Consider the following 72,089-nt stretch of genomic DNA (forward strand, 5'->3'; position numbering starts at 1 on the left):
GGTGAAGCATCTTTGCATATGTGATTAGGCTTGCCATGGTTCTCTGAATGACAACAGAATGCAGCTTTTAGAAGGAATATGTCACTAATACTAGGTCCCACTAGATACTATAGTTTGAGTTTTGGTTGTTCTACCACTCTCCTTTCTATCCTTCACCCCTGCCATGTCCTTAGTCCCTATGAAGGGGACCACATGTTGGGGAATGGAGCTAACAGCAACATGAACACCCCTTCTTACAAGCAGATGATTCCATCCCAGGCAAGTCTTTCTATGATTATAGTCCTAATTAACATCTTTACTGAAAACCCAGTGGAACTGCTCCTGAATTGCTGACTCACAGACACCATAAGAAAATAAATATTTTAAGTCACTGAAGTTTGGAGTTAATAAATATTCAGCAATAGAAAAGAAGCACAATAAGAAAAGACTAAGAAACCATGAGAAATAAATTTAATGTGGGATTTTAGGAAAGAGCCAGACTAGGTAAAAACTATTTGAGTCCCATGTGATTTCTTCATAAGTATTTTAATGAGCATTTTGATAACCAAGATGAACTAAATATGTCCGTTATAAACCATATTACTTCTCTAAGTTTCAGATATTTTACAATAAACTATCTGCAACATGTAGCCTACTCATATAAATCTTATGTCACTCTGTCACACAGAAACTATCATGTGCAAGAATGTTTCTAGTGTATATCTAATAACAAATGTTTTCTATTAAATACATCTGTTAAGTTACCAAAAATCAATGAATTCATTAAATTGTATTCACCAAGTTCAAATGTGCACCAAGGTCCCTTTCCCATCCATAAACGTGTTTATATTCACAAACAGAGACAAGCCAAAATTTCCAAAACTGTGTTATTTAATAAGATCAAATGCTTAAAATAATCTAATACAAACATTCTGATTCAATAAAATATATGTACATTTATTTTGTATAATTGTTTACAATAAAAATCCTGAAAGAAATTTATATCTATATATTCCTCCAATGTACATGGTAAAGTCAAATATATTCAGTTTTTCTATATATATAACAGTTTTACATTTGCATTTTCTACAGTTAAGACAAAAATGTCTTAAAAGTTTTAAGATATATATCCAATTATGTACAAAAATCCCATATATCAACGTATAAGTTCAACCTTACTTTAAAATCATTACAAATTGTAAGAAACACATATTATGAAAAAATTTGTCCTAGAAGTAGCATATAATCTAGGTGGATACAAAAGTAAAAACCCATATAACCTAGGCAGATACAAAAGTAAAAACGATGATTATAAATTATAGTAGTGTCTGTATCACCTATTGTCAAATAAGGTATTCTTTCTAAATATGTATATCATAAATAATGAATCCTTTTAAAGGCTAAAATTATTGGTTTATTCTATTTTCATTAAAATGTTTGTTAAAAATGCTATCATCTGTTCAGGTCCTTGGCCCATTTGTTAATTGGGTTATTTGTTATCTTATTGTTTAATTTTTTGAGTTCTTTGTACATTCTGGATATTAGGGCTCTATCGGAGGTGTGGGGGGTAAAAATTTGTTCCCAGGATGTAGGCTCTCTATTTACCTCTTTTATTGTTTCTCTTGCTGAGAAAAAACTTTTTAGTTTAAGTAAGTCCCATTTGTTTATTCTTGTTGTTAACTCTTGGGCTATGGGTGTCCTATTAAGGAATTTGGAGCCCGACCCCACAATATGTAAATCGTATCCAACTTTTTCTTCTATCAGACACAGTGTCTCTGATTTGATATCTAGCTCCCTGATCCATTTTGAGTTAATTTTTGTGGATGGCGAGAGAAAGGGATTCAATTTCATTTTGTTGCATATGGATTTCCAATTTTCCCAGCACCATTTGTTGAAGATGCTATCCTTCCTCCATTGCATGCTTTTAGCCCCTTTATCAAATATAAGATAGTTGTAACTTTGTGGATTAGTCTCTGTGTCTTCTATTCTGTACCATTGGTCCACCTGCCTGTTTTGGTACCAGTACCATGCACTTCTCAGAGGAGGACATACAATCAATCAACAAGTACATGAAAAAATGCTCACCATCTCTAGCAATCAGAGAAATGCAAATCAAAACCACCCTAAGATACCATCTCACTCCAGTAAGATTGGCAGCCATTATGAAGTCAAACAACAATAAGTGTTGGCGGGGATGTGGGGAAAAGGGCCCACTTGTACACTGCTGGTGGGGCTGCAAAATGGTGAGGCCAATTTGGAAAGCAGTATGGAGATTCCTGGGAAAGCTGGGAATGGATCCACCATTTGACCCAGCTATCGCCCTTCTCAGACTATTCCCTGAGGACCTTAAAAGAGCGCTCTATAGGGATACGGCTGCATCAATGATTATAGCGGCACAATTCACAATAGCTAGACTGTGGAACCAACCTAGATGCCCCTCAATAGATGAATGGATAAAAAAAATGTGGCATCTATACACAATGGAGTATTATGCAGCACTAAGAAATGACAAAATCATAGAATTTGCAGGGAAATGGATGGCATTAGAACAGATTATGCTAAGTGAAGCTAGCCAAGCCCTAAAAAACAAATGCCAAATGTCTGCTTTGATATAATGAGAACAACTAAGAACAGAACAGGAAGGAAGAGCATGAGGAAAAGACTACAGTAAACAAAGATGAATGGGGGGAGAGAAACGGGGAGAGAAGGGAAAGCACGTGGAAATGGTAGGAGACCTTCAATGATACATAAAATTATAAGAGGTTATGAGGGGCAAGGGGGAAGGAAAAAGAGGGAGAGAATTGAACAACAGCAGGGGAGGTAGAGAGGGAAGATGGGAGGGGAGGGGAGGGGGGATAGTAGGGGATAGGAAAGGTAGCAGAATACAACAGTCACTAATATGGCATTATGTAAAAATGTGAATATGTAACAGATGTGATTCTGCAATCTGTATTTGGGGTGAAAATGGAAGTTCAAAACACAATTTGAGTCAAATGTATGAAAGATGATATATCATGAACTATGTAATGCTTTAAATAATCAATAAAAAACAATGCTATCATCTTACAAAACAGAGTATACTGAATACAATGTAGCCCTTGAGTACAAATGCCAATTATTTGATGACTTGTTCAAACTGTTTCTATGCATGGGATGATTTTTTTTTGTTCTTCTCCCTAAATTAAGTGGTCCTAGACTCACATGTTTGTATAATTACTTTCTCTAGTTTACTTTCTTATTCTCATTTCACATTTCTATCAGTAAGTGTCTCAGATTTACCATTAGTTTACTCGCTGTGAAATTTTCCCTTGCAGTTCTTTGTGTCCACACTGGCACTCATCAGCCTAAATTCTACTTTAGCCTTGGTCCCAACAGGTAGCAGCATCTGAATGTGTCTGGCTGGGTGAGAGGAAGAGTCTCACATGAGGTAATGACATATTTGTTCCCCTGACTCTCTCACATTTGATTGCTGAAATTTCCCACTTCCCAAATACCTGAATTTTTGGCTTTCCAGGTTTAATTTTTGGTGCTTAAATGTTCCAGTTTAAGCAGCTCTATCTATCCCTCTGCTTCCTGACCTTCTGCTTCTCCCATCTAATAGCCAAGTGTGCTTGCTTCCTAACACCTCCATCCTTCTCCTTGAATTTCAGCTTATGAATGCTCCTAGGATCCTGAATACTCATCTATCACAGATTTCCACCAACCAATCTCTTAAATTCTGCAAATGTCTAGTCCTTCTGACCCTAACTTCCCACTAGGTCTTTACTCTCTCTGTGATAACCTCATCACAGTCTACTAAAACCCTGCTTGGGAAAAAAAAAAAAAAAAACCTAGGGGAAGGCTCTGATGGGGAAAATCTGATAACACTTTTCTAGTCAGTAAAATTTTTAACAATAGTAGAAGTTGCTTTGGTTGATTTGAACTAGTTCTTCTATATACTGAGTAAATTTGACATAAATCTGACCTACATAAATGAAGTTTATTTATAATTTTATCAGGTTTATGGAATACTTCACCTTTATACTAAATGCAGCAAAGAACAGGGTTTAATGTTTTAATCAAATAACAATAATAGATGCCTTCTATGTGCAAAGCAATATTGTAGGTAGTCTAAGTAATGTGCTAGGTTATCAGGTTTAAAATTAAGAAAAATTATTCTGTATACAAGTAATATCACATTAAGGAATCTTTTTATGTCTAATTGGCACTTTTCATTGTGGAAGCTGGTTCTTTCTTCTGAAATATATAATTGAATAATACTATCACAGAACAAAAAAAAATAAGTATTAAAAATCAGCAACATAAAAAATCAGCTACTGGAAATCTTATGTTGAAATGAACTTGTATATTTGATGTTGAAATTTTTCATATACTGGGACACAAAGAATGTAACTAACCTACCTATATTCTAAATAGTTCAATAACTTAACTTTAGTAAAATAAAAATCAGATTAATATATGTAATTTAAAAACAAATTACATTGTAAAGCTGCCTTTAAATTCACAGACTTTCACAATTCCAAGAAACAATAACATAACAGTGATTAGTTTAAATTTTTACATTACAAGTTTTCCAAATACGTTTAGATTATTAGAGACAAAAATGCAACAAGTTGTAAACAAAATAAAAACTTTTCATCATGGTGTTTTTTAAATATGGATTTTAAACTAATTTTTAGCTATTTTTCTTGTTATTGGTTGGAGATTTCATACCTAGACAGTGAAAAATAAGTGAGCCTGTGTGTGTTTTGAGGCTTTGGTTGGCTTTGAAGGCACAGGTCTGTTTCTTGTATGAAAATCAAGAGTCCATACATATACAACAAACACATGTGATTATAAACCATCAGTGTTTAAAATACCATTGACTATACTCGGTAGATAATGCTGCTGTGGCACTGTGTGTTCTTAGAAATGGAGGTCAATTTTCCAACTGTCAAATAATCTTTTCCTCTTCACCCTTCATTTCCTGCTTTGTTGAGATCCCTTTCTACTGTAACCGTTGTCACAACTGCATTCTGATTTTGAAATGACACATCTGTGTTCAGTGGTGGTGGTTTATACAAAAAGATTGCAAATCCATTGAAGAAAATGGTGATAACTTTACAAGTAACAGCTAAATAGAAAAATAAAAATTAATTATGTATTTGGCCCTTCAGTTAAATATACAGTAATTATTGTATCCATGGTCATGATCGCATATTCTTGTCAAGTAAGTGTTGTGTGGGATTAAGTAAATCCACATTCTATTTATAAATTTAACACACTATCATATCTTAAGAAATTCATAAGTAACCAAGTGACTGTGATAAAATAAAATAGCCTATATCATCCTTAAACTTGAATAAGTTGCAGGTGTTTCGTGTTCAAATGAAAAAAAAAAAAAAAAAAACCTTTGGAGTTCTTAGGAGAACTCTTCTACATAAATATATCACATTTACTACTTAACCAAATTTACCCTGCTGTATTACCTAAAAATATGAAACATTAAGATTTACTTCACAAACTTTGATCTGTTTTCAAAGAACTCTGGTTTTGAAATCAATGAGGCAAAGAAAAACTAGCTCTAACCACAATACTAAGCATTTAATAAGTGCCAGTAGAATAAATTAAATGTGATCTTGCCATGTAGTTTTTCTAGAAGCTGATTGCTTTTTACTAATCATTACTATTTTATTTAAAAATGTATATTTGAAAATCAGGAATGCTCATTGATACAACCATTACTATATTTGTGGAAAGAGGAGCTACATAGATATACAAAAATATTAAACACTTCTCTATTTTTAAATATTCTAATTACTTGAGTTATTTTTGAAATTTAAATTTTAAATTTATCATACTACTACACATTACATGTGCTACTCTACTTCCTTAATCTTAACTTTCATTTGCTATTTAATCAAAATATCACAGACCATAAAAGGTAAATAGGGTTAAGCATCAAGACTAACCTTATAAACTATAATATCATGAGCTTTGTAATGTTTTGAACAACCAATAAAAAAATATATAAAAAAATAATAAAATGCTATAAACAGTAAAAAAAAAAACTATAAAAAATTTCTTACAACATGTCTCAGAACCAAAGGACACTTCCCTACAGCAGGTCTATGTTTTCCAAAGCCTGAACACCTAGATGACCATCATTCTCAGAATTTATCTTTAGCTTTTGGGTAAACTCCCATAAAAAAGTGTGAAAAAAAATTTTAAAAGAAAATTATACGATGTGTGAAATAATGAAAGTTAAAATTATACTTTCTAGTTAAGACTGAGCCTTGAAGACTGTCTTCAAAGATTCTCATTACATGGTGTAGCAAATGATTTCTGCTCAGGACTCCAGGACTGTCCATCAGTTTACACTGAACTTTCCATAACTCCTATGACTTACGGAACCAAAAATGAGATTTTTTTACTTCACATTTACTCTAAAGTTTTCAAGAAGTCACTTACCTATACCTACTAGCATATGAGCCATCTTTATGTTATCATAAATCCAGCAAGCACCTTTAATTCCACATTGATTAATATCCCAGAGAATACATGTGCTGTCGATCGTGACACCAAATATAATTGGTCCAGGTATTGTGCCTAGAAGAATTATAGGCAAAATACAAAAGGGTAAAGGTTACAGTTTGCAATCACAAGTTTTTAATATATATAGCTATACGTATATTTATATACATAAAAATGGGCACAAGACTGTCAATGAGAAAGTTAATCATTTCATGTACAAGGCAAAAAGACAGATAAAATACTTTTAAATAAATATATTTAATTATATATTTTTAATCAGTTCAAAAATACTAACAGAAATCTTAAGCATATATTATATTAAAATTTAACTTAGTAAAGAGTTTAATTCATTGTTTTTATAACTTAATGAATATGCCTTTGAAATTAGCTATTATAGATTTTAAAAATCAAAATGCTTACTCATAATATAAAAGTAAGTCTGTTGAACTATATAATATATATAATACATGTGTTGTGTATACAAGTTAATATGAATTTGTATGAGTACACACATGTATGTAACATGTTAATAAACATGAGTATTTCTTACACACACACACATGCACATGCACACACACACATTATTGGAGCTAACCAACAATAGGTTGAAAATATTTTTTAAAAAATTCATCTATACTGAACACGTGCAGACTGTTTTTCTTTGTCACTATTCCTTAAACAATATAGTATAACAGTTGTATTGATACATAGCACTTACATTGTTTATGTATTATAAGGAATTTAGAGATGATTGACCTATATGTATTTGTATATTTTTATGTGGTGCTAAGCATCTAAGCCAGTGCCTCACACATGCTAGGCAACTGCTTTGCCACTGAGCTCTAGCCCCATCCCAGATTGACCTATATGGAAAAACAGGATATGCCTAAATTATATACAAATACTAAGCCATTTTACATTAGGGACTTGAGCATCCAGTGATTTTGGTACCTGCAGGGGTTTGGAACAAATCCTCCAGTGACACTCAAAGATGACTATAGTCAAGACACTTCCAATTGTTACAAGTCAAATGTCAGATTTCCAGTAGTACTTCTTAGAAAAAAACAGGCTATATCTGGTCTGTGGTTTCATAACATGTAGCATGATAGAGTCAAAAATACACTTGATTGGGGCTGGGGTTGTAACTCAGTGGTAGAGTGCATCCCTAGTATGTGTGAAGCACTGGGTTCAATTCTCAGCACCACATATAAAAAAAATAAAAAATAAAAAAAGTCTATCAACAACTGAAATTTTATATATATATATATATGTGCAATTGACTGAAAAGGATCATTTTCCTGGTCTCATTTCCATTATTAATTGTGTAACTATGAACAAAACCCTGAATTCTTTAGAAACTTAATTTACTCATGAGAAAAATAAGAAATTTGTTTTAGGTAATCTCTAATGTTCTTTTTTATTTTTATTTTAATAAATTATCACAATATTATGTTTATTATATTTCTTTTTTATTCTTTCTACATCTGCAAATTCCCATATCTAAAAACTTAGAAAATTCTCTAGAATATATTATTTCTCCCATTGGTTCTTAGTTTGTAAAAATGTTTACACCACTGTTGCTACTGACATATTTTAACTCATTATTTTTTACTGTTAATGCATCATAACAGTGTCACAAATAAAGATAAAAGCAGGGATAAATTAAATTGTGTATTAAAGATTTTATTTTATATTCTAAGTAAATTTGATACACCTTATAAAGTTATATTTGCAACATGATTGGAAACAACCGTAACAAATTGGGTAAGTGAAAAGTTGTCATGTTATCATGTGGTATATAATTAATGTTACATCCTGAGTATTGGAAAATAGCTTTCTTAAATGACAATTATATAGTTTTCCTCTTTATTTTAATTATTTTCTTGGCATATACCATATAGAAATATATTCATAAAATCAATGAACCAAAATAGCCAACAATTACCAATGAAATGACATACCTAATAATCGAAGTAGCATGAACTGTATTCCTAATGCTAGAGATCGTTGATTTTGATTAACACACCTGGAAATATTAAATGCAAGTGAGACCAAAAAAGGTTATATAGAATAATCACTCTTTGAACAAGTTCATATCTATATCAGTTTAGCATTTTGATAAAAAAGTAAATGTGCATATAAATAAACAGGTTATTTAAAAGATCTTATAGTTTAATCATTCTGGGATTATAAAAGAAGAAAAGTTTTATCATAATTAAATAACACCAAAAAACATCACCAGACCCTATGAATTTTAACAAAGGTAAAGGAGAAGAGTCATGTTTAAATGTTCCCTCTACACCTAATCTCTCAAATATTAGGTATAGAGGGAACAGTTTCATATATGAAAAACCTATAGCTAGCATCATAATTAATGGTGAGAAACTGGAAGCCTTTCCTTTGAGATAGGAATATAATACCACAATTTCTGTTTATCACAGTATTTGAATTCCTGACCAAAGTTCTTAGGTAAGAAAAAGAAATAAAAGGCATAAAAAATGGGAATAAAAAATTAAAACTGTCTTTTTACAGATGATTTATATTAATTATTTATATGTGTGTGAATATATATATATATATATATATATATATATATATGTATATGTATATATTCTTAAAGACTCCACCAAAAATATTAGAATTAACAAATGAATTTAGTAAAATTCTGGGACTGATACAATAAACTATTCAAAAACTAAACTAGGTAAATCTAAGTAATCAATCCCATTTACAATTGCATAAAAATATGTAGGAATAATAGTAATCAAAGGAGTATAGTTTGTGCACTAAAAATATTTAAAAAATAATGAAAGAAACTCAGGAAGACAAAAATAAATGGAAAGGCATCCTATGCTCATGGATTAGAAAAATTAATATTGTTAAAATATATCTACTACTCAAAGTATTCTACAGTTTCAATATAATTCCTATCAAAATGCCAATAGCATCTTTCACAAAAACAGAAAACATAATTCTAATATTCATATAGAAAGATTCAGAATAGTTAAATCAATCTTGAACAAAAAGAACAAAGCTTAAGGCATCATATCAACCAATTTCAAAGTATAGTACAAAGATATACAAATGAAAAAATATGATTCTGGCATACAAGATACACACACACACACACACACACACACACACACCACCCACCAATAGAACAGAATAGGAAGCCACAAAGTAAATCTATATAATTGACCTTTGACAGAGGTATCAAGAACATACTATGGGTAATTAAGATTTTCTTCAATAAATTGCATTGTGAAAACTAAATATTCCCATGAAAAAAGAATGAAATTGGATCCTTAACTTGTACTATAAGTAAAATCAATTCAAAATGGATTAAAGACTTACCCACAAGACTTGAATATTTAAAACTTAAGCAAAAAAGTAGCATATAACAGTACAGTTACTTAGTATTAGTCTAGTCAGTTATAGTATTAGTCTAGTCAGTGATTTTTTAAATGTATAAAACCAAAAGCATAGGCACAAAAGCAAAAATAGATAAATGAGATTACATCAAACTAAAATGTTTCTACACTGCAAAGGACACAATCATCAAAGTGAAAAGATAACCTATAGAATTGAATAAAATATCTGCAAACCATACATTACATGAGGGGTTAGCATCCAAAGGAAATCAGATACTAAAACAACAAAATAGCTAGAAAAAGAATCCAATTCAAAAAATAACCAAAATATAGTTTTGCAAGGAATATATGCTAATGGTCAACAAGAGTCGAACAACAGCAGGGGAGATAGAGAGGGAAGATGGGAGGGGAGGGGAGGGGAGGGGGGATAGTAGGGGTTAGGAAAGGTAGCAGAATACAACAGACACTAATATGGCATTATGTAAAAATGTGAATATGTAACAGATGTGATTCTGCAATCTATATTTGGGGTGAAAATGGGAGTTCAAAACACAATTTGAGTCTATTGTATGAAAGATGATATATCATGAGCTATGTAATGCTTTAAATAATCAATAAAAAATTTAAAAAAAAAAAAGAATATGAAAAAAAAGTCTCAACATAAGAAATCATCAGGGAAATGTACATCAAAATCAGAATTAAATAAACTCACACCTATTGGTGTAAATATTACAAAAAATATATAATGGATACGAATGTTGGCGAGGATTTAGAGAAAAGGGAAACATAGCATACTATTAGAAAGAATGAACACTGGTATGGTCATTATGAAAGGTAGTATACAGGGGTCCTCAAAAATTAAAATTAGCATGTGATTCAGCAATCTCACATCTGATTGCATATGAAAGGGAATGAAATAAGTATGTCCAAGAGTGTTCATTGCAGTATTCCCAATAGCTAAGATATGGATTCAACCTAAGTAAATGGATAAATAAAATGTGACAGATGATTCTATTCAGCCTTATAAAGCGAAGGAAATCTTGCTATTTGTTACAATATGAAGAAACTTGAAGATATGCTAATGGAAATAAATAAGATAAAGACAAAATACTACATGATATCATTCATATGTGGATATTTTAAAAAAACAACAAATTCACTTAAGTATAGGGAACAATTAATGATTGGCAGAAATTGAGGGTGAGGAAATGGGGTGATGTTAGTCAAAGGGTAAAATGTTTCAATTACTCAGGGCAAGTTCTGGAGATGGGATGCACAGCATGGGGACTGCACTTAATAATACTGTGTTGTATGCTTGAAATATGTTAAGAGTAGATGGCAGGGCTGAGATTGTAGCTCAGTGGTAGAGCACTTGCCTCAGTGAGGCAAGCGTGAGCCACTAGGTTTGATCCTCCGCAGCACATAAAAATAAATAAATAGATAGATAGATATTGTGTCCATCTACAGCAAAAAAAAATTCAAAAAAGTAGATGGCAAACGTTCTCACCACACACACAAATGATAATTATGTAAGATGATATATATATATATATATATATGTGTGTGTGTGTGTGTGTGTGTGTGTGTTTGATTGTGATAATCATTTCAGTGTATATATATATATATTTTAAAATATTGTATTACACACCTTAAATATATTCAAATTTCATTTGCCAATTAAATCAAGTAAATCTGGAATTTTAAAAAAATAAACTAAAATTTATACAAAAAAATGCTGAGTTTTTACTATCATTTTTAAGTTGCAAGCACGTAATTCTTATTCTTTTTCTAACTTTGATACAGAAATCATGCCTATGGAATAGGGTATATATCTGAGACAGATTCAGGTATGAATCCGAAGCTCCATTTGAATCAACAATAATTCTTCAAGTCATAAGTGTTAAACATTAAAGAGACACAATGTTGATCACAAAAAGAAAATCATATGAAAGATAAAGACAACCACCAGACTTTTAAAACAAGTAGTTGAAAGTAATTTCTATAATTTTTCAAAAAAAAATTAAAAGCATTTTCCTCTTCTCTAAATACTTCCAGTTTTCATGTTGTGTAGTATTAACTACTTAATGTTTTCAGAATAGAATCCAGAAACATTTTTTCATCAAAAAATACATGAGGGAGCTGGAGTTGTGGCTCAGTGGTAGAGCGCCTGCCTGACATGTGTGAGGCCCTGATTTTGACCCTCAGCACTGCATATAAATAAATAAAAGATCCACTGACAACTAAAAAAATATTTTTAAAAATACATGAAAAGGTAGCAAGTGACTATTTTGAAACAAAATGTTGAAACGAGAAAATCTACAGCTTGCTAGGAAAAATACAGAAAGGCTGGTGAGTCCAAGGTAGGGCAGGTAGGAAAGAGTTTTGTAAAGCTCAATATGGAAAAAAAAGGAACAATTGAAAGCATAAAAAACAAACAGCCAGGTGACAGCCAGCTCCTTATTGAAGCCCTGTCTCCAGGAAGATTTACTTTCAGAGCACCTCATGTTTAAGGCAGAATGCATGTCATTTCTAATTCTGGCTTACAAGGAGTGCTCTTCATTTCCATGATGCCCAAATTGAATTGAATGTATCTTCAGCTCACACAAAAAGAAGCTTTATAAAAACAGGCAGAGAAAAACCAAGTACATCCCAGGTAGTCAAAGTTAAGATGCTTTCGCACAATCTGATTTAAACTCCATAAATCTGGGGATCTGTGAGGTTACTTTTCCAATGCCACAGAATTAATGAGTTTGCAAGGGCCGAAGTTGCCACGGAGTCTATTTTTCTTTTAACTCAACATGTTGCCTCAGAAAATGCAGATTCACAACTGATACATACCTTAATATGGACACAGTTATTGGAGTACCAGCCATAAAGGTAAAAATAATTGCAACAAAGAAAATGCCAAGAAATATGGGCAAGTTCGCACAGTGAGTTTCACATTTTCCTGCTTTAGCTTCAAAACCAAAATTATCTGCCATAGGTGTTATTTCTGCTTTCCTTTCAATACAGGAACAGTTGTAATATACCTGAAAAAGTTATATATAAAACACTGTATTTATTCTGAAATAGATTGTTATCATTGTAAATAAGCTGATCTCTTTAGACTTGGCAAAACTTTGCATACTGTCTTAATCCATATACAATAAATAATGATGAGAAAGAGTAATTAACCCTAAACAATTAAGTAGAAATAAAACATACATTTGCAGTAGAATCATCTGTAGTTTGACTTGTGTCATTACTTCAATTTGTAAATTACTGTTGTCTCATGACTTACAAAACAAATTGATAGCAGTTATGTGATCTCACACACGTTAGGTTTTCATTAGACCATAACTGTTTAAATGACTTTATTCTTTTCCACTACAGAAAGCGAAGACTATAGTAACAATCTTATTATCTGCAATAGTTTAACAGCAAACACTAGAATTGTGACAAGTGCCATACTAATATTAATTAACACATCCTAAGGATTTGGAAAAAACAACTTGCTTCTTTTAACTATAACCTTCTAACTGGAATTTTTTGAACTTATTGGAATTACTTTAGTGCAAATAAACTATCCTTCCTAACACAGTAGGTTGATGACAACAAAACAATAGACATGACAATATCATCATCCTACAGACTATTTTACATATACACTTAGTATGTATATAAATATATTTATGCATATAATGATAATATGAAATATTAAAAGCTAGCATGATCAAAAAAATCACATGGTTTTCCTTTGTAGAAAAAATAATTCAGATAAGTAAAAAGTTGGTTAGGCTATGCGTGATGGTGCTCAGGACCATCTGTAGAAGGATCACAAGTCTGAGGCCAGCCTCAACAATTAACCAAGACGCTGTCTCATAATAAAAAGGGCTGGGGATATAGCTCAGAGGTAAAGCATCACCAGCTATAATCTCCAGGACCACAAAAGGCAACTTAAGAAACAGATAAACAAATAAAATAAAAAATAAAAAGTTGGTTAGCCACAATTTTTTCTTAAAAGCATTTTAAATCTGAACTGCATTCCTACTATAAATCTTTTAACACATTTTAAATCACAGCCACCATCAAAACAAAGTCAGGAAAGTCAAAGAAAGTTGATGTTTTATTGTTCCAATAACCAGAGACCTTTCTTCAGTGCTAAGAAAGCAGTTTTAAGACCACTGGCATGGATACAGGAAACCAAATATGAAGATGAGACCTCCAAAACTAATACATACTAAGCAATTAGATGTATCAAATAATAAAGTAATTCATTTAAAATTGTAAGAGGGTAAACTGAAAACGGGATTTTGTATTATGATAAAAACTTCACAGCTCTCTTACATAAAATACACATTTGCCCATGAAGTCTGTTTTTGTAGTTGTTTTGTATACCTATAAAATATAAGATGAATATTGTTGAGAAAATGTGCATATGTATTTATTACTTTTTTATGCATTTTGCATATTTTTTTATTTTTATTTTGTCTTTTTTGCATTTTGCCTATTTAAGCTATTCCATAAGAACAAATGTCTTGTGAATCAATGGCTAGTGATGTGGACTTGCTGAACATAAAAATCCAAGACAAAGACAATATTTGGAAGTCAAAATAACTTGCTCTTACTATACAATATCCAGAAGGCAATTTTCTGTGTAAGGAGGTAATCATCTTATTACTTGGTCAAAAATACAAATGCAAATTAACCATATCAAAATCATCAACAGTACTCCTAGTATGCTCTGGGTGTTAGATTTTTCATCAGCATTTCCTTAAGCAGGATGGTATTTTTGTCTGTACATTTTTAGTTATGCATTTAAAATCTTTCTAATAATTTAACTCTTTAATATTTATATGTAAGAAAATGCTACCTACTTATCCACCTCTCAAAGGAATAGCTACCTGCCAAGTAGTTCTGATTCTAAGGTATCCACCAAGGTCACCTATGGAATTTGATTCTTTTTAACTGATACAAACACCTGGTTTTCTTAAGGTGTTTTGAAACTAAAGCAGTTCCAGATATCTACTTGATTTGAAGGAAAATAAACCTCTGGGGATTAAATTCTTTAAACTTCTTCTGAAGTCTTTTAAATTTTCTATAGCTACTTCTTACAAATGAACATATAGTGTACATGATTCACACACATGCACTCACACATGTTGGTTTGGGAAGAAATTGGAAGTCTTTCTAACAACATAAGTGATGTTACAAAAATATATGTGAATAATTGCCAAATTGATATTTCAACAAGAACCACTTGAGTCATAAAGGAAGAAGGGTGTTTATCATCAGCAGGTTTGGGTTTTTTTAATGGAGGAGGGACAGGAAGATAAAGCAACTCCACTATAAGATCAAAAGAACTATCATAAATGCATACATTGCCTCATTAAAGATAAAGTAGCAGACACACTTACCTTTGTTTTCTTATCTAAAACAGAATTTGAACAACCTGCAAAGCATGGAGAAAAATACTGGACTCCATCTACTCCACAGAGTGGATAATAATAGGATCGTGAACAGCTACAATTGCTATTACAAGGGGCTGTCAATTTTCCCAGTTCTCCTGTTCTGTAAATAAGAAAAGACAAAAGATCAAATTCTCTATGTCATAACTTTTTAAAATTTGTTTCATTTTAGTTACACATGACAGTACAATGATCTTGACATATCATACATTTGAATCATATGGGGTATAATTTCTCATTTTTCTGAGTATGTCATAACTTTTTTGTGATACTAAGGTTTGAACTCAGGGCACTCTATCACTGAGGTACATTCTCAGCACCACCCCCCTTTATTATTTTTTTTTGAGACACAGTTTCCCTAAGTTGCCCAGGTTGGTCTTGGCCTCTAAGGTCACTGGGATTTCAGTTGTGCACTACCACACTCAGCTCTAGGTCTTAACTTTTAAAGACAAGTTCAGAGCATTGTCATATCTTCACATTCAGTCATTTATTCATTCACTGAGCACAGGATTACTGACCATATAACACAAAATTTCCACTTTTGCACATATGCTTACTTTCTTGTGAAGCAGAAGCAGTAAAAATAATAGTTTTATAATGCCTGCCAGTGAAGAAGAAGAACAAGAACAAGAAGAAGAAGAAGAAGAAGAAGAAGAAGAAGAGGAGGAGGAGGAGGAGGAGGAGGAGGAGGAGGAGGAGGAGGAGTAGTAGTAGTAGGAGGAGGAGGAGGAAGCAGCAAATCAGAATAAGCAAAGAAAGCAGATTTTGGTTCTGGTGATAGACAATGATTGTGTAGACTGGTTCTGTGAATTGTGGGATGTTAAACTCCAACTACCAGATGTCTGTCAATAGTGTTTTCCTTAGTTTTGAAAGCCAAAAAGTCTCCAGACATTTGCCAAATGTCCCCAGGTATTATGTTCCCAGAATTTTTATCCAAATACGATGAATAAAATCATGTCATTCAATATATTCAATTTACCAATCGGAAAACTGAGGCCTTTAAAGATTAGGTTACTCTTCTGTATTTGCCAAATATACTTTCCCTGATGCCTAGGTCTAGGGTCACTTTAAAAAGGCTTACAAAAAGCAATATCTTTCATGATATAATGAGTTACTTTAATCAAAGATGCTTCCCCAATGCATCATTCATTCATTCAACCATACACATTGAACAAGTGTTAGGACCTATGCTAGGTAATGGTAATACAAAGCAGTATAAGATAGGCCCTGCCCTTAGAGACTTCAGGGTCTAGGAATACAGTAAAACATAAGACAATTGCATAGTAACATGTTGAGTATGGTTAGATATTTGCAATGTGCATTCTAGAAGAACCAGAGATAGTCACCTAACACTAGCCAGAGTTTGGAGGAGAGATACTGGAGGAGCTACTGCCTGAGATGAGTCTTAAAGGATGAGTAAGATATAGCTGGGCAATGAGGTGGTGGTGTTGGGGGGGTGGTGTTCAGAAAAAGCTGGCACAAAGGCATAGTAGTGAGAAACAGCAACCTGTGGATGTGGAGAAATATAAATGGTGTCTGAAGTCAAGAGTGAGAGGAAATGTACTTGGAGAGGAATTAGGGACCAGATTAATTAGGCTCTTCATGGGCTTTGTTACAAATAATACACTTTAACCTACTGGCAAAAGATAATAAGTATTTTTGGGAGGTGGGGGTACTGGGGATTGAACTCAGGGGCACCCAACCACTGAGCCATATCTCCAGCCCTATTTTGTATTTTCTTTAGAGACAGGGTCTCACTAAGTTGCTTAGCACCTCGTTTTTGCTAAGGCTGTCTTTGAACTCACAATCTTCCTGCCTCATCCTCCCAAACTGCTGGGATTACAGGCATGTGCCACCACACCGGCTAATAATAAGTATGTTTATAACAAAAATGACATTGCAGAAGTTCATTTTCAAAAAGTAATCCTAGAGGTTGTGCAGAGTATGGACTTGAAGAAAGGAGATCAACTAGAAGACCCTAGACAACAGGTGATGACTATACAAAGTAGAACTGTTATTTTAAGATAAAAAACATGATTACATATAACTATTATTTTGACTGTCTTCCCCCCAGAAAGAGATAATCCTATGTGCAAAGACAGATATTTCATTTTTTCATTCAGTGGTCATATGTTGAATGAAAAAATAAATGAATGGCAAGATATGGAAATGCTCTGATTTGTTCATTAAAAGTTTATAACTTTTAAATCAACCAAAAAATATTGAAAAAAATCACAACTTTTAATGAACATAGATAATTTGATCTTTTGTCTTATTTACAGTACAGGAAAACTGGGAAACAGCCCCTGGGAATGCCAATTATAACTGTGATTCTATTGTATTTTAAATACAAGAAAATGTGCAGGAAATAGGTTGGAGAAAAATTTTAGTTGTGCAGCCAGTAAGATCTGATGATTTGTTAACTGATTGAAGATTGAAGGATGGAAAAGTCAAAGGCGACTCCCAGTGGTGCAATAGAAAAGGAGAATCAATTCTGAAAAATAGGTAACAAGTATGGTTGTATATGTACAGAGATTAAGAGTATCAAATTTGGTAAAGAACATAGCTGGAAGCTAGAAATCTTAAAATCTATTTGCATACAGATGTAGCTAAAACCAGGAGCCTTGATAAAACCAGCCAAGTAGAGCCTTGTGAGAAGAGCTTAAGGTATAGGGGGCCCACCTGCTAATGACTGTGCAGTGAGCTCCAACTTTGTACTAAACTACCAAAGTGGTAGCAATACATCTAAAAGTGTTTCTAAAATGCACTTGCCAGATATCTAACCAAAAAACCAGGGCCAGAGGTGAAAGGGAGAAAAACAGAAAGGGAGAATGATGAATCCGCGCCACCTTGAAGCTAAGCTAACTCTTTCACACTGGAAATCAAACAGTAAATGAATTAGCATATCCAAGTACTAGCTGATAATATTGCTAAGCTGAAAAATGGCATTTTGGTAAGTAGAGAATGAGAGGTTCATGAAGGAGATAGATTAAGGAGAAAGGTAGAAAACACACCATAAACAAGTGCATGGGAAGTGTGAAGGAAAGTGTTGTCAAAAGAGTAGATTATTATAAGTTATCTGTCACTCTGCCTGGAGTCTCTCCTTAGTCTAACCTATTCTACATGCTGTTGCCAGGTTTATGATTTTATTGACAAACACAAACATTACCACCTCAACTCACAAAAAATTTCCAGCACAAATATTGAGAGAGGACTACAGAGAAACTAACCCTTCACCTTCAGGAATAGCCTTAATACAATAATTTTCAAATTTAAATTTTCTAATATATAATTCTCATGTTATTTAGAAATAATTACTGAGAATACACAAAGTATAAGATAGAATAATAAAAACTACAATGCATAGAATGTACATTTTATTATGAAGAGTAGGTCACTTTAGCCTCCCTATTTTATAAATATTTATTTTGTAAGGCAAGGGAGAAACTATTAGTAGAAAAATAGTAAGAGTTTGCCAAGTATATGGTTTATATGCACGTACCATTAGAATTACTTTTAAATATTTTACTTTAAATATTTTAATGTTTTAAAAATAGTCATGTTTATCACAAGTAGTAGAATTTAAACACTAAGTTTTTATTTAAATTCAAACTATCACTCTAAAATTATGCCTCTACAATAGGCAAGTAATTCCCTGAAACTATAGCAATAATAGTTATGCTTCTTTCAAGAGCTATTTCATAAGCAAAGAAAATATAGCTATGGATATATTCAGAAAAAAATATTGTATGTACTTACTATGGAATATCATATTTTATAAGGTTTTAAATACAAAATGAAACACAAATCATCATCACCAGCACTAATTACCAAATTAAGACACAAGGATTTTATCAAATGTCAAGGCAATATAAAAATGTTAGAAAATTATATGTGGCAGAGTAAAGATTCTCTGCACCTCTATACTAGAAACTGCATCCTCACAACCTTTCCCTTCCTCCCTGAGGTGGTACTTCTTGAGCTTATTGATTTGCTCTTTCCTTTTTCTTATACTCATGTTTCTTGGATGAGGCTATTTTGACTAAATGGTCATGACATAAACATTTTAATGTGCAGGTATAAAAGCTAAAATTAAGAATTGGGGGGCACAGGGAAAAATAATCAGACATTGTCACACCTACTTTGTGACATCAAGCCCTATCTCTATTTATAGCTCTCTATACACACATACATAAACATGGGTGAATGTGGGTTTGTGTATGACACTAACTTTCAGGGTTTTTTGCACCACCAAGAGATGTGCATATATATTAATCACTATCTTTATGTTCCAGATTTTGACATACCTTGATAATCAGTCCCTATATCCTCCTTAAACTCAAATAACACATCTTGACTTTTTTACTGATTATGCTAAGGAAAGCTCACCTGGTAGTAACGCTTGTGCAGAACAGAAAAATATCAAGTGAATTCATATCTATCTTGTTACTTGGAATAATAAACTATTTAAAATTTTGTTTTTCTAAAAAGAATATGGAAAAAAAGGTGCTTTGTTGTGATAAGTTTGTGTAAAATTTATAAGGATGAAAGTCAGGTCTACACAACTTACTTCTACCTACTTTTCAACATTCCTAGATATTTTTCTAATATTTCTAGACATATAACATAAGAAGCCCCATTCAAACTGATCCTTGAATCTAGCCTTCACTTTTTACAGCATTTACACCTCTATCTTCCCCTCTTCTCTAACCTATCAATCTCAAAATTCTTGTATCTCTACCTGATTTAAACTCAGTTTTTTATATGGCCATGAACTCATTCTGAATCTAATCAAATCAAATAGAAAGCTCTGCTTTTGATTTACATAGCACTTTGTACATCCTCAATGACTTAAGTCATTGTTCATTCACTATTGTGCTTTCAAACCTCTCCTTTAGAATAAGGATATTGCAGAGCAAGCATTCAACAAGTGTTGTATACATGTTATGGAGCTTAACCAAACACTACTTTAGTACACTGGGCATCACACTGATGTGAAGGAATGATAGACATGTGAATAACAACTACAAATCATGATTATTGGTATTGACAAACTTTCCAAACAAATTACAATTCATTTTACCATCTGAAATGCTGAATAACACAGAATTATGGTGTCCTGGACCTGGAGTACCACCTCCCTCAACAGCCTCATGCACATCTAATGAAATAATTAAAGCACTACTGTGAACTACAAAATGCACTGCTGTGAAATGCCTCCTGCCTGATCACCCTCTCGTGTCTTAGGATTTCAAAGCAAGATAAATAATGCAAAGAAAGAAAGGCAAATAGTCAAACTGGTTAGAGGTAGAAACACATTTATAGCACAGATTAGCAAATTGCATATTTCTCTACAATACACATAGATTTCTAAGTAGACACAACAATGGTATACCTGGGACTAGCCTCATTTTAATCTTTTATTTTATTTTCAACCCAACTATTAAGAAAATTTAATAATATGGAATAATCTTCCCTGAGGATCTTAAAAGAGCGTACTATAGGGATACTACCACATCAATGATCATAGGGGCACAATTCACAATAGCTAGACTGTGGAACCAACCTAGATGCCCTTCAATAGATGAATGGATAAAAAAAAAATGTGGCATCTATACACAATGGAGTATTACGCAGCACTAAAAAATGACAAAATCATAGAATTTGCAGGGAAATGGATGGCATTAGAACAGATTATGCTAAGCGAAGCTAGCCAGTCCTTAAAAAACAAATGCCAAATGTCTTCTTTGATATAAAGAGAGCAACTAAGAACAGGGAGGAAGAGCATGAGGAAAAGATTAACATTAAACAAAGATGAGTGGGGGGAGAGAAAAGGAGAGAGAAGGGAAAGCATATGGAAATGGTAGGAGACCCTCAATGTTACACAAAATTACATATAAGAGGTTGTGAGGGGAAAGGGGGGGGAACAAGGGAGAGAATTGAACAACAGCAGATGAGGTAGAGAGGGAAGATGGGAGGGGAGGGGTTGGGGGATAGTAGGGGATAGGAAAGGTAGCAGAATACAACAGTCACTAATATGCCATTATGTAAAAACGTGAGTGTGTAACCGATGTGATTCTGCAATTTGTATTTGGGGTAAAAATGGGAGTTCATAACCCAATTGAGTCAAATGTATGAAAGATGATATATCATGAGCTTGGTAATGTTTTGAACAACCAATAATAATTAAAAAAAATATGGAATAATCTTAATTAAAAAAATTAACGGGAAAATAAAATGTGAAATTCTACCCACATTGTTATCTTAGTTTGTTTTCTTGTTGCTATGACAAAATACCTTAGTCTGGGTAATTTACAAAGAATATAAATTTATTTGGCTCATAGTTCTGGAGGCCAAGAAGTCCAAGGACACAGTGCCAGTATCTGCTCAGTATTTGGTAAGGGCCTTCTTGCTATATCAGAGCATGGTAGAGGATATCATAAAGCAAGGCAGAGAAAGAAAGCCGGCTTGAGGTCTCTCTTCCTCTTCTTATAAAGCCATTAACATCATCAGGGAGGTTGTACTCTAGATACTTCCTCTTATTCTAAGTATCTTCTAAAGACCTTACCTCCAAATACTATTGACTGGCCTGGGGATATAGCTCAGTTGGTAAAGTGCTTGCTTTGTGTGCACAAGGCCCTCGATCTCCAGCACCACAAAAAAAAAAAAAAATACTATTGCCCTATAAAGATGGAAATTATTTCAACACATATACATTTGGGGAACACATTCACATGGTGGATCTCTTAATCAAATATTGTGTTGTATTAGTCTTTGTAACCCTGAGGCAGGTATAGTGCCCACCCAGTATATGGTATTTCCTTCTTAAAAGCTCTTTGAACAAACACAATTTTTTTTAAAGAAGATATCAATTATTCAGACTAAAAGTAAAACAAAACAAAATATTCCACATGCTCTTTCATAGAAATAAAAAGCCTTCTAAGTAAAAAAAAGTCAATTAATCATAATTTAAGAATGCATATACTTGTAAATGCATACATAGTTTGCTACTTTGATAGTAATATAAAAAAGCATTGAAATATATTTACCCATTATATGATTCAGACACACCAGCAAATGGCTCATTTTCACATTTGGCATAAATAAATATAAGACTCAGCACAAGTGCAACTCCAGATGTGAACAATGCAAATGTCATTGTATTTTTAAATGTCATTTTGAACTTTGAAACAAGAACACCTCCTAAAAATCTGACCAAGAGCAGCTCCAGGAATCAAAACAGCTCCTAAGGAGAAAAAAGGCAAGAGAGAAAACACAGGAATACTGAGTAAATCAAACTGACAACTGGGAAAAAGTAAAAAGCAAGCTACAATATGGTTTAACATACAGAAGTTTTCAGCCAACATAAAAATACTGCATAAATGAAAGTAGTTTTATTAAGTAAGGGTTTAGTACAATTAACTGTTGAACATGAAGATATTGTCTTTAGCCTGATAGAATTGTCTATCTCAGGTTCATACAATGAATTGTCATAAAATCAGAAACTTTTATCCAAACAAGTATAAAGTGTAGAGGCTGGGGTTGTGGTAGAGCGCTTGTCTCACACGTGTGAGGCACTGGGTTTGATCCTCAGCACCACATAAAAATAAATAAACAAAATAAAAGTATTGTGTTCATTTACAACTAAAAAACAGAAAAAGAAATTGAAAATTTTTAAGTATAAAGTGTACATTTCAAGGTGTAAGATATTCAAAATTATATATTATCCTACTGAAAATGTGCTGCTGTGGTAAAGTAAAATTATTAGATTAAGTTAGAACAAAGAAAAAGTTTTACCTCCAAGGGTAGCTGCAAAGCTGGATGACAGTCCAAATTGATTTTCTATAAATTTAGGTAAAAATGTTGCAAATCCAGTAGTAACTAAGGCTTCTGAAGAAGTTGATAAAACTAAACACATAAAGACAGTATTCCTCATCAAATTCTAAAGAAAAAAAATACAGTTGACCAAATGAATAACTAAGATTATACTGCAAAGTGCAGCATTAAAATGGTAGCATTGTGAAATATCAAAACTTTCAATAAACACAATATTAGCCTGTAAAATTACAGCATTCTCTCCAGTATCAAAATATAACTAAGGATAATTAATAGATTTACATATGTATTAATGAGAAAATGGGTAGGTGAAGCATCTAGAGAATTATAGAGACTTCATCAGTGCCATGATCATGCCTTTATTACACTCAACAGGCTAGAGACAGAAGGTAGAAGCTCACTTGGAAAGGTTTCCTTACCCACACTTATTATTATAGATGCATGTACTATAAATCCACTTATTTGATTTTTAATTGTGTTTTGAATTCTTATGTCCACTAAACAAAAACCTTGAGGCTATGAGCACAGATGAGATTGGTCTCTAAGGATCATAATGACACTCAAAGAATAAGGAGTCTGAAATTTAGAATAAAGTTGAACAACTAAATATCTTTATTGCTGGAATGCTTCTAATCGGTATGCTTAAGCATTAACTAGAAATCAGATACATGAAAATTTTTGCAAATTAACACATAGAAAATCAACCTCATACTAACCTGGAACTTCAACTGCAACACATTTACAAAGAAAAGAACAAACAGTACCCCAAAACTACTGGAATTAAAGGGGAATGACCCTCAAAATATTCATTTAGTCAGAAATATTATTCAGACATTCAAGGATATTAGGTGGTATCCCATCCAAGGAAAAGCAGCAATAAAACTCCGTACTCATAGAGAACTGAATCAGTATAGGGATTTCTACACAGAAGGTATAAGGATAAAAAAAAATGGAAACCAATAATTCTTGAAAGTAGTGTAAATTATAATTTATAAAATAAGTTAAGGAAAATATATCAAACAGAACAGAGCTACTGTAAGAGAAAATAATAGTAGTTGGAATTAAGTTATGAACAAGCTTATAAGAATGTGCATGTGTGGAGAGGAGACGAAAGGTGGCTGAGGGGAGAAGGAAAAGGCTTCAGTGACAAGTGATCAAGCACTGCATAAGGGAAATAAGAGAGGAAAATGGGCTAGTTAACAAAGGGGACCACAGATTATTGATATCACCAATAAAATAACTCATGCTTTTTCAGCTATTCTACTCTGGAATAGTTGTTCTCAAGGGGAAAAAAACTAAATCTGAAGAGCTGTTGATAAAATGTAGAATTTCAGTAAATGAGCAAACAAAAATATACTACAAAAAGGTTTGTGTGTGTGTTTTACATATGCATTATGTACATGCAGATGAGGGATGGAAGGAAAGTAAGGGGAAAAAAGTGAAAGTGAAAACAGTTTATTTCACCTTCAGAGCAGCTGGGAAATCTTTAAAACTTTTTCCAAAATTCTCATCTGTGTGTTGCAAGGAACTACTCTTATTCTGATGAGTCTGGGAAATTTTTCCAGCTTGAATTTTTGCTGTACCTGGGGAAAAAATAGTAAACGTACTTGCTCTATCATCCCACTCACCATTTCAAAAAATGCTTACTTTTTAATTGACACAAACTTCCACAGCTATGTAAATTCTATAACAAAAGAGGACAGTTCCTCTCTGTCAATAAAATGGTACAAATATTTATGTCTGCGATGAGGCCGGCCCAAGAGCTAACTTTCTGTACCACTACCTAAGGAAGTTCCAACAGTCTAAACATTAAAATGAGACAATTTTGCTCTCATCTCCTATATATTTCCTTCATTTCAAGTCTCTTAACATGTTGTCTACATTTCAAATGTTTCTCTTTCTCATCCTTCATATATTAAAGTACATTATGGCTATTTTTCTTTCCTCTTTTTTTCTAAGATTCTTGGTAGATGAAAAATAATATTTACTATCACAATGTCCCTTTCATTTTCAATATTATTATTTAATTTTGTACTGGAGACTGAAACCAAGTGCACTTCATCACTGAGTTATATCCCCCAGTCTTTTAAGTAAAAGTCTCACTAAGTTGCTGAACATCTACTTTGGTGTGGCTGGTCTTGAATTTGCAATCCTCCTGCAAATTCCCAGCCTACCAAAGTAGCTGGTATTACAGACAAGTGCTACCAGGCCTGGCTTCATTTTTCAATAGTACTATGTGAATAAATCTGAGAAAATAGTCAATATATGAGATCATAAATTGGAGGACGCCTGCAGTAAAAAGAAATAAATGAGTTCATCTACTTTTAATCTGTCAAGTTCTCTTTTGCCCATTTCCAAAAATTAATCATCTATCTTTTTGCAAATAACAATGGGAATCACTAAATATTCCCAACCTAGAGAAGAGTACTTCTATATACTTATTTCAGATACAGAAGCAAGATCTCAGAGAGGACAATGAACATTATTCTCTATTAAATTTTTCCTTTTAAATAAATGTCTAGTATTAAGATATGATAAAAATGAATGTATTACAATATGACTTCAATGATAATTGAAAAAAATAAGCACTTGTAACCACAAATAATTAACATGAAGGATTTGAGGCAGAATGTTCCTTGAAATTAGTCATTAACAAAATACAAACTAAGAGTTTTAAAGATATTGTATCTTACAATGTAATATAATAAAGCAGGACTCCAGATAAAACAAATTAAAACAAATTTAGTAAGTAGTAAGGAGATGAAAATATAAATATATATATGTATATATTTATATATATACATATATATATAAATGAGAAATACATGCATATTAAAATTGCATATATATATATTAATGAGAAATACATGCATATTAAAATTGCATATATATATATATATATATATATATATATATATATATATTAAGGAGAAATACATGCATATTAAAATTGCAAGTAAAAATTGTCTAAAATAAAGTTATGTATTCAAAAGTTTACATATGTACACAACTGAGATTCTATACAAAAGCAAAGTGGACAAATGTACAATCTTATTAGTCTTATAGAAAACAACATCTGGCTGGGCCCAGTGACTTTCACTTATAACCAGCAACTCTAGAGGTGGGGATAGGAGGATGCAAGTTCAAAGCTAGCCTCAGCAATTTAGCGAGACCCTAAGAAACTTAGTGAGATCCTGCCTCAATACACAAAAGAAAAGGACTGGGGGTTTAGCTCAATGGACAGGGTCCTGCGTTCAATCTCCTTACCAAAAAAAGAAAACTCCATCCTTGCTAGAATTGGAAAAAAACACTCTGGTTTTAAAGAAAACTTTTTTACCTGGTAAATGTTTTGGGAAGCAAGAGAAAGGTACTATCAAAGACCAAGCAATGAAGCAAGATATGAGAAATCCAATCCACCAAAGCCCCCAACCATCGTGGATCATCCTCAGTGATACCAGAGCTAAACAAAAAAAAAAAAAAGGAGGTAAAAGCCAAGTCAATGTTGTTAATTAAAACTCAGTTATGATAAGCATAGACTCGAAAATTAAAGAGAATCAAGTATGATATTATCATAATAACCAAATTTTTAATGATGCCTTTTCTGATAATCAGACAATGGTAGCAGACATTAATAAGTTAAATGAATAATTATTTACAAAGTTTTTTAAAACAATAAATGTGACATAAAATTTTAAAATATTTAACAGTTAATAAGTATGATGGATATTTGAAAACATATATATAGAATTTCTGAGGATTCTTTATTAAACTATGGCTGTTTTTACCCTCTACTATGTTAAAATTACTTAAAATTATTATATAATTATTTTAAATTAATTAAATATATCTCACACAAAAAAATCACTGACCTATGTTGAAAGCCCACATTCAGGGCTTCACATTTAGCATTTACTTAAGTATAAACTCTTCTAAAGTGATTTGGAGTCACTGATATTTTCACACATGCATACTGTGTGCCTTGACCCTATCCACCCACCCATCTTTACACTTACTCCCCTTGTCCGCTGGCACTCATCCCAAGTCCCTAGAAATCACTGTTCTACTTTCAAGTTGATTTTGTTTTTCAGTTTCCTCACATAAGAGAGAGCATGTGATAATTTTCTTCCAGCATCTGGCTTTTATTCTGTTACCATAATGTCATCCAATACCATTCATTTTGCTATAAGTGACAGAATTTTATTTTTCTTTATGGTTGAATAATATTCATATATATGTATTTATTTCTGATATATGTGTACATACATTATATATGTATATATAAACACGCACATCACATACACATAAATATATATGTGTATATATGTTTTCTTATTTAATCCTGTCATATGTGTGTGTGTGTGTGTATGTGTGTGTGTATAAAATATTTTCACATGTCCATTTATCTGTACCTAGGTTGAATCCCTATCTTGGCTATTGAGAAGAGTGCAGTAACAAACGTGGGTATGCAGAAATATCTGATTTATGCTACATTCACTTCCTTTGTATATACACCCAAAGTAGCATAGCTGGATCATTTGGAAGCTACGTTTTTCATTTTTGAGGAACCTCCATACTATTATCCATAGTGGCTATGCAAATTTACATTCTCACCACAGTGTATAAGAGTTTCCTTTTTTCTCCACATTCTTGCCAAATTATTTGTATAACAGCAGTTCTAACTCAGATCATTTGCCATTCTTTAATTGAATAACTTGTGTTAAATTTTTGTGTTCCTAAGAAAAATCTGGATATTAACAATCCTAAATCAAATGAGTAACTAGCAAACATTTTCTACCATTCTGTAAAGTTGTCTGTTGTTTCCTCTTCTGTGTAGAAGCTTTTTCATTTGATGTAATCCAATTTGTCAATGTTTGCTTTTGTTCCTGAAATTTTGGGGTCCTTCCCAAAAAATCATTTCTCAATCTGTATCCTGAAGTACTCTCCCTATATTTCCACTAGTAGTTTCAGAATTCTAGGTATTGCATCAAAATCTTTAAACCATTTTGAGGGTTTTTTCTTTGTTTTGTTTTAACTTATCACAGTCTGTAAAAGGTTATACTAAGACTAAAAACTCTAGGGGAAAAAAATCACATATGAAGGACCATATTTCCTTATTCATTGCTTATAATCAAGCAAAGGATTGTGCAGTTATGATTCCCAATGGTAAAATGAAAAAACAGATTCTCAGCAAAGGTCATTAATTTGTCTATTCAGGAAAAGGTAAAGGCAGGTAATGCGGATTTTGCAATTAAAAGATCTACTTCAATAATGTTGTGGCTACTTACCAACCTGTAAGTATCAGCTGCTTTAAAGGATTATTGGGAAGATTAAGTAAGAAAACATGTAAGTTATGTTTATTGGAAACATTTGCTGTCTGGAATATAGTATAGGATAAATATTATATATCATTATTATTATACTACCACGTTATTAAAATAGTGATCTCTATGACATTATAATTATAATTGTAATCTGTATGACATTATCAGAGCTACCAGAAAATTTATTCTGAGAATCAAAGCCCCATCAGATACTTCAGGCTAGCTGTCCCCAACTAAATCTACAGAAAACATGACTACTTTATATTGAATTGTTGATTTTGAACAAAGCATGAAATCTTAGAAAAAAAATGTATTTCTAAAAATTTAACCACATAGCCCTATTAAATATCCTTATTTATGAATAAATACATTATTACACCAAGAGATGGTATGGTATTTGTTTATGAAGCAATGCAGCCAGAATAAGATATCATATAAAAGTTGTATATGGTCAGTTTTGTGGCTTAAAAACCCCACGACATATTGAATAAGTACAGTGAAAATGATCTATGATGTTAGTATATTGAAATCAAATAGACTCAAATGAAATAAAAAGAGATATTGCCTTGCCTTTCTCCAATAGCAACATCAATGTACATGGTTAACAGTTGTCCTCCCAAAACATAGCCAATGGCTGGGCCTAAGATTGACATAGAATAGCCGATTCCTAGAAAGAAAGAAAAAAAACAAACAGACATTGGAAAGAGCCAAATGTACAACTTTGTTTACATCTCTAACAACAGTGAAAAAAAGACAAATATTTTGCTATAGAAAAATATAACTAAGGAAGTCTACTTCAAAATTACAAAAAATTCAATAAATATACCATTTGAATGGTATCATTTTATCAATAATTATGTTAAGGAATCTAAAATGTATGTCAGTAGACAATCTGTCTAACTATAATAATTACAACAAGCCAAAATAATTGCAACTCCATGGAAAGTTAGATTACGTTCACTGGTGGCATGAATAGCACATCTACTATTATTCTGTACTATGAATGATAATTAGTGTTTACAATCTCAGGAAATAAAACAATATGAAACAAGAAGTCTCCTTACTTTGCACCCACTTGGAGAGTATTTAAATTGCCATACAAAAGGATTTTGAAACTTCTATCTGCTGTTAATTCCATTTCTTAATAGACATTCATTAAACCTCTTGTTTTTAGACATTCTCCATTTTTAACTAGAGGCAAGATTTAATTGAACTTATGTCTATTATATATTTAACATTTTCCTGTGTATAAAAAAAATTAACTGTATTACCAACTTACAGACTACTGCTGGGTTTTTCATTCTTATACAAAAAAGAAGAGGAAACTTAGTTTTTACCTAAACTAAGTACATCTCAATGGCAAAAATAACTAATGTACTAAATCAAGTCTCCAAAATGAAGCTCATGGAAGATGATCTGAAAACATAATTTTTATCTATCTGCCAACTTCCTTAATTTATAATACAGCTGTATTTTAAAAAGTAAAAAATACTTTAGTAGAAAAATTAAACTATATAATTCATAAGTAGTTGTGTACATATAAAGAATTCATACTCAAAAATACTTTATGAATAAAAGGGCATCCTAAAAATGCAAGAAATCAGTAATTTATAAATTCTTTTTGGTGGTGATCTTGTTTGTTTGTTTGTTTTGGTACCAGGGATTGAACTCAGGGGCACTCAACCATTGACTCACATCCCCAGCCTTATTTTGTATTTTATTTAGAGACAGGGTCTCCCTGAGTTGCTTAGTGCCTCACCTTTGCTGAGGCTGGCTTTGAACTCATGATCATCCTGTCTCAGCCTCCCAAGCTGCTGGGATTACAGGCATGTGCCACTATGCCTAGCTTAGTGGTGATCTTTTAAAGAAATGATTACCAATTCAGTTAAACCAACAATTTTGTAAGGACATCTTAAAACTTTTGTAAAGCACACAGTTGCTATAGAAGTTTCCATATTACAGATGTACCTAGATCTGGGCATATGGATCAGTGATAAAATGGTTGTCTAACTGTACAAAGCCCCCAGGTTCAACTGCCAGCACTGGAGGCAAAAAAAAAAAAAAAAAAAAAGAAAAAGAAATTAAAGGATGTGCCCAGGTAGAGTTAGTAGTCTGTCAGGGCCACACCGAACACACTGACTTTCAGTACTACAGCAATGAGTTTCTTATGATAGAATAAAAAAACAATAAAGAGAAAACTCATATAAAAAATTAATCAGGCAATAATTAGATGAAGCACCTTGCATAGTCTGGTTAGCTCTAGACTTCAGAGAAGGAATTTTACCTAGAATTAGTTCACAAAGGGGAAAAAAAAGGACTCAGATAAAAGTGTTAATCTAAAATGAAAATGTAAGAGTTTCTACACACCCTCTGGTTTTTGTTTTTTTGTTTTTTGTGGAGTCTATTCAAGTTAACGTAGATGTAACCAGTCACAATTGCCACACTCTGTGTAAGTTCCCCAGGATTTAGGCAACCCAGACAAAAGGCTTCTCCAGTGGTTCTTTCCATCCAGGAAGGTTAGCATGCCCAGGGGAGGATATAAGCAAAAATCATTATGCATTTTATTAATCATCTGGTTATAGCAGTAAATAGTTAAATAAAGGAAATACTGCATTTACCTACTGGAAATGCCTATGACATTACAAATAACTTTTTACCAAGCCTGTTTTGCTTTACTTGTAAAATGAGAACCAAATTTCTTTACCTTGACAAAGATCAAGTATACTCATAAAGTAAACAATAGGACAAAATGATCCTGGGATGATTATATTAGAGGTTAAACTTACCTATGTAGAGAGAAGACTTGTGAGTGGGCACAGAATCATCAATAAAGGCTGTTCCCAGGGTGTAGAGAGGGGTTCCTCCAGTCCCCAGCAACAGTTGCCCCAAGATGAAGACATACAAGTAGTTAGAAAGCAAAGAGTTGGATGAGGTACAACTGGTGCTATTCCTTGTTGTTGAGCAAGTGTCTTTAGTTAAAAAAAAAAAAGTGAATCTACAGAAATTTATCAAGTAAATATCTAGCTTACAAATGATTTTTGCTTAACATAGTCCTTACTTTTTTTTTTCAATCACTTCACTTTGATTATATTTTGACTTTCTAAAGTTGGATGGCATCAGTCTCTTTACTGGCTGCAACCCATTTTACAGCCCCAAATGAAAGTTTCTGTTAAGTAATGAAACCTACTGCAAACATCTTACAAAGAGCTGGTTAGTGAATAATTAACCTCATTGAAAGATAAATAACAACCAAAAAAAGAAAAGCAAATTGTATGACAGAATTCTCCATAAAATATCATAAGAATGTAGTTTCTAAATTATCACATCATGAACCTCCATACTGCTTTCCAGACTGGTTGCGCCAATTTGAAGTCCTACCAGAAATGTACAAGTGTGCCTTTTATCCAACATCCTCACCAACATTTATTGTTGCTTGTATTCTTAATAACTGATATTTTGACTGGAGCAAGATGAAATTATGAGTAGTTTTGGTTTCCATTTCTCTAATTGTTAGAGATGTTGAACATTTTTTCATATATTTGTTGCCTGATGATGTATCTTCTTCTGAGAAGTGTCTGTTCAGTTCCTTAGCCCATTTATTGACTGGGTTATTTGTTTTTTGGTTATTTGTTTCTTTGACCCAGTATCCCACATGTCGGTTTATACCCAAAGGATTTTAAAACATCATACTACAGTGATGCAGCCACATCAATGTTTATAGCAGCACAATTTATAATAGCTAAATCATGGAACCAACATAGATGCCCTTCAGTATATGAATTGATAAAGAAACTGTGGCATATATACACAATGAAATATAACTCATCATTAAAAGAGAATAAAATCATGGCATCTGCAGGTAAATGAATGGAACTAGAGAATATCATGCTAAGTGAAATAAGCCAATTCCAAAAAAAAAAAACCAAAAAACAAAGACTGAATGTTTTCTCTGATAAATGGATGCTGATCCATAAGGGGGTAGGGAGAGAGAACATGGGAGGAATGGAGGAACTTTGGATAGTGCAAAGGGTAGGAAAGGAAAGGGAGGGGAGATGGGGGAGGAAAGATGGTGGAATGAAATGGACATCATTACTCTAGGTACATATATTAAGTCTAGTTTGTGTACAACCAGAGAAAAGAAAAATTGTGCTCCATTTGTGTACTATGAATCAAAATGTATTCTGCTCTCATGTATAACAATTTAAAATAATAAATAATTTTTAAAAAAAATAAAAATAAAATAAATAAAATCACATTATGATACTTAAAAAATAATACTGAAAATCACCTCTTAATGTTGAGAATTCAAACAGAGCTTATAAATTCATGGAAGCATGCTGATATGGAAAGAATATATATGGGCTGATAAAATTCAGAAAAGACATGAAAATAAAACAACAAAACTATCAGAAATGAGGATCACACTGGAATGATCAAAAGGAAATAAAGATTAAGAGAATTATAAGGAGAGAAGATGCAAACATGAAGAATATTAAAGAAAAATTAAAATACCACAATTTATAAATGTGAGAGAATATTATATAGAAGGATTCAAAAAATACAAAGAAATACCTAATCATCTAGAAATAAATATTATACACACACACACACACACACACACACACACACACACACTCCAAGATAAAATAAGGAAACTTCCCTGAAATAAATGAAGACTAATCTATAATTTAAAAAGACATAGAATGTCTGAGTGAAATGTGATGCAGGATTTTTGAAACCAAGATATTCCCTTGCAAATTCACTGGATTTTAGAAGGTAAAGAAATAGCATTTTGAAAAACAAGACACAAAGGTAAAGTTATTTATGCAGAGGGAGATAAAAATCAGTATGTTTGGCAGGCATGATGGTGTATGCCTAAAAATCCCAGAAATTTGGAAGGCTGAGGTTAGCCTCAGGCTAGCCTCAAGAACTCAGTGAGACCTGTCACAAAATAAAAAGGACTGGGTATGTGGCTCAGTGGTAAAGTGCCACTATATCAAAACAAATTAAAACCCAGTAAGTGTGTACTTAATCCAACAAAAGAACGAAGGAATGCCAAAAATGTATTAAATGAAAGATAACATGATGCACAAACTTTATACTCAAACTCTTTCAGATATAAAGACAAAAACAAGTGTTTAAACACATCTTAAACCTCATAGAATAAATCTTGTTTGAAAAAAAATATTGCTAGAGTACAGTCAATCTACCAAGGAATCCTCCATTCAGAGATGAATGTGGACCTGAAGAACTTCAGAAGCAAATACAAAATAATTTATTAAATTGGACTGTTATAATATCATTTTATAAAATGGATTCAACAACTCTGTGTATACTGTTGAGGAAATTATTTGAACCTATAATTTTGACTTTCAATGGAAAATCAGTTTTGAAAACACTCAACATTGCTTAATAGGGAGGAATTGGATAATGGCTACCGAAATACAGTTAGATAGAAGAATAAATTCTGGTGTTTCACAGCGCAGTAGTATAACGAAGGACCACTTTATGTTTTGAATATAGCCTTTACTGCTCTTCCACTGCAACTTATTTTTTTACATGGGCATGTTTCTTTCTCTTTTTTTCTCTCTCTGCTCCTCTTTAATCTCTCTTCCTCCCTAACCTCCAGGGAAATAGGATTCCCTGTCTTCCCCATCCTAGGCAGATTTATCTGTCCTTGACTACATACCCACCAAAGGAACAAAGTAAACCAGACTTTGAGGATGGAACCAGAAGATCTCAGAAATGACTATGGCCCAAATTAACAAGTCAATCACAACTCCAATAGAGAACACTTGGAATGTAGCCTTTGAATCACTTCAGTTCCTGCAGAAGAATCACAGCCTCTTCGACAGGTGTTCCCTTGTGTTTCTCCTTTGATACCACAGCAATAAACTTCATTTTCCTTTTTCTCAAAGCTGTATTCTCATTGGATTGACATCAGGAACAAGAACTAAGCTTTCCGTTACAGTAGGGAGATTATATTAGTTTACAACAACAACCTACTATAAAGGTTATAAAGACCCTCAAGAAACGAGTTTAAAGGCTTCAAATAAAAAGAAATGACAAATGTGGAAGAACATAGAAATACTAATCGCAAAGTTTTGAAATGGCTAACAGAACGTAGAAATACTAATTTACTGACTTTATCATGACACACTGTCTGCATGTGAATTATAACACTGTCCCCCATACTTATGTAAAGTACTATGTAAATTTTTAAAAATCTAAATTGAAACAACAAAAAAGAGGCATGTTATTTGACAACACACCACAAGGTGGAGCCCCTATGTTGTTTTTGAATTCCGAATAGAGTTGCCATTAAAATCACAGATTAGAATTTCACCTAATAGAGAATCCAGTAGCAGGTCCTGCCTATAATATTTGCAGAGTCTGCAGCAAAAGAACAAAAATCCACATACCATATGTCAGAATATTTATAAGTTAAATATCAAGCTCAGCCCAACCCTTAATCCCACCCAGACCCAGAGACCCACAGCCTTGTTCCCGAGCATTTGCCCTAGACACCTGGAAGCTGAAGAAATCTCTTTCCCTTTGGCCCATCCTGTAGCCAGGGGTAGGGAAGGATGGATGCTGCGTCAGGGCAGTGGAATTCCATTCCCCCAGTCCCTTTTCTGAGAGAATTTCTAGGAGCTGCCTGGGTCTCCCAGGTTGGATTGAAGAGGCAAGGTTTTACAGAGAACCCACTCTCTTTAATTACCTGCATCAGGCAGATTGAGCTGGCAAACTTTCCTGCAGCCTCACTTTCTCTCTTCCAGGAAAGTGTAATTTTCATCCCCTGTCCCCACTCTCTATTTCCCAGACAAGGCCCTACAGGGTAGAAAAACCTGCTGGATTGTTATATTTGGTCACCCCCCCTCCCCTAGTCACAAGAGCACCTTCCTACCTGGGGAGCTCAGCTCATTTCTGCATCTCCCTTACAGCCTTTTTCAAACCTTTCTTATAAAACAGTCTTTCAAACCTTTCTTATAAAATTTGAAAAATAAAAGATCTTTGAATGTCAATGTTTGCAAGGTGTGGGGCCCTCTGAGCACTGGGCTCAGGGAAAGGTCCTTCTTCCACAGGACAAAGATGGCTGGTGGCATCTAAAACATCTAAAACAGCAGAAAGGAAAATGTTCTTCCTGCAGGTGAGGATCAGCAATACTCCCAAGTCCAAATTCATATCCTTTGTCTGTAATAGGAAATGAGCCAGGGAGCAGCAAAGCAGTTTTGATTCATTAAGTAGGGTGAGTGGGAGGAGTTTACACAAAGACTCCCACAGGCAGCTCTGCCCTCTTTGTGGGAATTGAAAAGCAGGTAGCCTTTACCAGCACAGCCCACCTGCCTGGGATGACAGCCTGATTACTCACCATCTCTGGGGGCCTAACAGGAACTGAGTCAATGAAATAATTTTCAAAAAACAGCTACTGCAGCCTCTTAGAAAGAAGTTATAAGAAAAACCAGCAGCATAATTACATTAAATTAACATTAGGCCAAAAGAAATGTCTTTCTAGTTTCTGTCAGCCATTTCAAAACTTTATAAATGTAATGACCAATTCATTAGAAAGAAACATCTAAAAAGAAAAATAAATAGAAGAATTAAAACTAAATTAAATTAATGTTATGGCATTAGCCCAAAAATATTTTCATGAAGCAGAGGAAAATTTTTAAATATAAATTTCATACTGAAACAAAACAATTGTTTATGTGAAAGAAGAAAGCAAAGCAGAAACAAAATTTTTTAAAAAAGATGAAATATGCATTGGCAGGAAATCTAAAAGAAAAAAAAATTAAAACTCCATAGAAATGAAGATACAATGTAAAGAGATCCAATGTAAAGAGACTAAAAAAATAGAGCAATGGACATACTGAATAGAAATGAGAAAAATAAATAAAAAAGTGATTAAAAAAATTAACACATAAGCTAGCCAATGGGGATCATGTATACATATAATTGAAGTATCTGAGAAAGAGAACTAAAGCTGTGGAACAAAATATGCAAATATAAGATTGAGGAAATGATAGTAAAATCTAAAAATATGAATGTAAATTAATTTTTCATAACTGGGTACCCAGGAAATATGACCTAATGAGTCATCCCCAAGATACAGCATAGGCAAGACTTTGAAGAGACTCCAAACCATAGGCACTGGGGCTTGAGATACTTTGCAGATAATATCAGCAGTACACAGTATGTCACACATTAGAAGGACTTCTAAATGATTTCAGAGTTGACAATGGTGAATGAGTAGTTTGTGTGCTCCCTCCTAGAAACTAATAAGGGGTATAGCGTGCATCGAAACAATCAATGAGTACGGATGAATGAATCCACGACCTAAGAGTTTGAATAGACGGTATTGTATTTCTTACCTTTTCTTTTCAGCATTTTTTGTTGTTCTTTTAATATCCAGTTAGCCTAAGGTTCTGTATTTTAGATAAGCAGATTGACTGTTAATAATTATCTCAAAAATGTTTGTCATTTCATCTTGATAGAAATTATTATGGAAATGTTTTTAATATCCATCTCAAGTTATTTAAGTAAATATCAAGCACATACACACACCCCTTCCTTTTTCTTGCATGACACACATGCACAGGCCAGGGTAGCCTCTGGTATGTCCAAGGAAGAAAGGAAAGATTGGGGGTTTTACAAAGACAGAGAAATCTTCTGAAGTTAGTATGAAATTTATGGGTACTTTTGGTGCCCAAGAGAGCTTGTAAGCACTGCTTGGTGAGCAGTAGCAGTCACTATGTGAAAGCCAGATTTTTTAAGTTATAGTTTTCAGTTATTTGTCAATTGCTAAAATAATCTTAAAGGTAGGGCCTTCTTTCCCTTTATCTAAGTGAATTTGTGTTTATCATTGCCTTGTAAAACATGACTTGGCTGTTATTCACAGCTACTAGTATTGGGTGCCAGGAAGCTTGCAAACTCTGTAAAGCAAGCTACGCTTCCTCCTCTGCCTGCCAATCATGGGGAAATCTCTGTGAGGTCCTTACAGTGAGGACATCTAAGTTTTCGTAGTAAGGCTTGGTTAATTTCTGTAATGATGACCTTTCTCCATTTTCGAATGGGAAATGCAAGACACTAAAAGCAAATAGGATAGTTTTATGTGAGCTGCTTGCTCACATAGATGCTTATGATTTCCATAACTACTTCTGTCATTTCATTTAACAATGAATGCTACTTCGTGCATCTAATTTTATGCTTTGTTTGACAAAAAGCACATACTTCATAATGGGAAGTACAGGTCACATGGTGAAGGTAAGCAAATTTAAGTCTGACCTACTAGTATCTAGGCAGAATTCAAGATGTGCTTTTCAAATGAAGAACAGTTGTAGGCAGGAGACACTATAGTCTTACTATAAAAACTTGATATCCCTATGATTTCCCTGTGGAGATCTCCAGAAGCTTCCTACATCCTCTCTGCTGTAAACACTGCCTGTACCTGGTGCAGAACTTGCTTTTGCTTCACTTCCAACTAAACTTTGGCAGCCTCATGCATTATCTAGTAAATGGGCAGATGTATGTGCACAAACGAGGTCATGGATGCCTCCAATACTCCAAAAGATGAACCAAGTACTATGTTCCTTATATGCAAGAAGCAAAACAGGTAATATGACATGGCCCAGGCTGCCAAACTACTAGAAATTACCTGCTGCGGTAGGCCTCTATAAAGGATTTGTGGTTTATCTCCTTTCCTCTGGCATGCATATGTTTTTCTAAGGCACCTAAAATACTTTTCAATTCTTCATATCTAACAAGCTTCATTCCATCAATGTAAAACCCAGCATGGTGTTCTGTGGAGTGATAAAATGATCATGGTACCTCTAGACCATAGTTATAGCCTTAGCACTACTGCCATTTGAGACCACCTCATTCTTGGTGGTGGAGAATTCTCTTGTGGTATGGGGTTTATGAATGTCTCTGGTCTCTTCCTACTAGATGCCAGAAGCATCCTCCTTCTCAGCTATAATAATCAAAAATGTTTCCTGACATGGAAAATTGCCCCAGTTGAGAACCACTTCTCCAGATAGAGATCAAGATGATTCTTATAGTACTGAGATAAGTTAATAATAATATAATCTAACTCTTTGAGTGAAACTGGGCCACCCTAATATTCTTTGCAGTAGTCAAAGAAAACATCTATAATGTAAATAGCTACATATTAAGTATCTAAAACTGTTTTGGTTTCCTTCAGAGATAGCACTAACTGTGGTTAGTGTCACCACCAGACTATGTTGACAATGATCTACGTCATGCTCCATTACTTTATCTTTCATTTGCACTAGAAAATTGTGTAGAAAAAAAGGAGAAATATTGTTAGGACTCACTACTTCTAAGTCTTTCAGATCTTTTTTTTAAAAACCTTCATTTTATTTATTTATTTGTTTGTTTGTTTGTTTTTATGTGGTGCTGAGGATTGAACCCGGCGTCTTGCACATGCTAGGCAAGCACTCTACCACTGTTTCAGATCTTTGATGGTGTCACAAAACTCTTTAATTCCCTTAAGGATAAGCTACTACTTCAGGCTTAACATCTTATTTGGGAACTGGTACTTAGCCCTTCTAACTATAACAGCTCTTAGTTCACAAATTCTGCCAGCTGATGGATCAGTACTTCCCTTCCCTGTCAACATTCTGCTGAAAGGCTTCAAGCCCATCCAAGACGGATTTAGAACAGACATATTACATACTCCTGGCCCTGTTGTAAAGTCCTCCAAAAAGATCTGTTTTCCCATGAATAATGAATTCTGAGTCCATGGACTGACTTAGACTTGGGAATCTGACAGAGGGTTGTGAAACTCCATTATGTAGATTCAGATCAGGTTTTTGTTCATAGGACTTAGAATTATTATATTTATATTTTAATAATTGGACCAACTTTGCCTCTAACGCATAGTGTGGTCATTTAGTTTCTCTCTCTCCAGGCTCTGAATGAGCAAAAGAAGAATATCCATTACAAGGTCCATACTATAGGTCTTAAATTTATTTTTGAAAAGGAAGGGTTACTATGAAAATATAAGATTAAATTGGATTTCATAGTAAAAAAGCCCTGGGTGCTAATTCTAATTATTAAACATTTACAGAATAGCTAATATGAGCCACAGCTATTTTCAGTTACTGGAAAGATGAACAAACTATGACTCCTATACCCCCAAAAAACTAAGTTTGTATAGTAGCAGTGGTAGTTTATAATATATAAATTAAAGCCTGAAAATTTCAGAATTTATATGATCTAAATACTACAGTAACATTTTTTAAAATTATACAGAAATGCAAAATAAAATTGAAATTGTCAGAATACAACAGATCAAACTGAAAACAAATATGTAGAAATCATAAACTAAACAATGTACTAATGAAATTGAAGTGATACAATAGATCTAGAGAATAAACTTCATTTTGAACCAGAGATTTATCACATAAAAATATATCCTCGATATGGGTGCATTTAGCAAAAACAATAGCAATAGTATTTTATGGTGTTTCAGATCACAATATTATAGCACTTAAACTACACCCATAAAACAAAAATTTAGAAATGTCCAATCATATTGTTACATAATATTTTAGTAACACCAAGTCCATAAAACATCAAAAAAAACCTCTAAATACTTCTGTTACAGATGTATTGTTTGAATTCAACCTGGAAACCTGACTAGATTGATAATAACATTGAAATGATAGGAAATATCATCTACAAAAATAAAGTGGCGTTGATATAGATAATTTTCCTACTTATTCAATATAAAAATCCTCCACATATTATTCCTAGTGACTCCACAAGCATTTTAGTAATATTAAGTATCTTTAGACTTCTTTCAATAAATATGTGATTTAACTTTGTTCCTTATGTTTTTGAAACACTCCTTTATTTCTTCTTTCCTCCATCCCTTAAATTAACAAATACCTGTTCTCCATAATATGTGGGATAATATACTGGAAAATGGTGAAATCTGGTGTGCTAGAACCCTTTTACGAGCTATATATTTTAACATTCTACACAAACGTGGTACATTTCTTTTCTGACTCGATCCTATAAACAAATAACAAGCAACAACAAAATTTGTGGTAGACATTGGATCTTTGCCAAATATTCTAGGTAAAAATGAAAGGAAATAGAAAGACTAAGTCTTAGGAGAAGGGAAGGCCAATTGCTTCTCTCATCTTGATCCTATAAAAGATCAAAGATGGTCCTATTCATTACTTGAAAGGATTAAAGTGAAACAAATAATTTTAATTGGAAAATATGGGTCAAAGTAAAATTATGATTTCAGTGAGACTGACAGGATTATTAAACTCTAGAGAAAGACATGATGTTCGGAAAGATAAGAAAGGTGAAATATCTGGGCACAACAGCACACACCTGAGATACCAGTGACTCAGGAGGTCAAGGCAGGAGGATTATAAGTTTGAGGCCAGTCTCAGAACTTAGCAAGCTCTAAAAAACTTAGCAAGAACCTGTCTCAAAATAAAAAATTAAAAGAACTGGGAATGCACCTCAGTGGCAAAGTGGTATTGCCCCTGGATTCAATCTCTAGTACCACCATCTTCCCTTCCCACAAAAAAGTTAAGCATATACTAAATCTAAAAGGAATATGATTTAAAAAACCAACCAAGTAAGTGTGGAATTGATATTAGAAATCAGTTAAGTAAGAAATGTTTTCTTTAAAAATTGTAGTGCCAAAATTACCCCCAACATCTAAGAGAAATTATGACTGATAAGTGTTTACATGACCTTGAGTTCCCAACTCTATACAGGCAGGAAACAGTCTGAAAGGACTCCTCCTTGGCATTCAAGGCGGATGATCTCCATGTGCTCTCCTCAAATGTAGCCAAAGATGATTAAAAAAAAAAAAAAAAAAGACCCAGAGAAGAATGATGAAGCTGTTAACTGGGGGAATACTCATAACACCTTGAATTCACAATTTCTACAAAACAGTGACTCTGGTTTTTCTTCTTCTTTCAACTACCAGAAGGAAACAGAATGCTAATTGTAAATAAAAAAGTCAAAAAGGATGTTTGTTTTCTTTTTAATGTGTATTGCTAAAGGAATATAGCTAGGAGAAAAGTGGGTTAAAGATACTTGAAAGACAGTAGTTGAGGTGTACACCAAATCCAATCTAGAATAAAGAAAGTGGTAGCATACAATGGGAAAATGCTAAAAATGTCCATTGTTTTGCTACATGAGATAAAGAAACAAGGATGAAGAGAATAAAATCAAAGAGTTTTATGTCCAATCACCATTATTATCTCATCAATTTGTTCAATAACCTTCTTGAACTATGTAGCTTTCCTGTGAAAATTTACTGATGCATTCATGAAAGTTGTCAAAATCTGAAAACACATTCCATTTTTTAGCAATACATAACTGTCATCTTTTAAAATATCAACTACAATTTCTTTTAGAGTGACCAAATATTGATAATTACTTTATTCCATTTATAGCTATACATACTATATTAGATAGAAAATAAACAAAGTGATAACTAACTCTTTCTTCCAGTCTAGTCAAGGTGGAAGCAAAAGGTTTCAAGAGAAATTATGATTTTTTTGGGGGGGGGCTGGGGATGTGGCTGAAGCTGTAGCGCACTCGCCTGGCATGCGTGCGGCCCGGGTTCGTTCCTCAGCACTACATACAAACAAAGATGTTGTGTCCACCAATAACTAACTAACTAAGTAAAGAAAGAAAGAAAAAAAGAAAGAAAGAAATTATTATTTTCTCTAGCAATGAAAAGTTCACAGTTTTTATCTAAAGGGTATCTAAGTATTTTTTGGACCTCTAATATATTCATTTCAATATATTTATTTAGCACCTACTTTATATACCATCCCAATGCATGGGAAATATAGCAATGAACAAGACCAATCTACTTTCTGGTCCCACTGAACTCATTGTTTCATAAAGGTAGTTTAAATTTTAGGCAGATGGCATACTCCAGAGACACTATATTTGTTTTCTAACATAGGAAAGTAGCACTGCACAGCTCCAAAAAACAGCAGGCACTTAGACCAGAGAATGCAAACTATGACCCATGGATCTATTCCAGCTCACTGAATCTTTTGTAAATAAGAATTAATTGAAACACAACTGTGCCCATTTATTTCTGGGTTGCTATGTCTGCTTTCATACTATAAAACAAAACAGTAAATTGCAATGAGACCGTATCATTGTAAAACAAAAATATTTACTACCTTGCACTTTACAGAATTTTTTTCTGATCTCTTAGACTACAATGTAATTGTTCAGATATTATCAATTTTCTCATAAAATTCTTTGTTTTACTCCTCAGTCTCCATATGTACTAATTTTTGTTTTTTTACTGTATAAAGACTGAAACAAATACAATGGAGAAGAGTATAATGAACTCCCTTGAAGCCAACCATCAACTTCAACAACTATCAATCCATGATGCATCTTTTTTTAAATCTTTTGCCCCAATTTCATTTCTTACTTGTCGGTATGTAATTTTGCAATAAACCTAAACATCATATTATTCACCCTTAAAATTTTATTATGTGATAGGCTGCATTATTATCCAAAAGTTGTTTTCTGTTCGTCTAGGAAAAAGATTAGACTCCGCTGCCCCACTGGCATTAGGATTCCTTCACCTAGCTAGCATTTAAAATATGAGTTGCTTTACCCACCGACAGGTGAGTGCCAGGAAAGTACTTCAATCCAGGACAATTGCTTCGACAACCTGAAACTGTTTAGTCATCTTTTTTTCCCCCACAACCTGCAGTATGTAAATAGTGGCTGCTCAATTTACCTGAATCTTCAGAAGATGGCTTAGAGATTAGCTGTGGCTGACTTGTAAAAAACACAGTTAATACAAGACCCACAAGACTTCTGTAAGCTCTTGAGATCTTGGTGTTATTTGTTACTAACACATAACCAAATCTATCTAGACTATAGGTCAAATGTCCCTCACTTAGCCACTCAACAAGTATATTCTGAGTGATGATATTTTCCCCAAAATTATGCAGAATGCTAGCAATGCAATGATAAATAGAACAGACAGAGAGGATTTCTCTGAGGGCATAGATGTGTTTTTTTTTTTAAGAGACAGTGAGAGAGGGGGAGAGAGAGAGAGAGAGAGAGAGAGAGAGAGAGAGAGAGAGAGAGAGAATTTTTAATATTTATTTTTTAGTTCTCGGCGGACACAACATCTTTGTTGGTATGTGGGGCTGAGGATCGAACCCGGGCCGCACGCATGCCAGGCGAGCGCGCTACCGCTTGAGCCACATCCCCAGCCCCGTGTTTTTCTTTATTCCTACTCTAAGTATAACTAAAAGTCCAGAGCAATATGCACTTGTGTTGGTATATGTGTGTGCATGTGTGTGTGTTTGTGTGTGTGTTTATATGTGACTGAAGCTGAAGAGAAGACAGACCAGCATGTGATAATTGGTTACTCAAGAAACAACACTATAGTGAGTTCCTGAGGTTTTATTTTTGCCTTATGTATGCCACTGTTGGAGCTAAATGTCAAAAGGTGAAGACAGGGGAAAAAAAAAAAGGCCACAAAAATACCTGATTATTCTAACAAAAGATAAAGAAAGACATAGTCTGCCATGGAAGAAATCTCTGGACAATAACCACTCTAGTCAAATACCACAGCAAAAAAGCTATAGTTGCATGCACACCCACACCGGCAATACACAAAAAGAAGCTACAACAAGGTGCCCAGATCACCCCTCCAGGCTGGTGCCAGAAAGCTGAGAACAGATATAGGGTTTGATCTCCACTGAGAGGTAATAAGCCCCACCCTGGCCAGTGAGTCTTCAGCAGTAGCCTGCATTTCCTTCTTCCTGTATCAATAAGGCATTCCTTTCCCTTTCTGATTAGGTGATGTAAGAAGAAGGCTAGTGAAGCCAGGACTTTCAGAAGAGCCCAGTGGGAATTAGGCCATATGTCTCCTTCGGGGGGTCAAAGACATCATGAGGACAAGTATAGGGAGTCACTCATCTCCCTCTCCGACAGAATGGAATCATTGATGTTCTGGTGGAGATCCAGAACTGCCACTACTACTCGACAACAACAAGGAGGCTGTTTCCATCTTGGGTACTACTTGAGGCTAACAGTAGAACTTTGACTTCTTTGTAATCTGGGCTCACCCACCTCCACCTCCAAGCCATCAGGGAGCACAGCTATTGCAGAAGTTTTAAATAAGGTCCTGAGCTGAATAATATCAAGTAAGGCTATGATAACTTATGTACATAGAATCCATACCTAGAGCAAACACTCAAGAAGCTAAACAAAGAAAGGTACTTAAAACATAGATAAACAAAATAGAATTCTAAAAATTGTTCAAGTATCCCACAGGAAGGCAGGAAGCATAAAATAGAGAAATAAAGAAGAGAGAGAACCAAACACTTTGTGTTTACAAAGTGAAATATAAAAGTGTAGACTTAAATGTTAATACTTATATTGCACCTAACTGGTCTGAATATAATTGAAAGGCAGACTTTGGCAGGGTAGCAGAAAAAAAAAAACCCAAACAGGTGCTATCTCCAAGAATTTCACTTCAAGATGATGTGGGTAGGTTCAAATTTATCCAAATGTTATTCAAACATTAATCAAAATAAATTCAGAATAGCTATATTAATATTAGAACAAAACTGACTTCAAAGCAAAGAAATTTACCAGACATACAGAAAAACTGAATGAGAAAACAGTCAATCTACCAGGAAGACATACGAATCCTGAATACATATTCACCAACAAAAGAGCTATAAAACATGAAGAGTAAACAGATGAAATGAAATGATAAACAGCAAAACCCACAATTATACTTATTAATTATTATATTATATACTTATTATTATGTTATATATCAATGTAATATATTAATATACTAATATCTATAATATAATATAGCATATATTATTATATATTATAATAATTGTTATATTATTAATAATGTTAATAATATTAATTAGTTAATATTAATATTGATATTAATAATGATGTTATAATTATAATATTTATTATATATAATCTAATATTATATTAGTATATATACTAATTAATTATTATTTATACTTATTAATTATTATACTTATTAATTATTTCAACACCTCTAAAAACAATTCATAGATCAACTATTTAGAAAATTAGCAAGGATATAGGATGACTTAACAACTTCAATTACCAAAAGCATCTAATTGACATTTATAAAATATTCCACCAAACAAAGAATATACTTTCTTGTGTAGTGCCTAGAGAACACACAGCAAGATAAACCATACTGTGGACCATAAGGCAAACCTCACTAAAATTAAAAGAACTAATATCTTAGGTAATATGCATTCTGACTTCAACAAATACCAATTAAAAGAAGACAGAAAAATCTCCAAATTTTGAAAACTATTAAACAACAAACTTTCAAACAATCCATGAACCAAAGAGGAAATATACAGCATTAAGTACATTAAATAGAATGAAAATGAAAATGTAATACATCACAATGATAGGAAAAAGCTAAAGCAATGCTTAGAGGAATATTCATAGTAATAGAATGCACACATTAAGGCAAGTGCAGTTGTGCACACTTGCAATCCCAGAGACTTGGGAAGCTGAGGCAGGAGATAGCAAATTCAAAGCCAGTCTCAGCAACTTATGACATCCTAAGCAACTTAGCAAGATACTGTCACAAAATAAAAAATAAAAAGTGATGAGGGCTGGGCTCAGTGTTAATGTGCCCCTGGGTTCCATCCCTAATACAAAAAATAAAATAAAATAAAATAAATGTGTGCATTAGAAAAAAGGAAAACTCTCAAATTGATAGTCAAAGCTTCCATATCAGCCAACTAAAGAAGTCTCAGGAAAAAAAAAAAAAAGTGTGTGTGTGTGTGTGTAGGGGGAGCCTAAAACAAGTAGAAGAAAAAAAAATAGCAAATCAATGAATTGAAAACAGTAATGAAAACTAAATTTGTTCTTTGAAAAACTGAATTAAATTGAGTACATCTAACAAGAGACTGACAAAGAATAAAACTGAGTAGACAAATATTATCAATACCAGGAGGAGAAAAAAAAAAAAAACAAAGGATTCACAATAGACACTACAGCCAAAAAAGGGGATGCTAGGAAGAGCTATATTTGAATATCCCCATAACCATTATGGAAATTGAAAATTTAGGGCAGAGGGGATTGAAATTTTAATTGAAAAATTTCCAAAACTGAAATTGATGGCCCAAATAGTTTCACTTGGGGAATTCTAACAAACATATACAGAATAATTAAAGTTAATTCTAGATAATTTATTCCCAAATAAAGGGACACTTCTCAATTCATCATATGAAGCCAGTAATTACCTGAAACAAAAATCAAATAATGACAGGACTAAAAAGACATACTAATATAATTTACAAGTGCAAATACAAAAATTCTTAACAAAATATCACCAAATAGAATGAACTAATGTCAGAAGTATAAACCATTGAAAAGTGAGGTTTATTCTGGAATGCAGGGCTGTCTCAATAATCAAAAATTTCACATACACAGACACAAAAAAATTGTACTCCATTACCTCCGAAGATAAAAAAGTAATAATCATGTGATCATATCAATTGATGCCAAAGAATTTGTAAAATTCAACAATGATTTATGATTAACAATTCTCTGGGAAAAAAATAATAGAGTGTAATTATATAAGCTTGATAAAATTGATTTATTAAAAGAAGTGCAGCAAAAGTTAAAAGTTTTTCCCCCTAAGATAAAGAACAAGGTAAGAATGTTCACTTTTTCGACCCTTATTCAAAATAATACTGGAAGTTCTATTGTGTTTAATGAAGAAAAAAATAAAATTAATGGTATACAGAATGTAAAGGAAGAAATAAAATTTCCAGTTTGCATAAAACATGATATACTCAATATTATTTTAAAATTTTCCTGGAAATAAAAAAAAAATAAGTAGTGAAGTAATTTTGAAAAACATGAATAAATTTGGAAGAATAAATTCATTTTGAGAATTATTATATGGCCACGTCAATAAAGACTATGATATTGGTGGAACACAGATCAACAGAACAGCATAGAGATCCTAGAAATAGATTCTTAGAAATAGGCCCAACTGATTTTTTATAAAACTAAAAATCAATTCAACATTGGAAGAATTTCATATTTTAAATATGGTACTGGAGCAATTGGGACACCTATAGGAAAAAAAAAAATGAAACTTGATCTAAACCTCACATCTTATATACAAATTAGCTCAAAATGTTTCATAGAATTAACATAAATGTAACATAGACTAGGAAAAAAAATTAAAGCAGTAGGACATAATCTTTGGAATCTAGGGCTAGGCAAATGGCTCTTGGGCTTGACAACAAAGCATAACCCATAAAAGGAAAAATAGATAAAGAGGATGTCTTCAGATTTAAAACTCTGCTCTGTGAAAGACCCTTTTATGGGAATTAAATGACAGGCCATAAAACTGATGAAAATATTTGCAAAGATATAGTACTTAGAATACATACATAACACTCAAAACTAAACAGGAAAAAAAAGAAGAAGAAAAATCTGGTTAGAAAATGGAAAAAAATATGAACAGATATTTCACCAGATGGCAAATTCACATAGGCAAAAAATGCTCAGTATCCTTAGCCACTAGGGAAATGTAAATTAAAACACAAGAGATTTCAGTATACACCTATCAAAACAGCTAAAATAAAAACAAAATAATGACAACACCAAAAAAGGGCGGCAAGGATGCAGATAAACCTGACTACTCACACATGTTGCTGAGAGAAACATAAAATGGTACAGACATTCTGGAAATCAGTTTGGCAATTTTCCAAAAAACTAAGCACATAACTATCATACAACCCAGCAATTTTACTTCTGGTTTTCTATTCCAGAAAAATGAAAACTATTTTCATACAAAAGTTTGTACACAAATGTCCATGGCTTTATTTGTAATAACTAAAATCTGGAAACGGTTCAGATAACAAGTGGTGAGACAAATCATGGAATATCCATGCCCTATAACACTAATCAAGAATAGGAAAGAATGAACACTTGATAAACACAGCAACCCAATAAATATTCAGAGAATTATTCTGAACAGAAAAGGCAAACTCTAAAAGGCTGCATACTGTTCAATTACAAAATGGAGAAAAAAAATCTTTAAACATAAAATGTTTATCAAGTATGTATCATGTTTATCACATACTATTAATAAAAAGTGTTAAATGTAAATATTCAAGAATACTTAAAAAGCAAAACAAAATGCTATATAGTAATAAAAATGCTAACAATTTGCTAAATATTATATTAACCTAATCCCCAAATAGTTTTCCCCGAGAAAAGAATAACAATGTATAGATTTTTTTCTCTTTCTACTTCTTAATATTATTCAAATTATCATCAATGACCCATAGAACATCTTTAACCACAAATACATAATGTACTAAAAAAAAGTAGATTCAACTAAATAAAGTATCTAAAAATGAAATAATATAAAAGCATGAAGAACCTTATCTCCATCTTAATACAAAATGATGTCTAACATACTAGAAGCAAAAAAGTAGATTTCCATATGTTCTTTGCTTCCTTAAAAATAAATTTTAAATATATGTGTAAATGTGATGTAAAGATGTTTGAATATGCATAAATATTAAACTGTGTGGATGTGAGGGTATGCATGTTTGTTAATTATTATGTAATTAAATTTCATTGTGACTATTATTGAAAATACATGTATACATGTATGCATTTTAAAAAGGAACAGTGTTAACAGTGGGTAATCCGGTTGTATTATCTGAGAAACACTTATTCCCTTTCTTACTATATTTTTGTTTGTGTTTTTCTATTTTCTGAGGTTTTTTTTCTTTTTCTTTTTCTTTTTCTTTTTCTTTTTTGTACCAGGGATTGAACTCAGTGGCACTTAAGCACTGAGCCACATCCCCAGCCCTTTTGCATTTTATTTAGAGACAGATGTCACTGAGTTGCTTAGGGCCTCCCTAAACAGCTGAGCCTGGCTTTAAAGTAGCCATCATCCTGCCTCAGCCTCCTGAGCTGCTGGGATTAGAGGCATGCGCCACCAAGCCCAGCTATCTTCTGAGTATTTTACAAGATATGTATCATGATTAAAATAAAAAATAAAAATAAAATTTAAAAAAGATATTTATAGCTTCATATCTCATGAGAATAAAATCCTGGAAATAAATATAATTAAAATCCTTTCTCCTGGCTTACTTTGAAAGTGTTTGGCTAGACTTTGAAAATACATCAAGACCAAGTGGCACCTACAAAAAAACAAATATACTCTATGGAAAGATTTGCTTATTTATATTACTTTGAAACTACCACTGATAGTTACTGAAAAGGAAACAAAAAATTTAATTATCAGGATCATCATTATTATTCATTGCTACAATGTACTGAGAACTTTCCAGACAATGGGCATGTCCTTTACAAAACATATGTCTAATTTCCATAAGGCAGGATCACATAGTTCTAACACACAAACTCATTTCTACCTGACCCTAATATAAGTGCTATATTGTTTATTTTCATTAAATATATTGTGTAATACTAGCATTAAAATAAAATAGAAAAAATACAATAAAACTTGCAATGGCTAATTTGTGCATTTTTTAAGAACAATGACTAAGAAAATAGAATTTCCTTTTTTATTTTTTTGCCACAAACCACATTTTTACCAATCTTTCTGAGGAAGCTACAAGAAAAAAAAATGTTTCATCATTCTCCTATACATTTTTTCTAACTGACACAACTATGCCTATGGCCTATTTAAATATTCTGTCAGAAAGTTTTAAGTTTATATGTGAGATAATTATGGGCCATCAAAAATCCCACATTTTTGCATTACCTTATAAGCACTTTTAGAGAAATCAATTTTTTAGCAAGTAATTATGACAAAAACCAAAAGCAGAAAATCAAAGTGCTTTGCTCTTTCAAAATATGCTTATAATTTTAGGGTTTTTTACACATTGCAAATTTTTCAGATCCCAAATCTCACATATAATGGTCATTTTTAGCCACTAATTCTTGCCTCTTTGATCACTAAACACAAATTGTAATTCAATGGTGAGAGAGAGACAGAAAAACAGACAGAGATAGAAAACAAAGAAATGTCTCATTATTCTTTGGCCAAGTTTTAGAAAATGTGGGCTGCTATCAAAACTGTCTTTCTCTGACATTGTATTCTTCTTGTATATTCTTATATACAAGAATATATATTTGTATTAAAGTATATTCTTGTCCTCTGTGGAAGAGCAAGTCATTAAGCTCCTAATATGTCTCTATCAAAGGGATCCACTCATTTATTTTATATTTGATAACTCAACAAACATTTTCTTTTTGGGGGGGTGGAGGGGGGGTGTTTACCAGAGATTGAACTCAAGGGCACTTGACCACTGGGCCACATCCCAGACCATTTTTGTATTTTATTTTTATTTTTATTTAGAGACAGGGTCTCACTGAGATCCTCCTGCCTCAGCCTCCCGAGTCACTGGGAGGTATGCACCACCACACCCATCTCAACAAACATTTCTTGAACACCTCCTCTACCTCACATGCTGTTCTAGATGCTGGCTGTGAAGAAGATTCTAAATTCAACAGGGCATCTTTAACAAACACATACTTGACCTAAAACAGCATAGAGCAGATTTTCCCAAAGCATGTTCACTGAAACACCTGGAAGAGGGAAGTTAACAATTAAGGATAGAAAGCAGGACACGGGGCAATCATTGTAATAGAGTCCCTTGCTCAGTAAGTTCTGAACTCTACATAGCAAACTGCATTATACAGTGATACAGCAAAGACACCTGAATAACTTTCTTTATTTCCCAAACTCTTCAACCATGGAACATATTTTTAACACACATTTAATATCTCTAGAAATTACTGTGCACATCATGGCTTGGGAAACACTGGGACTTTTTTCTCTTGTTGAAGGCCATGCATTTTTTAAACCTCTACCTGCCAGCAAATTATATTTTATGAGCAGAAGTAGTTCTGAGTTTGTATTAACATCTCAATGACAAGTCAGACTTATTTTTCTCTGCAGGCTTCTTCTCCTTCAGAAGTTTGGTCATTTGAATTTCAACAAAACTGGCAATGTTAGAGGACTTAGTATTTCATGATGGTTGTGAAACTCCTATTTTAAAGGAAGATATAAAGCAATAATCTTGAGATGAAGAGAAACCTTTCTCTCTGGTTCTACAATTGAAAGTGTCATAAAATATTCAGACCTAAATTGGAATGTATTTCCCACACTGAACTAAGATAAACTGGGTATTTTTTTTTTAAGATCAAGTCCTGAGTCTTACTATAGACTTACTGAATCAGGATCTCCAAAAGGCAGCATTAAGCATGTATAGAAATCATCTAGGATAATTCAGATCATCTAAGAAGTTAGGGGAAGACTGGAGATCCTCTTCTATGAAAAATCATGGTAGCTGCATCCAGAACATCAACTATCTCTAAAAAAGTTACTTTAATCCTTTTATTTTATGTATTAAAGTTAAATTTGAATGATTTGTTTTATTAAGAAATCACTTCTCCTTTTACCTTTATTCATTTTCATTATAATACAATTGAAATATAAGAAAAATAAAAGTGATTTCCATAAAGGAAGAAATAGTAAAAGAGGGAAGAATACTCCAAGACCAACCAAAATTAAAGCATGCTGTATTGAATTAGTGATTGAGAAATTCTAAGGTTCTTTGCTCTAGGTCTTCTCCAATCTGGGCAGGCATTCCGTATTTAAATATAAACAAATTAGGAAAAAAACTTTTGAGAATACAAGACAAAAGAGAAAGTATGTAGAAATTAAGTTAAATTATGAGTCTCACTTGAATAAAAATTTTTCTAGCACAACTTTTGAAGTAGTTATTCAGCATAACCAAAGTCCTTTATACAGAACTCTCTCAAAAAATGCCAGTTATAAAGATTTAGCATTTTGCTTCTGTAACAAATTGAAACTTTTATCATTGACGCTTACATTTTGCAGGGAGAGAAGGGAAGGGGATGGAAAATAGAAACAATACAACTTAGGAAAAAAATTGATCAAGAAGAAGCACTTTGTTGGGTTTAGTAATCACTTTTCACCAATTCCTTGCTATTGAAAAATGACCTCCCTCCCTGAGTCGCAAAGAGACAAAAAGATTATTTTTCTTAGCATTATAAAAACACTGATCCAAAAGGAATTAAAGTATACTTCGATGAAAAAAATGTTATGTAACAAAGATTTATTTATTAAATGTTAAATATGTAAAAATTATACTACTGTTATTTTAAAAGTGAATGTCAATACCCATTGGAAGTAAAAAGATTTTTTTTAAAAAAAGCATCAAATATGACATGTGAAAATGTTTTGACACTACTTATTTTCAGGGTAACATGTACAAAAGTTAGCCCTAGAAATATTTGTTCCTTTTAATTTTAATACTTCCTCTTTTTTGTATCCAATAACAACCAAAACTTCCCTTTGATAAATTTTATCATCTCGACTCAAAGTTAGACAATTATCTCTAGCCCTTATGTCTCCATAAAAGCTTCCCTTAAAAAACTTTCCCCCAAACCCACTTTATTTTTTTACAAAACAATAAAACATTCAAGCTGTTTTCAAATACACCTTTCTACCTTTCGATAACTCTTAACCTCCTTTTGTTATTTTCACACCTGTAGAAATTATACATGCTTATCAAATTTCACACTTTGTTTTCTTCCTCTAACTACAGTGCATTACTTTAATCTCCTCTTATAGAGATCATCTTGTCCAAAGCCGAACCCTGACTTTTATTTCTCTCAAGTTCAAAAAAACATTAGCTACAAAAAAATGCACACAAGCATATGTTAATTTCCTCAGGGTTTGTTTCTAATTAAACTACATATATGATTTCAAATGAAAAATTTATTTCTTAATAGTATGCTCTTTTTTATATTATAGGTCATTATGTTTTGTTATGCTACTTAAAAAGGTTGTACATTCCCTTCCTTCTAATTCATTTACAGGAAGCTTTCAATTCATTTGTTTTCCTCTTCACACTTAAGTACCCAGTTTTCTACTCTACTCTCCTTACAGTTACAAAAATAATTCAGATTTTTGGTTATAGTTTCCCATTGTTGCAAAAGTGTATTATTGTACTTGAGAAGACAAGTTTTGATGCTTTAAAAAAATGTAGACCATCATACTTGAATTTAGACACTAAATTATTTAAATTCATGAAAATATTGAGTTCATTCAATATAGCTAATAACCTACCATAGTAATAAGTACAAAAATTTGAAAAATATTAAACAAAACATAATTAGAGTGCTTGTCTAGTATGTGCAAGCCTCTGGATTCCATCTACAGTACTGGAGAGAAAAAAGAAAAACAAAAAACATAAGTACTAGAATTAGTTTTATCTGGTATTAACCAGGCATAAAATCACTATGAAGTAACTTTTTCATGAAAGTCCTAAAATATGTCCTACATTTCTACATTGTAAAAAAAAAAAAGAGATTTATTATTTTTAATATTCCTTCCATTTCTAAGTATCTGGGTTCTTTTAGATGTGCAATGTAATCTTAGTCCTGAATTCTATATCTACTATAGTGTAAACACCAACACCTACACCTACAAACACACACGTATACACCCACCATGATAATATTTGTGTTAAGGAGAAACTTCAAGAAAAAAATTAAAGTGGGTGCAGTGGTGCAAGCCTGTAATCCCAGCACCTGGGGAGGCTGAGACAGGAGGATCGAAAATTCAAAGCCAGCCTCAGCAACAGCAAGGCACTAGGTTACTCAGTGAGACCCTGTGTCTAAATAAAATACAAAATGGGGCTGGAGATGTGACTTTAGTGGTTGAGTACCTCTGAGTTCAATCCCTCTCTGATACCAGAAAAAAAAATAGCAGATAGGCATATTCATATGTTGATAGTTGAAAAAGGAACTGACATCCCTTCCCAAACATCATCTATCAAAAATTAGAATGAAGAAGCCCTTCAGATTCAATGTTTGCACTTCTAGAAACTAAGCCTAATGAATAACTTGCATATTTAGATTAATATGTTGAGAAAATGTATTCCAACACTGGATATATAATATACAGTTCATACTTAACAAGTCCAGACCCAAATTCTTTTTCTTTTGTTTTTGTGCAATGCTAGGGATTGAACTGAGGGCCTTGGGCATGCAAGGCAAGCACTCTACCAACTGAGCTATATCCCCAGTTGGCCAAACCCAAATTCTTTATTTCTACTCCCCACAATTTTGCCCCTAGTCTTCAACATTCTGCTATTTTGTCCCAATTGGTCACGCCAAATATAAAGGAGCCAGTATTCATTCTTCCTTAAGAATAAATCCTTTTCTTCTAAAATATACTGTCAGTCATCCAGTGATCTCTACCACTACCACCCTGAACTGCAGAAAAAAACTCTCAAAGTGATTTCAAAGAAGATCAATGTGCTTCCCTCTGTAAACCTCATCCATGACTTTGCACCGCATTTCAAGAAAAATTTAAACGCCACCCTGGTATCTATCTGCCTCTTCAAGTTCATCTCATGCTACATTCTTCCCTGCTGCTCTCAGGTCAGCCCAAACTGACAATTCCTAAAATCAGCCAGTCTTAGAGCTTTTCTCCAATATGGAAAGCATTTTCAAGCTGGCCCTCCTTATCCAGTTATTATTACAATAGCCTTCTCTGCCCACCTATTTACCTGTTTGTATACTATGACGTCATACCATGTGTCCCCTCTGTCTCTAACTTCAGTCTCCAGATACCTTGCTTATTCATTGTATATTTCTTCCCACTAGTACATAAAATCCAGATGGCATGGAACTGTTTTACTGCTGTTATCTCAGCACCATGTACAGCCCATATCAACAAATATGTGTTGTATGATGGCAGAACGACATAAGGCCAACCTGAATTTTTCTATTTCAATGATCTATTAAATCTGATCTACTATGATAATGAAAAATGCCCACGTGGTCAACAAGAATTTGGTGAAAACCTGATTAGTACACAATAATGTACTAAAAATTTATGATCTGGCTTCAGTGATCTTCTTAGCTTCATCTCCCAACCCCACCCCATCCCGACCCCCACCCCCACCACACACCTTAACTTGTTGCCATTTCCCTTCAGGAAACATAAATTGTCCAGATTGGCTGTAATTCCAGGTGTGTGTGTGTCAAGAGACAATACTGAGACTGCTGAAGACAGATCAAACTTTGTACGGGAAGAAGTTTTTATGTTTAGTTTAGAAAATCAGAGACTTTGTGCAAAGTTTATTTTAAGAACTGGAAGGGAGCTGATTAACTAGAAGAGTAAAGACCTAGACACAGCACAGAGGTAACCACCTAAATGCCATAAACACAAAAACATTTTGCTATCATGCAATCAGTATCATGTGTTCCTGTGTGGCAGATCAAGCTTTAGATATCTCCTTACCATTGAGATTTTGAAAGGTGTTACACTACAGCCTGTGCTACAATGCGGGCCCAGTTCCTGAAACTGCCCCCAGTGAAATTATGTCAAATTTGCCTACTGAAATTTGGTCCCATCTTAGATAATGACTAGAATCTATATAAGTACTTTTTCCACTGATAACACATTCTCCTTATCTTTCTTATTCATTTTAAAACACTCCCTATTCATCTGCTTGTATATTCTATTTTTACTTTAAAATGAAGTCTGCTTACCTATTAAGTGCACTTTTTAAATCATAGCATATTTTATACTTTGTTATTAAGAACACGTTGCTATTTGTTATCATAATTGGGAAATGTGTCTTGGGAGCAATTAACATTTTTAATTTTTTAATTCTAACAAGCAAATATAAATATTTTGACTTTCAAAAATAACACCTATAGTTCAGCAGTTTCCAATTCTCCTTGTATTCTAAGACTTGTCCTCACTTACCTAATCCCTGAAGGTCTCTAAATTTGTAACCATCTGATTTTATTCCTCATAATTTTAATGTTTGCTATTAAATGTCCCAGAAAGGACATAAAAATGCTAACTTGAACTTTCATTAGCACATTCCTCCAGTTCTACCATAATTGTTTTTCCATTTAAAAAAAAAATGATTCTTTGGGAAAAAAATTGAAATAATTAAATTTCCTTTCTGTGCCTGTGAAGAAGGTATATCACCTAACTGAAGCAACCCTGTAGGTTGCCCGGAAGTTATGTCTCTAAACTGGAGCACAAAGAGCTAGTTTCAGTTCTTAGGAAGAGTCCTGCTCCTGTTAATGTTACCTCTCTTTGTCTCAAATCAGGAATCAACATGTTCCAGGCACAGAGCTGTAAGCACTGCAAATAATAGCAGAGAAGGAAAAACTAGAGATTACAGAACCCCAGTGAGATCACAACACCTGCAGACAAACAGAACACTTGTTTTGAGGAGGATTGCATGTATATAGGTAATGAGAATCAAAGGATTAAAAACTCAGAGAACTACTGAAATGACAAGTAATGTACAATCTGTCTCTGTAATTTTCTACCTTATACAATTCACATGATGAAGTATGCAGTAAGCTCTGGAAAAGACTTAACCTTTTCCCCTCCGTAGAAGTGAATTACAAGAGTCAATGATCCGGTGTTGTACTACTTTCTGAAATCAAAACAAACAAAAACACAACAGAAACTTACCTTCATAAATGCACCCCAGTTGATATCCACCACTAAAAAACTGTGGCAAGGAAAATACAAGTGCCCCCAGTCCTATCATAAAGGATGCAAATACAAGCCTTGTCCTCTTTCACCAAAGAATGATACAAATAATGACAATAAACAGAAGGCAATATCGTAGCTTGATGATATCAGGCCAGTCAGGGAACTCTTCATCTCATAGCGCTTCTCAATAGTGGATATGCTGATATTTACTAGGCCATTTACAACAACACCTAAAAAAGAGAAAAGGAAATTTAAGTGGATTACTCTAAGTTTACTACATAGGATATGATTATTAACACAATCTACTAAAAAGTTTGGCTTTTTTGTTGTTTTTAAAAGTATCAATTTTAAAGTTCTCAAAGTTTCAAAGATAGGCAACCTGAACATACTTCCTCGAAAATCAGTTTGCCTTTTAAATTGTTTACTTGTGAATTTTCAGGTGCCCAACAAAACTGATGCTTGCCACATACTACACTGCAGTTAATTGGCCTTAATTCATTTTCCTTTAAGTGATAAATAAAAGTCAGACTGATAGAGTCCCATGAAGTCGGTTTGCCAGTTGTCAAGTGTTCTGTACTTAAAAAGACCTAAGAGTACAGAGTGTACAAGTGACCCTAAAGGCCTTAAAGTAATGCTCAATTGCTTCCTGAGCCCTAACATACTTATCTATCACAACAGCTCACCTTGAGTTTTAAGAAGAGGAAATTAAGCTCTCAAACCTCTTTTTATTTTTTTCTAAAACTTATATGGATATTGAAGATATCATTTAAAAGGTTATAGCAAAAAAAAAATGAGTTGAGTTTTATTTCAACCACTAGCATTCTAAATCATATGCACTGTAGAAAAAGAAAAAAAAAGAATTTCCTCTGCTTATTATAAATATAATGAAGGACTACAAGATAAACAAAGATTGGAAAACCCAACTTTGACTGATTTAAGTGTCCTGCCCAGGTATAGATGAAATTTACAAGAGTTTAAACATTAGCATAAATTGAAAATTTTAACTAGTTATGTATTTTAGTTAAGTATCAAGAACTGTTTTCATTATTAATTAATACAATGAGTTTACACATGGCAAAATCTTTAGCATCTCTTTAAATGTTTCTGTATCAAGACTTTAATTAAAAATTATTTTAAGAAAATTGAAATTGCAGCTTTCAAATGTGTTAATATGGTTTTTACTCTTATGCCAGTTTAATAAGACTTTAACAATTTCTGAGATTTCAAGATAAAATATCTGAAGTACCTAGGAAAGGACATTTTATAAGAAAATATCTGATAATTTGAAAATCCCCCCACCTAAAAATCAACTTCCCACACCTCTCATACTGATTAAATATCTGTCATTAGAAATCTTTAGGGAACAACTTCTCTTTGAAAATAAATTGGAATTTCCTCTGGAAGGACTACACTTTAATCCTATGAATTCCTAAGTGAACTCTATGCTATGCAAATTCCAAGAACACTGCTTTTAAAAACACTTCCATGAAATACCACACACATTTCTTGTTATCGTAAATGCATGGAGATAGGAAGCACATTAGGAAGTTAAGTGCTAAGAGAAATCCTGTTTGTCTTTGAGAAATGCAGAGTTAAATAATTTCTTCAAATTTTGTTTTCCCTCCCAATTAAACTTCTATTAATATTTGACAGAAATGGTCTTCCCAAGGATTATGGCAATGATGTTTTCCATCATTGAAACTTAAACTGAAACATGAATTAATTTATTGGATCACATTCATCCCAGATTATGCTTTTTAAATTGGTGATTTCTCGGTACATGAATTTTCAGGCTAAAACAAACATTTTTCTAAGTGCACCAATTATATTTTATAATAATTTAAAACAAGATTATATATTAAGTATAAATGACATATTCTAGAATAATTTAGAAATTTCACAATAAATTTTAAGGAAAAAAACAAGGTAAGTTTCGAGTTTTTGAATTTTACATTCCTTTGACACAAAGACATTTCACAATCACTGACTCTTGACAAGTAAGTTGAGTCAATAATGGAAGGAGACCTGAGGGGAGGACAAGAAACTAAGCTTCAATGTGTCCTTCAGTCTACTCCACTTTACACACCCATACACTGCTCCCCAGGAGTCACCTTAGGATAAAGTCCCACTTAGATCATTCCTTGCATTATGAGCTACACCTACTCCTCTCACCTTCTCTATGCTTTCTTTCAAGGAAGTCATTCACCTTCCACCATCTCTCTCTCTCTCCTCTTCTAAACTCGCTGAGATTGCATATTCCTGAGGACCTAAATCTGGACTTAATCTGTAACTCCCAAGAAAACCAAAATGAAATTCCTGGAACAAAACAGATCCTGGATAATTCCTGTGTCTGAATGGCTAGGAAAGCTTCACCCTTCCACAAGGCCTGAAGCCTTTGCTAATGTACTCACTGGAATGCAATTGTGTCCACAGCCCCTATCTAAATATACTCACAAAATGTGAATGCTTGTATCTAATCTATACTACAGATTTTAAATTTATTTCCTTTTCGAAGGGACCTATTTTCATTTATAAATTTATTAATCCAGATGGAGAAATAATGGAAAATAATCCCTTTAATAAAGAACTCTGAAAAAATAGGCTTTTTAAAGTAGAATGGATTACCCCCGGGGTTATATCATTCCCAGAGGTCCTTCTAATCTTCCCTGGAGGGATCCAATCAGCTTAACCAAGGAAAAGCACAAAATAGTAAAATCTTGTATAGCAAGTTTTTAAATGTTGCAATAAAGTAGAAGCTAAAATGTAGAAGGTTGAACCTGGTAGGCTGTCGTCGGTGATGGCTCCAACAAATTCCAAGCCCACCTCGCCTCGCACAGCGCGTCAGCGGCGCGGGGATTCCTGCACCTGCCCTCTTCTCCCTGAAACCTCGCCGCGTCTAGCTAGCTCTCCACCGGACTGACGCCCCCTTGAGAGAACTCTTGACTTTACCTTGATTGAGGGCCAACAGGCAGTAGTGAATCAGAAACCCTTGTGGCGTGTTGCAGCGCTGGAGACACTGGGGATGCAAGTTGCTCCATCCGCAAGGCCCCTCCTCAAACTCCGACTGTGGTCCGGAGCGCTCTTCGAAGCCGGGGCAGTTGATGAAGGCAGAGGAGGTTCCCATGACCTGTGGGACTCCGGAGACTCCTGTGGCTGAGAACCCTCCCTCTGGGTGTCGGAGGATAAAGCAGAGACTTCCACCTGGGAGGGCGACGCAGACAAGCGATGCGGGGTGTCTGGGCTGGAAGGAATGAAAGCCGGGTTCTCAATGCCTTTGGTTCCCTTCATTGTCGTGAACTGTTCTCCGGACTCCAGTGCCTCGGAGCAGCAAAACGCTAGGTTCCTTTCTGGCTCCTCCCCTGGACAGGTGACAGCGCCCCCGTGCGGAAAAGCGTCCCACCTCCCGGCCCTCCCACCTCTGGCTGTCTCTCAGCCACTGTCATCCGGACCCTCCCCCAGAAGCTCACCGCTGCCTGGAGCTTGGAATGCAGTCACCAGACTGCATGATAAGTGGGTGGCGCTAGGCTGCGCCATACCTGTCACCTCTGGTGTCAGGATAGGGCTTATAGGAAACCGCAGCGTAGGCACGCGATCCCGCCTGCTCCAGGTGAGAAGTGCGAGCCGCCCTACCCTAAGTCCCAGGCCCTTGGGGTTCTTTCTTGGTGCCCAGGGACAGGGAACAAATAGGGTTTCTGGGAGCCTGTGGCCAAAAACTCCCCCTGGGTGCTGATATGAAAGCTGTAAACAGAGTTGCATCAGAAGATCTTTCAAGAAAATATCTTGCGGTTTTCTTCCTTTGCTACTTACCAAAGCAAGAATCCTGGACTCCAAGAATCAAACAGCCACACGTATAATTTTGGATTCCATGAACATCGTGATAAAACTTTTACCTGTCATCTTCCTCAGAAAGCATACTAGCTTCCCATAACAACCACTTTATTGGCAACATAACCACTTCTTAGTTTTTATTTCCTCCAAAAAAAAGAGTAGAAATCATGAAACTGAAAACTTATATTTAACCTTCTCTGGACAGTATGTTGCATGTCTAAGATCAACAATGCTGATAATCATGTAAATAATTATCATGTATCAAATAATCATGTATATAATTTTTACCCATGAAATTATAAGCAGAGACTTTAAAGACCTTAACACTATCTGTGATAGGAATTGCAATTTGTTCATTCTTTCATCATTAAAAAAAAAAAAAAATCCTAGGTTGTAGACACTCTTAGGGTATACCAGCAAACAAAAACTGAGAAATAGGGCTGGGGTTGTGGTTCAGCAGTAGAGCACTCGCCTAGCACATCTGAGGCCCTGGGTTTGATCCTCAGCACCACATAAAAATAAATAAATTAAATAAAGTATTTAAAAAAAACCTGAGACGTATTCAGACCCTTATGTACTTAACATTTCAATAGGAGAGAGCCAGTAAATAATAATACATAGTGGGTGGTACATAATATGATAAATGATTTGTAAAATATTTGTATCAATTACTTATATTGTAGTTTCTGAGTTGAGGGATTGAGTTATAAAATATACACTTACTTTGAAAAGACATTCTGTTCCCTGTTCCCTAACAGTTCAAAAAAAAAAAAAAAGTCTAGTCTAGAATATGGGGAAGGAGTAGCAATAAAAACTAACATTTTAAAATGTCTACTATATGCCACATTATTAATCCTTGCATGATCATAACTATTATTACCTACATTTTACACATTGAAGAAATCATATACCAGCAAGGATCAGTAACTCTCACAGCAATAAGTGTTCTGCCACTTGTTAAGGATTTGTTCTCAGTTCTCTCAGCCTGGACATTTTTATTTTCTGTTTTTAAATAACCACAGTCAGAATTATCACATTCTGAGATATCAGAACACATATTTCACCTATATTTGTGAGGTTTGGGAAACTTATACTGCATTGGATACTTCAATTTTGGAGGTGTCCAAATGAAATATGGTATGTAACCCTCTTAATCTCCCCACTCCATCTTTTTTTTTCTGTTTTCTTTTTTTCATTGTACTGGGATTGAACCCAGGGCATTCTACCCTGAGCTATATCTCTAACCTGTTTTTATTTTTATTTTGAGACAGGATCTGGCCCAGGCTGGCCATGAATTTGTGATAATCTTGACTCTCCTCCCAAATATCTGGAACTTTGGCACTCACCACTCTGCCGGCTTAGCCTTCCTTTTGACAGAAATGGACTTAAATTTGGCATCTATAAGTATAATGAGAGATCACTATTTTAGCTATAGAATATAAATAATTCACTCATAGTTTTATTTGAGGAAATGTGGACCTGAAAATATAGCTTAAGACTATTCTGCAGCTTTTAATTAACAAATCCAAACTATCCAATCAAAATCAGAGTATTATAATCATCATACACTTAAATTCACACTACCAAGAAATCACTTTTACAGTGTTAGAGTGTAGGATTTTGTTGAAAGACTGGCAAAAGTTCTATTGCTTCATACTAAGCACCTCTTGCTCTTACTGAAAGTATTACCAACACCACTTTCCTATTACCTTACATTCTTGATGCTGCAATGATAGAAGTAAAGGGACTCAGGTTTACAACAAAGATTTTCAAACACTTGACAGTTTTCACATCTGATAATTCAGTGGAAAATTGTCACATTTTAAGTTAATATGTTGATTAATTTATGATAAATATGTCTCTAATGAGAATTGTAAATGTACTTGACAAATTGCTATAATTTTGAAGTGGATCTCATTTGCTATATTTTAAGGGAGAGATAATGGGGGCGAAAACAGTGTCTAAATTTTATGGTAAGCTATAACACTGTACATATAAGCAGATATCTCTGCTATCCTCTGCATTGTGCAATATATCTTCCCTATCAGTAATAGAATTAACTAAGGTAAAGTGGCATAATGAGAGAAGCCATTGAGATTAGTCCCCTAACTCCCTTTTCTCTGATTCCATGATTGAGAGCACTTTATGATTACATTTTGGCCTTTCAGGTTGATTGGTCTACTGGATAAAAAATGTACTGATATGCCTATTTTGAGTACTATAATTTCCCCTTCGGTGAACTCTATTAATTCCCTTCCAGTTGCAGACCAAATGTAAAAATTTTTTAGCATTATAATACTAAAAGGCTCATAGAATACTAACCTTGAGGATCTTGACAGTACCTCAATACAAACATGATACTGATATTAATGAAGCCTTAAAAATCCCAGAGTTAACATTTTACTAATACAGAGGATTTATTTAACTAATTCAAAGCAATAAATCCATCTAAATAATTTAGTATTCTTTATTTTTCCCATTTAAATGTTTCACAGAATATATAATGAAAAATAAGAAAAATTTAAGGCTAAATTATGTATTTTAATGCTGTTTTGAACTACAATTACACATAAACATATTTATATTGAAATGAAATGTAGCTATACTTTCCTTTTATACTAATCATAAATTATTGAGATATATAGCATAAACATGACAGATCCGAATTTTTGAAAGTACTTGTGTCAACACAACAGTTAATGCAATAATCTCTTAAGAAAGCTAACCTTGTAGATACAAAAAATTCCCTACAATGTAAAAAATAATACACAATGTCAATTTAAACTTTCTATTGATATATTACTGCAATTTACTCAAAACACCATTGAGCTTCCTAAAGTATACTTATGATACAAATATTATATTATTGCAAAAAAAATCATAGTGAATTTATACATATCAAGAGGTGTTTTTAACTAAAAGAATTCATTGTAAATTAATAATGAGGATATTATACCTAAAATGTATTTCTTTGCTACTCAACATCTGATTTCGATGTCTAATAGAACCTTCAATGTGCTAGGAAGATATGGAAGATATGTAATCACAATAGCATAATCATGACAAAATGTTATCATCATTGATTAGAAAAACAGCCAAACTTCAGCTCTTGATAGTTCTGTAATTTAATTTAGTCATTACTTTTCTCTCAGCAAAAGGAACTAGTACAATGATAAAAGTTGTTAAAATTTAGATTTGTAGAACCACAAAGAACATTAAGATACCATTTGTTCCAGAAGCCTACCTCCAGGAATTTTAAAGTCAAATGTACCCACAAGATCAATTCACTCAGAACCAAAAAAGAGACCAATCATAAGTAAAGAGAGAGAGGTGACTAAGGGATTTTCATATATTCTTTCATATGAATCTTTTCTTAATTTACTGGGAGTTGGAAATAGTGTGAGGTTGAGGGAGCTAGAAAGGTATTATTTAAAAGCAAAACAAAACACAAATCAAGTAAGAACTCTAGTGAACTTGTTCAAGGTAGTGGACAAACATTTTTTTTTTTTAATTTACATTTTGTTCCCTGAATGGTACAGGTTGCTCCATCATAGTCAACTTTGAGAAAAAGGAAATTGAACTCAGGAAAGTCACTGCAACACTAGCCACCTTCATAATCCCCTGCCCTAGGTCTGCCTTGTCTACTCACTTGCCATTTGTCACTGTGGACCTCTGGACTGCTCTAATGCTCAAAACCCTTAACTGTCCAGACTCCACCTGATAGAAAATAAGGACTTTGGGTTACTTTCCGACACCTAGCATGACAAACACTTATTGAATGTAATGAATCGATCTGAAAGTAATCCACAAAATTGTAAACATTATAATAACCATCATGATACCTGTCATTTATATTGACAGTAACATGCGAAATTCTTTATGGGTACAATTAGTATGTTAACCTTCCCAATCTTACTTGGTGTGATAGGCAGCTTCTGAAAGGACTTCCAATGACCCCAACCTTGTGGTTCTCACAACTCTTGGTCATTCCCTTCTTTTGTAAGTGCTGGCTAGAACTATTAACTTGCTTCTTACAAATCAAATATGGAAAAAGTTGTGAGATGACAAAAAAATAGCAAACATACTAAAGTGAAATTTGGTAGATATGACCTTGGTTACATTATCAAAGTTAAATAATATTAGTAATATATATTGACAACAAGTACCCTACGGGATGCAATGGAAAGGGCTAATCACTCCTGCATTCTTATAATGCAAAATCTCAATCTATTCATGAAAAAAATGTAAAGCAAATCCAAATTGAAGAGTAATTTACAAAGTGACTACTAGTCATAAAAGTTTGTAGGTTACGAGATAAAATAAAAACCTGAGGAACAATCCTAGATCAAAGAGGATAAAGAGCTATGACAACAGAAGACACTGTCATGTCCGAGATGAGATCCTGAAATGGAAGAAAAAATATTGGCTAAAATGCTGGTGGCATGTGAATGAAGTTGTAATTTAGCTTAACAAAAGTAATGGAATGTTTGTTCTGAGAGTAGGCTGTCAACAACAGTGACTCATCTTGCACTCTCTCTTTCTGCCTCTAATGAAGTAACTTGCAGAGGAGCTGACCTATAAAGAAGTCTGCATAGCCAGGAACTGTAAGTGGTCTCTGGTCAATTTCCAGGAGGGGCTGAGGCCCTTGCTCCAACAGCCCTTTAGGAACTGAATACCACCATAACTATAGTAGTGAGCTCAGAATCAGAAGCAGAAACATGGAGATGACTGCAGCCAACACTGATTTTAGCCCCTTGAGATGCTAAGCCACAGAACCCAGGTAAAATTCATCCAGATTCCAGGCCCACAGAAACTGGTATGATAAGTATTCACTGTATTAAGCCACTACATTCTGGATTAACTTGTTATTTGATAAAAAATTACTGAGTTACATACTGTCTTGGTTACTTAGTAACCTAGATAGATTATTCTGTACAATTATGCCTATTTTGACAATGAGGAGGGTGGCTTTAAAATGTTTGTAACTAGAGGCTGGAATCATGGCTCTGTGGTAGAGCACTTGCCTAGCATGTGTGAGGCACTGGACTCAATCCTCAGCACCACATAAAAATACATAAATAAAGTAAAGATATTTTTAAAATGTTATATAACTTGCCCAAAGGCACACAATTAAGTGACAAAACTGAAATTCAAATCTTATTTTTTTCAGAGACAAAATCTATTGTCTTAATCATTGAATTATAATGTGAGAAAAGGTCCTGTATGATAGTAGATTTATGTATATATAAGTATATATATATAAATATAAATATATGTGTGTGTGAAACAAAAATGATCATGTTATGGCCAGATTGCAATAAATCACCAAGTCAACCTAAAAATATAGAATGCTTCATGAATTCGAGTGTCATCCCTGCACAGGGGCCACGCTAATCTTCTCTTTATGGTTTCAGTTTTAGCATATGTGCAGCCTAAGTGAACACAGTAGTTACATTTTTGCTAATGAAATTGTTTAAAGCCAGAATTTTTTACAAAACGCTGGAATCTATTTTCAAATAAATTTATGAACATAATACTCTTTAACATGTAATTCTGTTCAAGTAAAACTGTTTTTTTTTCCTTTGATGGGGTGGCATTATTATCATCACACTCCAAATGGATGATAACAAGCAATAACACTGAACTAGCAAATTCTCTTAGTTACTTGGAGGTACTCTCAAAACAATCAGTAGCCCAATAATAACAGAAAATATCAGAATTCCAAAAGATTCTTTATAGTTACATTGAGGGATTTCAGAACTGCTCAAGGAGAAATATATGAAATGAGCTTTATTTGGGAAACACTTGAACAGGATTGCATGTGAGGAAAGTCTCTCACAGCATACCATGTAGAGGCTACAGCTCTTGGGTAAGCAGTATCCAGAAAGGAAGGAGGGCAAGAGAACTCAGAGGGGAAAAGAGGAACATGGAGGAGACTTTCATGACTACTTGATGTTCCGAGCACTCCAGCCAAGAATCAGGATCAGATAGCTGCAAAAGGAGGCAGCAGTGTGTAGGGCTTATCTGATCTGTGGTTAATGCCTGTTGAGCAATTTCCCATAATATGGAAAGCACATAGGCTATAAATGGATAAGAATCTGTTTATCTGGGCTATCTTGGAAACACCAGAAGTGTAAAAATTTGAATTTGGCACTAGTAAGCATAAAGAGTTAAGCTCAGGAGTTGCAGACTACCAGGAATTAATAAACCAACCCAGGGGTTATCTCTGGTTCATTCATATAACAGATCCACACTAGAGTTCTACAAATTGACTTGACCCAACAAGCAACAACTTGCTTTAAAAACCTTTAGGCTAAAATAAGATCATAACTTTTGTTACTTGGCAGGCAAATGTGAAGTGTCAAAGAAGTGTTTGTGCACATGGGAGCCTCAAAACACTTTGAGAAAAATATTGGCCCCTTCCTGGGCATTGATGTATTCTCTGCCCTGGCACTTGCAGGAGGAACTGGGGCTAACTCTAGGCAAAACAAAACAAGATTTTTAATGTATAGTTACATTTTACTCTGGTTTTTTACTATCTTGTATTTTTTAAAAAGATGACTTTTAAATGAGATATACATTCTTCACTGCAATCACTAACCACAATTTAGAATTGCAAATCTGTGTGCCAGAGGGCAGATGAAATACAAGGGTTGAAGGGGAATATTAATTATGAGGTATAAAATTTTAAAGCTCTAGTGTCAAACCAGAACTCTACGAATAAGAAAAAATTTTGTGCCTTATAGAAATATCTACCCAGAGCTATAATTTGGTAAATGTATTTTTAGTATAAACTATGTCAAGACATATTGCATTAAAAATGTCACTCTTCAAATTGTGGCATGTTAACATAGTAAAGACTTTATTTCTAGCTCCATACATGTTTAACAAGCATTTGGGGGATGTTTGCTATATAATATACATTCACTCAGGAGCCCAGGTTAACTGAGGATCTACCATCCTGCAGATGTACTGTCTGAACCATTATAGACACAGTAGCCCCAAAGAGAATCTCAGAAGTGATCCATTTCATTTCTGTTCACATTTCACTGAACAGAATTAGTAACAGCAAAATTTAAAGGAGACCAAAAAAATGTAAGTGGGAGATGTGAATAGAATATTGGATGAATATTATCTCTGGGACAGTGCCACTCCTACAAGTTTTGGGAAACTAGTATGATAGCTACACTAGTTTCCTATTGCTTTTTTCACAAATGACCAAAAAAATAGTCACTTAAAAAAGAAAGACATTTGTGATCTTATAGTACTAGAGAATGCAAAATGGGTCTCATGTGATGGTATTCCTAGACTCTGGGCTCCTTCTATTTACTGCAGCACAATTCACAATAGCTAAACTGTGGAACCAACCTAGATGCCCTTCAGTAGATGAGTGGATAAGTAAAATGTGGTATATATACACAATGGAATATTACTCAGGATTAAAAGAGAATGAAATCATGGCATTTGCATATAAATGAATGGAGTTGCAGAATATAATGCTGCAACTCCAGTGAAGTGAAGTAAGCCAACCCCCCAAAACCAAATGTGGAATGTTTTCTCTGACATAAGGAGGCTGATTCATTGTGGGGTTGGGAGGGGGAGCATGGGAGGATTAGAGGAACTCTAGATAGGGCAAAGAGATGGGAGAGGAAGGGAGGAGGCATGGGGGTAGAAAAGACAGTGGAATGAGATGGATATCATTACCCTAAGTACATGTATGAAGAGATGAGTGGTGTGAATATACTTTATATACAACCAGAGATATGAAAAATTGTGCTTCATATGTGTAATATGAATTGTAATATATTCTGCTGTCGTATATAACAAATTAGAATGAAAAATTTATACATGTAAAAAAAACCCAAAAATATTCAAGGTAGTCTTTCTCACATCCTGTTACTGACATTGGCTCTCTGTGTTCTTCTCTGACATTTAAAAAACCTTGTGATTACATTCAACCTGGATAATGCAGAACATTTTCCCAATTTTAAGGGTCAGGTGATTCAAACTTTAATTCCATCTGTTATCTTACTTCTACTTTGTCATGTAACATACCTGATTTATGGCTCTGGGTATTAGAACAGGGAAATCTTTGAGTGGCCATTTTTCTGCCAACCTCAATGATATAGGAAAAACATTCCTACAGTTTCTTCATACCTGCTAATAATACTTAGTATTTTGTGCAATGCCTTTACATAAAATTCATATTTAAAAACTGTAAGTATGGACTGATAGACTTCCTTGTATCAATTTATAGGAATGAAGCAATTCAATACATTTTCTTTTTGTCTTAGAGGCAAGGAAGAATAATGAATTTGGTAGTACTTGCCATAGAGATTTCTTTTTTAAAGAAAAAGAAAATTTGTAGTTGTAGATGGACACAATACCTTTATTTTATTTATTTATCTTTATGTGGTGCTGAGGATCAAACCCAAGTCCTCACATGTGCTAGGCAAGCACTCTACCACTGAGCTATAGCCCCAGTTCCTGCTATAGGCATTTTACAACATCAGTTTCTGGAATAAATATGTCCTGTTTTCCTGGGTTGCCTTATAATTTATTTCCTTTGAAAAAATGTTCCCTGCTACTTCCAATGATTTTAGAAGCAAAACTGTTTTATTAAGTGCATTTATAGAAAAACAAAATAATGTTAGCTTTGCTCAATCAATAACAATTATAGAATATTGGATGCAAAATGAAAGGAAAAATAAATATTTGCCACCATTCTGTAGAACAAACTTATTTTGTATATTATGTACAACCATGCAGAAAGCACAGCAGGAAAGAATATTCAAAGCAATAAAATAGTATCCCTTCCCTCAGAAGCATAACATTTATTTGGAATGACAAAACAATGTATATGAAGACACAAGTATGTCCAGCAGGAGATAAACAGACTGTGGCTTATGAAAAATGCTGAGTTAAATCAGGAGGAAAAATGATCAATAGTATGTGAAGTCTAATGAGCCAAGAATCAATGTCAGAAATAATTTTAATTAAAAAGCAACAGAAGTGTTTGCGTCAGATGATTTATTCTTTTAATAAATTTTATGATGGAAGAATTTTTTTGTAGTTGGACACAATAAGTTAACTTTATTTATTTATATGTGGTGCTGAGGATCAAATCCAGGGCCTTGCATGTGCAAGGTGAGCACTCTACCACTGAGCCATGACCCAGCTCCATTGAAGAATTATTTCATTTGGTAAATGCAGCCTTGATATCAAAACAAAAAAATGTTACTTCCTGAAAATAAAGGTTACAGAAAAATTCTACTTAGAAGTATATATGCCATGATTTTATCCTCTTTTATTGCTGAGTAATATTCCATTGTGTATATATGTCAGATTTTTTATCCATTCATCTATTGAAGGACATCTAGGTTGGTTCCATAATTTAGCTATTGTAAATTGGGCTGCTATAAACATTGATGTGGTTGTGTCCCTATAGTATGCTGTTTTTAAATCTTTTGGGTATAGACCAAGGAGAGGGATTGCTGGGCCAAATGGTGGTTCCATTCCCAATTTTCTAAGAAATCTCCATACTGCTTTCCATATTGGCTGCACCAATTTGCAGTCCCACCATCAGTCTCTAAGTGTACCTTTTTCCCCACATCTTCATCAACACTTATTGTTGTTGGTATGGAGTTATAGAAGATAATGCTAAGTGAAGTTAGCCAATCCCCAAAAAACAAATGCCAAATGTTTTCTTTGATATAAGGAAGCTGATTCAGAGTGGGACAGGGGGAAGCATGGGAAGAATAGATTAATTCTAGATAGGGCAGAGGGGTGGGAGGAAAAGGGAGAGGGCATGGGGTAATTAATGATGGTTGAATGGGATGATCATTATTATCCAATGTACATGGATGAGGACACAAATTGGTGTGAGTATATTATGTATACAACCATTGAGCTCTATATATGTAATGAGTTGTAATGCATTCTGCTGTTATATATAAATAAAAAAAGAAAAAATCCACAATTAGAATAGAAAATATAAGTCTTTGTGAGTATGGGATAAAAGCTGCTAGACAGTTTTATGTTTGTCATTTCAAATGAATTCAGAATTATGCATCTGGTAAAAATAAATTCAATCGATTGAGTTTTCAAGCAAAGTCATGTTTAAGCACAAAGTATATTAAGAAAACACAAAGTTCATAAAATGAAATTTTAGTTTTTTAATTTAAAAAAAGTATATATGCAAAATTCTCAAAAAAAAATGAGTAAGCCAAGTTGTCAATATATTAAACTTTTTATGGCCAAGTAGGATTTATTTCAGAATTATAAGAATATCTTAATTTTTAAAAACATCAATATGGCTCACATTGATAAATATAGAATGTTTATCTCAATAGTTGTTACGAATTCTAATAATAATTGACACATATTTAAAGTAAAAAACACTTTAGGGGCTGGGGATGTGGCTCAAGTGGTAGCGCGCTCGCCTGTCGTGCGTGCGGCCCGGGTTCGATCCTCAGCACCACATACAAACAAAGATGTTGTGCCCACAGAAAAATAAAAAATAAATATTAAAAAATATTCTCTCTCTCTCTCTTTAAAAAAAACTAAAGTAAAAAAACACTTTAAAAAGATTAAGGCAGTTTCTAGAACTGATAGATTTCTACCTAAAACCTATAGCAATAAGATTTAGGGGGAAGGCTGTATAGGACTTTGTTTTATATTCAAAAGCAGAGTATGAATCCCCATCATCACTGATTCCATTAAAATTATATTAGTAATATAATAAAGGTACAAAAATTGTAAAGAAATAAATTAAACACTCATTATTAACAGACATATGATTATACACATAAAAAATCTGAGAATATCTACAAATAAGAAAAATAACCCATAGACAGACCCAAGTTCAAAAACTAAACAAAATTAAACCACATTTAGGTCATCATATTGAAATTCCTGAAAACAATAAATAAATAAAATCATTTCTTTCAAATGAAAGAATAATATCATAAAATGGAATAAGAAAAATTTCCTTAAACTTTCTTCAGCAATAATGCAAGCAATAAGAAAATGAAAAGGTTCTCTTCAAAGCTTACTCCTTTGAATTCTACATCCAGCGCAAATAATCTTTAAAAAGAAAGGAAATGCTAAGGCAAGTTTGGATAAGCGAAATTTAAGGACTTTCTTCACC

General features: G+C 33.5%; 1 protein-coding gene across 1 annotated transcript; it reads right to left on the reverse strand.

Annotated features, from left to right (window-relative positions):
- Positions 1-4,931: 4,931 nt before the first annotated feature.
- LOC308640920 (solute carrier organic anion transporter family member 4C1-like) lies at positions 4,932-60,400 on the reverse strand (the record flags this gene model as incomplete). The annotated part of the gene is given in 17 exon segments (XM_081278923.1): positions 4,932-5,092; positions 6,430-6,567; positions 8,454-8,518; positions 12,702-12,892; positions 15,260-15,413; positions 22,360-22,517; positions 22,519-22,556; positions 23,108-23,252; positions 24,611-24,729; positions 26,484-26,565; positions 26,567-26,606; positions 29,038-29,134; positions 31,254-31,436; positions 57,089-57,190; positions 57,193-57,342; positions 60,062-60,206; positions 60,209-60,400. Coding segments are annotated over 17 exon segments (2,160 nt in total).
- Between the last annotated feature and the right edge of the window lie 11,689 nt (positions 60,401-72,089).

The sequence above is a fragment of the Spermophilus citellus genome (genome assembly GCF_964194105.1).
Source record: "Spermophilus citellus genome assembly, chromosome: 1".
Lineage (NCBI taxonomy): Eukaryota > Metazoa > Chordata > Mammalia > Rodentia > Sciuridae > Spermophilus > Spermophilus citellus.